The sequence below is a fragment of the Mustelus asterias genome, chromosome 1, assembly GCF_964213995.1.
Source record: "Mustelus asterias chromosome 1, sMusAst1.hap1.1, whole genome shotgun sequence".
Lineage (NCBI taxonomy): Eukaryota > Metazoa > Chordata > Chondrichthyes > Carcharhiniformes > Triakidae > Mustelus > Mustelus asterias.
Genome location: NC_135801.1, coordinates 166,001,647 through 166,073,557, shown reverse-complemented (window position 1 = coordinate 166,073,557; position 71,911 = coordinate 166,001,647). Strand labels below are relative to the sequence as shown.

Below are 71,911 nucleotides of genomic sequence, written 5' to 3'. Positions count from 1 at the left end.
ATAGTCAAGGGTTTAATAGAAAAGGGAATCCTCAGGGAAACCACCAGTACCACCAATTCCCCCACATGGCCAGTTATAAAACCTGACGGGAGCGACCGGCTCACCATCGATTACACAGGTTTGAACAAGGTAACACCTAAATTACACCCCATTGTGGCAAACCCCTCGACTATTTTAAACGGATTGGCACAAGACCACAAAATTTTCACGGTGCTAGATATAGCAAATGGGTTCTGGTCCCTTCCACTGGACACAGAATCCCAAAACAAATTCGCCTTCACTGTGGGAGAGAAACAGTATCCATGGACTCGCCTCCCACAGGGATTTCTTACAGTCCTGCCATATTTCACAGAACAATGAGCGATATCCTGAGTAGGATGAAATTGCATGAGGACAATCCAGTATGTGGACGATGTGTTAATAGCGTCCAAAACAGAAGAAGGGCACAAGGCAGCCCTGTATGCAGTACTAGAAGGATTGGCAAAAGCCGGGCTGAAAGTCAGCCCACATAAGGCACAAATTGCAAAACCCCAGGTCCTGTACTTAGGACACCTAATTTCCCAGGGAATTAAAGAAATGCCCGCAGATCGCAAAACCGTGATTAAAGAAATGCCGCGACCAGTTACAGTAAGAGGGGTCCGAAAAGTTTTAGGACTACTCAATTACAGTAGGAGTTTTATCCCTGACTTCGCAAGAATCGCGGAACCAATTCAGAGACTAGTGAAGGGAGGAAAGCCAGCCTTGGAAAGTATAGAGTGGAGACAAGAGCAAGAGACAGCATATGCAGAGTTGAAAGCTAGGTTAGTTTCAGCCCCAGGGCTGGGACTGCCAGATGGAAGCAAGAAGTTCCACATCTTCTGTGATAACCAGGACGGCTTCTATTCTGCCATAGTGGCACAGACTCATGGAGATAGAAAGAGACCCGTAGGGTATTATTCAACGGCTGAGGGACCAGTAGTCACCGGGATGCCCAGGTGCATAGCCGCCCTAGATTGTGCAGCATGGGCTGTGAGGATAAGTGAGCCCATTGTCATGACAGGAGATATCGTGCTACACACAAAACATACATTGGTAGAAACGCTAAACACGGGCAAACTCAAAACAGTCTCGAATATAAGGAGGGCAAGGTGGGAGGCCACACTCCTACCACCTAACAAGTCAGTCACCATCATTAGGGAAACGGGAGAAAACCCCGCGGAAGGGATTTTAGATATTGGGGAAGCGCACAGCTGTGGAGAAATTGACAAAGATAACAAGGAAGGAAAGATTAGAGACGAACCCCTTCCAACAGCAGATAAGACCTTCTATGTGGATGGGTCCCGCAAATATATATCCGGATCACCAAGGACAGGGTGGGCAGTAGTAGACCAGAACCTGGAAACCCTAGAATCAGGACGGATCGACGGGGGTCAGTCCGCTCAGGTAGCAGAATTAGTTGCCCTCACCCAAGCCTTAAGATTAGCAGCAGGGAAAACAGTAAATGTGTATACAGACAGCCAATACGCGTTTGGTGTGGTCCATGATTACATGTCCGCAGGGGGGAGAAGGGGGTTCATTACTACAGGAGGTACCCCCATTAAACACCAACAGCAGATAAGGGCACTGCTAGCAGCTAGTGAACAGTCTACAGAGGCCGCAGTAATTAAAATAAAAGCCCACCAGCGGGAACCCGGAAGGGACACCCCGGGGTGGATTCATTTCAAAGGGAATCAAGCCGCAGACACAGCGGCACAGCAAGCACTAGAAAACAGCGACATTAAAAGCCTGCCCCTTGCAGCGATAGTGGTAGAACCGGAAGAAATTGACATACAGAAATTACATGGGGACATTCCCCAACAAGAACGAGATAGATGGGAGGAGCTGGGCGCAGTTAAAGGGACTGACGGGGTGTGGAGAAAAGATAACCGGGTATTGGCACCAGGATGTATCCAGAACACATTACTGGAACTACACCACAGACTTCCCCATACAGGCAGGGATGCAATGATACAGAGCCTGGGGAGAGAGTGGTGGTGGAAAGGATTGGGACGGGATGTGGCCGCATACTGCCGCAGATGCACTATATGTGCACAGCACAACCCCGGGAAGCCCATAAAGTTAAAGATGGGACACCAACCCAGACCAAAGGGACTCAATTTACATGAATAATGGTTGGAATGCGAATACTTACAACTAATCAAGTCTTTAAGAAACAAAACAATGATTAGTTGTAAGTATTCGCATTCCAGCTATTATTCATGTAAATTGAGTTTGTGTCTTTATATGCTCTGTTTGTGAACAGAATTCCCACTCACCTGAAGAAGGGGCTTAGAGCTCCGAAAGCTTGTGTGGCTTTTGCTACCAAATAAACCTGCTGGACTTTAACCTGGTGTTGTTAAACTTCTTACTGTGTTTACCCCAGTCCAACGCCGGCATCTCCACATCATAGATATAAGGGGACAGGGGATCTGGAAACATTGGACCCAATTAAAGCTGTATGAAGACAAATGAACTAAAGATACCGTTTTCGTTCGTTCAAATTCCACAGGAACCAGGACCAGATCTACTATCAAGACGGCGGAACAAACTACTTTTAATTTAATTACCTGTTTATTTTCTGTATATACTATAACTGTAAAAATACAGTTGTAAAAAACGATATGGGAATAGGGACATATTTGATGATAACCATGACCATTGTAAATACGCTCCAACACATGGGGGTTAGGGGAGCAGAACCACCAATCATGGAAGAAAACCTATTCCTGAAAACACACATCCAGATCTATGGGAATAGGACCGCTTGTTACCCTTCAGCGCGATCTGTAAACTCCCTATTCATCGCAACACCAGGGTGGCTCCTACAAGAGTTATTCATTATTGACACATCGGGGGCACCCTGCAAGGAACATATTGGGTACTTTAAACAAGGGATACAAGGAAGGTGTGTAGAGCTCACTGAGCCGGGAATTCTAGGGGGGATGGGACCCCAACAGGAGGAGACACATGGGAACTACCCACGATGTTTTAAGGGAGAGGGATGGGGGTGCGTGCATGCCTTTGTCCCTAAAAATGATTCGTGCGCTGAGGCACATTGTGCTCTCCAGGAGTGCCGGGTCCGGGAAGGACACTTCACTTGTGACTGCAAGCAACAAAAATGCATTGCAGTCACCGCGGGTAGGCAGCTTATGTGTGGCAAGTGCAACGGCACCCACGTAAGCTCAGCCTCGGGGACATACCCATTTGATTCTCACCAAGGGGTACAATCAAGTGGGCAGTCCCGGGGGAGGGAAGGTTCCACAACATGGGACCATGTGGTCAAACGACCCCGGGGTAATGCATGTTATCGGGTTAAAGAAGGTTATGTGTTTTGATTCAAAAATGTATACATGACGGCCACAGACAGGCCTCCAAGGTTCTTTTCCGTAGGGACAATCAGACCTCTCACGGTTCCGTGCCCAAGCGAAGGGCATGTCCAGAAACGCATAGTGACCAGGGCCATCAGCGCAGAATTCTGCGCCAACTGGCAGGCCCCTGTCACATTAGGATCTTCTTTGGGGTATGGATTTCTGGGGACACTATCCCTAGGGGGTGCCGCAGGGGTGATCAGTGCCAGTAATAGGAATTTCTTCATATGTGGACTTACCATCTTAGGAAACAGCACCCTACAAGCACTGGGTGCAATTGACCAAGAACTCGCAGAACTCAGACTACACACACAGCAAACGAAATATGTAGTAGACTACCAGCTAGCCAGACAAGGAGGGGTATGCACCATCATCAAAGGAAAATGCATCACATATGTACACGACGAGACATTAAACATAACAGCAGCCATGTCCAGGATACAAAAGCAATTGGATAGCTTTAAACAGGGATTTACAGGGACTGATGGGTGGTTAGGGTGGCTGTTTAACACAGTTTGGGGAGCATACATTACGAAGGGATTAATTTTAGTAGTAGCCATCCTGTTCACACTCTGCCTGGGCCTAACCTGTATTAAAATGATATGTGCAAATATTGCATCAAGAATGCTACCCACTGCCAGTATCCAGATGCAAGAATTTAACCACACCATAGAGGAAGAGGAACAACGGCAAGGACGACATCTGTACAAGTCACTGTACCTCTGAAGATCGTCCATGGGGGGTCAGCCATGAATGGGACCCCCTGGACGAGAGGAGGGACTGAAGTGGGCCATTTTCCAAAGCCATATTTTTATTACTATCTCATCAATATTCACCTCATTAAACATATTCATTTAGAACATAGAACATAGAAAGCCACAGCACAAACAGGCCCTTCGGCCCACAAGTTGCGCTGATCATATCCCTACCTCTAGGCCTATCTATAGCCCTCAATCCCATTAAATCCCATGTACTCATCCAGAAGTCTCTTAAAAGACCCCAACGAGTTTGCCTCCACCACCACCGACGTCAGCCGATTCCACTCACCCACCACCCTCTGAGTGAAAAACTTACCCCTGACATCTCCTCTGTACCTACCCCCCAGCACCTTAAACCTGTGTCCTCTCGTAGCAACCATTTCAGCCCTTGGAAATAGCCTCTGAGAGTCTACCCTATCCAGACCTCTCAACATCTTGTAAACCTCTATCAGGTCACCTCTCATCCTTCGTCTCTCCAGGGAGAAGAGACCAAGCTCCCTCAACCTATCCTCATAAGGCATGCCCCCCAATCCAGGCAACATCCTTGTAAATCTCCTCTGCACCCTTTCAATGGCTTCAACATCTTTCCTGTAATGAGGTGACCAGAACTGCGCGCAGTACTCCAAGTGGGGTCTAACCAGGGTCCTATAAAGCTGCAGCATTATCTCCCGACTCCTAAACTCAATCCCTCGATTAATGAAGGCTAGTACGCCGTACGCCTTCTTGACCGCATCCTCCACCTGCGAGGCCGATTTAAGAGTCCTATGGACCCGGACCCCAAGGTCCTTCTGATCCTCTACACTGCTAAGAATGGTACCCTTCATATTATACTGCTGCTTCATCCCATTGGATCTGCCAAAATGGATCACTACACACTTATCCGGGTTGAAGTCCATCTGCCACTTCTCCGCCCAGTCTTGCATTCTATCTATGTCTCGCTGCAACTTCTGACATCCCTCCAAACTATCCACAACACCACCTACCTTGGTGTCGTCAGCAAACTTACCAACCCATCCCTCCACTTCCTCATCCAGGTCATTTATGAAAATGACAAACAGCAAGGGTCCCAGAACAGATCCCTGGGGCACTCCACTGGTCACTGACCTCCATGCAGAGAAAGACCCCTCCACAGCCACTCTCTGCCTTCTGCAGGCAAGCCAGTTCTGGATCCACAAGGCAACAGCCCCTTGGATCCCATGCCCTCTCACTTTCTCAAGAAGTCTTGCATGGGGGACCTTATCGAACGCCTTGCTGAAGTCCATATAGACCACATCCACCGCTCTTCCTTCGTCAATGTGTTTGGTCACATTTTCAAAGAACTCAACCAGGCTCGTAAGGCACGACCTGCCCTTGACAAAGCCGTGCTGACTACTTTTGATCATACTAAACTTCTCTAGATGATCATAAATCCTGTCTCTCAGGATCCTCTCCATCAACTTACCAACCACTGAGGTTAGACTCACCGGTCGGTAATTTCCCGGGCTGTCCCTGTTCCCTTTCTTGAATATAGGGACCACATCTGCAATCCTCCAATCCTCCGGAACCTCTCCCGTCTCCATCGACGATGCAAAGATCATCGCCAAAGGCTTCGCAATCTCCTCCCTCGCCTCCCACAGTAACCTGGGGTACATCCCATCCGGTCCCGGCGACTTACCAACCTTGATGCCATTCAATAGTTCCAACACATCCTCTTTCTTTATGTCCACATGCTCGATCCTTTCTGTCCACCGCAAACCAGCAGTACAACCACCCAGATCCCTTTCCACCGTGAATACCGAGGTAAAGTATTCATTAAGAACCTCCACCATTTCTAACGGTTCCGCACAAACTTTTCCCCCTTCACCTTTTAAGGGTCCTATGCCTTCACATCTCATCCTTTTACTCTTGACATATTTGTACAAAGCCTTGGGATTCTCCTTAATCTTACCCGCCAAGGTCTTCTCATGACCCCTTCTCGCTCTCCTAATTTCCTTCTTAAGCTCCTTACTACATCCCGTATACTCCTCTAAATCCTTAACACCTCCTAGCTCTCTGAACCTTCTGTACGCCTCTCTTTTCTTATTCACCAGGTTCATCACAACCTTCGTGCACCACGGTTCCCGTACCCTACCAACACCCCCCTGTCTCATCGGAACGTTGTCATGCAGAGCTCCAGACAAACATTCCTTGAAAATCCTCCACTTTCCTTCGGTACTTTTCCCCAAGAATGCCTCCTTCCAATTTACCCGTCTAATTTCCTCCCTGATGACACTGTATTTCCCTTTACTCCAGAGAAACACTTTCCTAGCCTGCCTGATCCTATCTCTTTCCAATGCTATCGTGAAGGAGATAGAATTATGATCGCTATCCCCAAGATGCTCACCCACCGAGAGATCCTCCACCTGTCCAGGTTCATTAGCCAGCACCAGATCAAGTACAGCCTCTCCTCTAGTAGGCTTATCCACATACTGTGTCAGGAAACTCTCCTGGACACACCTAACAAACTCCTCTCCATCCAAACCCCTAGCCCTAGGGATATTCCAATCTATGTTTGGGAAATTAAAATCTCCCATCACGACAACTCTGTCATTCCTACATCTCTCCAGGATCTGTTTCCCCATCTGCTCCTCAACATCTCTGTTACTATTGGGCGGCCTATAGAAAACACCCAGCAAAGTTACCGACCCCTTCCTGTTCCTAACCTCCACCCACAGAGACTCCGTAGTCAATCCCTCCACGGCGTCCACCTTCTCTACAGCCGTGACACTATCCCTGATCAACAGTGCCACTCCCCCCCCTCTCTTGCCTCCCTCCCTGTCCTTCCTGAAACATCTAAAACCCGGCACCTGAAGCACCCAGTCCTGTCCCTGAGACATCCAAGTCTCCGTAATGGCCACCACATCACAATTCGAAGCAGCAATCCACGCTCTAAGCTCATCCACTTTATTCACTACACTCCTGGCATTAAAATAGACACATCTCAGACCTTCAGCCTGAGCACTTCCCTTCTCCATCACTCGTCTAACCTCCCTCTTACCCTGTCTACATTCCTTATCTATTTGCGAGCTAACCTCCTCGCTCTCAGTCCCCTCATTTCGATTCCCTCCCCCCAACCTTTCTAGTTTAAAGTCTCACCAGTAGCCTTAGCCAACCTTCCCGCCAGGATATTGGTCCCCCTGGGATTCAAGTGCCACCCGTCTTTTTTAAACAGGTCACACCTGCCCCTAAAGAGGTCCCAATGATCCAAGTACCCAAATCCTTGTCCCTTGCTCCAGTCCCTCAGCCACGCATTCATTCTCCACCGATTCCTGTTCTCACTCTCCCGCGGCACAGGCAGCAATCCCGAGATTACTACCTTTGCATTCCTCTTTCTCAGCTGTCTACCTAACTCTCTATATTCTCTTTTCATGACCCCTTCCCTCTTCCTACCTATGTCATTTATTGGACTGATTGGCACCATTCATAACGTGCCCACAATGCAGAGGGGAACACCCGAATGGACATTCGTTTAAATCCCCCTCTGCACAGCTGAGAGACCTTTAATTCAAAATTTGACAGAAGATCCTTATTCTGCCCACTAACAGCACGAAGCTGCATTTTAAAACGGCCCTTGGCCAGAAGATCGGGATATCTGCGAGTCAAGACCTGGCAGTGGGATATATGGCACAACTGTACTGTAAATAAAATATTATGGGAATAAAATGGCCAAGGCAGGCAAAGAAACTTAATAAACCAGGATAAAAAGAATAAAAGATTAGATTAAATCCCCCTACACACAGCAGGACAAAATGACATTAACATCTAATCTCGTAAACATAGAATACAGACACAAACATCGGAGGTCGATTTAGATAAGGGGACACATCGAGAGGATAATGGGAAACACATTAAAACACCGGGGCAAGAACAGGCAGTCCCATTAACACGGACACACACCATACAGATGCAAATTGACAAAGTCTACCAGGAAACTTCCTGACCGGATAGGATACATATTTTTAGTGTTAATCTGTTCGAATCGAAACTGCCCGCCAAATCTTCAGGGCAGCAATTAAAGAATCCCGCCACTTTTTAGGTATTGTAAAATGTATGAGAAAATGTTCCCGCTCGAATTTGGATTCCTATAAATATCCAGAGCGAATGTGTAACTATTGAGATCAACGTGGCCAAGCCACTGTTTCTGAACTGGCTACGGGGGTCTCCCTGGGATCACAGTAATTGTACAATATAGAAAAACACTTTGAACCTTGCCTTGAGACTAGACCTCCTTGAATGCACTGGTACTAGGGATTTTTCCCTACAACAATTTTAATCCAGAGCTACCATTACCGCTTGCTTGCAATGCTTCACCTTATGGAGTAGGGACAGAGGTTTCACATACTTATGCCTTTGGGAGCAGAATAACCAATAGCTTTTTCTTCGCACACTCTGACTAGTGCTGAATTTAACAATGCTCCACTAGAAAAAGAAGCATTGAGTAAAGTTTTTGGCATACAAAGGTTTCATCATTATTTATATGGTTGTTATTTCATATTACTGACAGTTTATTGACCCTTAACTGCCATTTTTAGCAGTATAAAGGCATACCATCATTAGCGGCTAGTCAATTGCAAAGATGCTATCTGCACATTCTTACGATATAAATTACCATCAATCAGAATGCATTGCTAATGCTGATGCATTGTCATGCTTCCCTTTACCTATTGTGCAGATGCCACCAAATAGCTTTGCTAATATTCTTTATTTTTCAATTGTAGATTATTTGATTGTGACAACTTCTCAAGTTCAGAGACATACCAGAAATGATCCGTGATTGGGAAGATGATGGATATGATACTGAAAGGAACGATAGCTGGAATACATCGTATGCATCCTGATTTGAAGTCATATGTGTCAAAAAAACTTGAGTTGACTGTCCAAGGTGGGTGTTTATTGTGGAGAATCTGAGTGATCATTCCTCCTAATCTGTGTGGAAGTGTTCTTGAACAACTACATGAAGGATATCCTGGTATAGCCCACATGAGGGAATTAGCACATAGTTACTTTGATGGCTTGGGTCTGGATGCTCAGATTGAAGAAAAAGTGGGAGTTTCAATCCTGTGCACAAATCAGAAATACACCACTGTTGTCTCCTTTACACCCTTAAGCGTGGCCTAAAATGCCATGGCAACAATTACAAGTAGTTTTGCTGGTCTGTTTGAGAGTTACATGTTCTTTGCCATCAAAGTGGCCAGGAGTTATCATGAGATCTACTACAACTGAACAAACCATTGAAAACCATGACAACATTGTTGCAAGATATGGTAAACCGCAATAGGTTGTGAGTGATAATGGTTCACAGTTTACTTCACAAGAGTTTGAAGATCTCAAAATAAATAGTATTCAGCATATATAATCTGCATCTTCATCATCCATCAACCAAAGGATTAGCTGATTCATAAAATCCTTAAAATATTCTTTAAAAGCTACAAAAGAGCATTCGTTATTGTTGTGTGAATAGCTTTTTGGTATCTTCAAGAAATACTACTCATGCGACTATCCAAAGTTCACCTCCATTGCTAGTATTAAAATAGAAAGTTGAGAACTATGTTTGATTGTTTTTGCCTCCAGTAACTTCAGAGATAGTAGAGCATCAACAATAATCTGAAATTGCTAAATGGGAAGTGAGGGCAAAACAATGCTCATTTCAACAAGAAGATAGAGTGTGAGCTCGTAATTATGTCACGAGTGAGAAATGGGTACCAGCCATAGTTTTAGCAAAAACGGGTCCAATTGCTGAAATGGTTTGAACCGAAGATGAACTAGTTTGGTGATGCTATGCTGACCAATTGTTTTAATCTTGAAATGATTTCTCAGAATTATCTCCAGAAGTACCAACTTCTTTAGTCCCTAGTGTTGTGAATACTACTACAGAAGACTGAGTTGAATCTGAGTTGCCTGATGAATATATCTATGGTTCTACATCACATACGAATGATGCAGAATTAGTCCCAAGAGAGGAAGTGTCTACTGAAGTTCCATTTCATACATCTAGGGTCAAGGACATCCAAATTCCAGAATGTTGCATCGAACCAAAGGGGAATACATGTCCTCATGATTGACTTTTTTATTGACTGCATATAATGATACATCGTACCATGTCTAAAGTATTATTGATCCTATATATAACATCACAGTAATTTGTTGTCATGACCACAGAAGGAGGAGGGATGTTATATTTAAAAGGGTTGCATGGTTGCTTTAAGATCTGATCACACAATTTGATGGTGATGTCATTAGAGCGTTTGCCAAAGCTGCTGTTTTACTTTCAGTTTGTACTCTGCAGTGCTGAGAGCAGCTCTTCAATAAATCTGTTCTTGTTATATTGAATCCACTTGTGCAAACCATGTTCTTTCTTTTTCTTAAAACCCACAACTCTTAACAGTTAGGGCATTACAGTAGTGGTTTATGCCATCTCTCCAGATCTGGATATCTAAAACAGTAGTCAATTTTCAAATCTGCATCCCTGGGACATAAGGGAACAGAGATGAGGGTGACCAGGGGAATAGCCAGGGTAAAAGACAGTGTAACTATTTAATTGGGGACTAGCACATCAAAGGTAAGCTGATTCTATGATGAATGTACCATTGAGAAAATCAGTAGCTAATGAAATGTTGTTGTGTATGGATGGCCAAAGGGTAGACAGTTTGGAATCTGAAAGTGCAATTGTAAGTGAATTGGGAATGGGTTTTCCAGGATACAGAATGTTAGGTTGGGGCATGGAAAGGAAAAGTGGGTGAAGAGTGATAAGATGGCCTTTTCTACAATTGATATGATGGGAGTAGCATGATTTAAGATAGCAAGGACAAGGAGGCAGTTATAAATACAGATTGGGGAGTTTACATAGAAGAGGAGATTTAGGGAGGATAAGGTGGCAACAAATTCAGAAGAGGAAGATAATGAGTTGAAATGGAAGTTGAAAACACTGTGGGTGAGAAGTCATTTGGTGTGGAGGCTGAGAAAGGAAAGCAGTGAAAATGTCTCTGTGATAAAATGTTTATTGTACTTGAGCAGGCAGTAGACAACAATGAGAGGCAAAAGCAGTAGAAACAAGGTGAGATGCTCAAGAGCAAAACATGCCAGGAGCGTGGGTAGTCGCTTGTGTGATCTGGTGGTTAAAGTATCACACTGTTACCACAATGTTAAGCAAGAGCAATTGATGGTAGATACAGTGATGACACTTTGTCCCGTATGGGAAAGGGGCAAAGTGTCATCACCCCTCACACTTCTGTTAAGGCCATCATGCCAATTAGCCAAACACAATAAGCTCATAGATGGAAAAATAATGGTTAATTTTCAATAAGGTGCTGACTGGCAGTAATTCACATTTACTACATCATTAAGAGTATAGACTGAAATTACTCAGTTAATGGTAGGGCGTTGGGGAGAATTACAGAACAAAGAGATCTAGGGGTACATGTTCATAGCTCCTTGAAAGTGGAGTCACAGGTGGACAGAGTGGTGAAGGCGGCATTCGGCATGCTTGGTTGCATTGGCCAGAACATCAAATACAGGAGTTGGGACGTCTTGTTGAAGTTGTACAAGACATTGGTAAGGCCACACTTGGAATACTGTGTACAGTTCTGGTCACCCTATTATATAAACTAGAAAGAGTGCAGAAAAGATTTACTAGGATGCTACGGGGATTTGATGGTTTGAGTTATAAAGGAGAGGCTGGATAGACTGGGACTTTTTTCTCTAGAGCATAGAAGGCTGAGGGGTGATCTTATAGAGTATAAAATAATGAGGGGCATAGATCAGCTAGATAATCAATATCTTTTCCTAAAGGTAGGGGAGTCTAAAACTAGAGGGCATAGGTTTAAGGTGAGAGGGGAGAGATGCAAAAGATTCCTGAGGGGCAAAAGATTCCAAGAGGGTGGTGAGTGTCTGGAACAAGCTGCCAGAGGTGGTAGTAGAAGCGGGTACAATTTTGTCCTTTAAAAAGCATTTAGACAGTTACATGGGTAAGATGGGTATAGCGGGATATGGGCCAAATGCAGGCAATTGGGATTAGCTTAGGGGTTTAAAAAAGGGCGGAATGGACAAGTTGGGCCGTAGGGCCTGTTTCCATGCTGTAAACCTCTATGACTCTAAATGGACAAGACTTAATTTTGTGTGACTAGTTTAGTGCACAGGAATTTCATATCATTCTGCAAAGGATACTGCAAAAGCTATTGGCCCTGACAATATTCTGGCAATAGCACTGAATAGTTCTGCTCCAGAATGGGCCATACCCCTAGCCAAGCTGTTCCATTACAGCTACAACACTGGCATCTACCCAGGGTGGCACGGTAGCCCAGTGGTTAGCACTGCTGCTTCACAGCTCCAGGGACCCAGGTTCGATTCCCGGCTCGGGTCACTGTCTGTATGGAGTTTGCACATTCTCCTCGTGTCTGCGTGGGTTTCCTCCGGTTCCTCCCACAGTCCAAAGATGTGCGGGTTAGGTTGATTGGCCAGGTTAAATTAACCCTTAGAGTCCTGAGATGCGTAGGTTAGTGGGATTAGCGGGTAAATATGTGGGGGTAGGGCCTGGGTGGGATTGTGGTCGGTGCAGACTCGATGGGCCGAATGGCCTCCTTCTGCACTGTAGGGTTTCTATGATACCCAGTAATGTGGAAAATTGCCCAGGTATGTCCTGTACACGAGAAACAGGACAAATTCAACCTGGCCAGTTACCGTTTCATCTACCCTAGATCATAAGTAAAATGATAGAAGGGGTCATCAACAATGCTATCAAGTGGCACTTGCTGAGCAATAACTTGATCACTGATGCTCAGTTTGGAACACAGCTCCGGACGCCACAGAAACATAGAAAATAGAAGTAGGTCATTTGGCCCTTCTAGCCTGCTCCGCTGTTGAATATGATCATGGCTGATCCTCCATCTCAACACCATGCTCCTGTACTCTCCCCAGAGCCCTTAACACCATTAGAGTCTAGAAAACTATTTTCTTCTTAAACAGTGACTTGGCCTCCACAACCTTCTGTGGTAGAGAATTCTACAGGTTCACCACCCTCTGAAAAGAAATTTCTCCTCACCTCAGTCCTAAATGGTCTATTCCTGATAGTGTTCTCGACCCCCCTCCAGCCAGAGAAAACAACATGTTTCAATGAGGTTCCCTCTCAATCTTCTAAACTTGTGAACACAGGGCCTGGTTGACTCAATCTTTCCTAATACGACAAGCCGGTCATCCCAGAAATCAGTTCAATTTGCTGATTGCAGCCTTGGTTCAAACATGCATTAAACAACTAAACTCCAGAGATGCCTGCACTCCCTCTATGGCAAACATACCCTTTCTTAGGTAAGGAGACCAAAACTGCACACAATATTTCAGAGATATGGTCTGTATAGCTGCAGTGAGGCATCCTTGCTCCTGTATTCAAGTTATCTTGCAATGCAGGCCAACATTCAATTTGCTCATTACAGCCTTGGTTCAAACATAGACTAATGAGCTGAACTCTGGAGCAAATGGGAAAGCTCTCCACCAGTTGGAGTCATATCCGGCACAAAGAAAGACGGTTTTGATTGTTGAAGGCTAATCATCTCAGTTCAAGTACATTACTGCAGGTGCTCCTCAGGGTAGTATCCCAGGCCCAACCATCTTCAGCTGCTCCAATGACCTTCCTCCCATGGAATATGGCAGGAAAAGTTGACGAGGCTATTTTTAAAATAAAACATCCAGGATCTTTGGTTTTAGAGGCATGCAGCACAAATGTTATGTTAAACCATATTTAAAAGAAAAAGTACTGCATGGTTATCATTTTGTGAATTTATTTTCAAAGTATTTTTGCATCACGTTCTAGCCATTGTGCCCTCTGATAAATGATTTTAAAATACAAATAATGTAATATTAATTTTATTCCATTCCTTTCAGTCTCCTGCATCATCCCTGGGTAAGCATTAATTCCAGGATTTTTCCAATAGCCTTCCACAACTGGTACATGAGGATAGTACAAGGAAGATGTTTGACACAGAGCAAGCGCACCTGACTTTTGGACCATCACCCCAAAAAGTTTAACCCCATCAATGTCAATGACAAAATATGGGGAAGTCCTACCTGCACATTCTACTGAAATCACACTTCAATGGTCCCTTAAAATGCTTAGGACTGCCACTCAATGGTCTCAAAATGGCAGCAACATACTACATCGTCCATCTGCAGTATTAAGCTCAACTATGCTATACAGAAAAAGGGATATCTTCAGCTCATTCTCAGAGCAGCAATTGCAAGCATAATGACTGAAGATGATCTAGTGGCAAAGGCAGGGCATTGGTATAGCTTTTCAACACCACAAAAAGGTAAGCTTGTTTGAACATCTTTACCTCTAGTTTTAGTTAGGAACAAGAGGCTGCAATTCACTCACAAACAGGTCAATTCAACAGTGAATGTTAGTCTGAAAATTCTGACTGGCAGGCATTCCAGCATCTGATCATTCTTTCCCTTCCAATTTCGTTTTGCTGTTTCTTAAGGTATTGCCTCTCGATTGGTATCTGGGTCACAGCATCCATTAGCCCTTGATTACCTCCCTGTGCTACATGTATAATTCCATAGAATCCATACAGTGCAGAAGGAGGCTATTTGGCCCAATGAGTCTGCACAGACTCTGAAAGAACATTTTACCCCGTAATCCCCACGCATTTACCATAGCTAATCCACCCAACCCACACAGCTTTGCCAATCCACCTAATTTGCACCTCTTTGGACTGTGGGAGGAAACTGGAGCACCCGAAGGAATTTCACATAGTCATGGGGGGAATGTGCAAACTCCACAAAGACTGAGGCAGCAGTACTAATCACTGCGCCACCCAAAGTCCAGATAGTGTCAAAACTAATTACCGCCAAAGAATATCACTATCAATAATTTAACACACATTTGGTCAGTAGTCACCTCGCTCAAGAGTTTGAGGTTATTTGTATCAGTTTAATTTCTGTTTCAGCCAAGACCAGCACAGTGCAGACTAGGATTATGACACAGGCCCTCCTAATGCTGCTCTTAAAAACATCACCCTGCACTTTTCCTCTTTTAGAAGCGCCCAACTTCTGTGACTCATCCCCTCAGAGCTGTAAGCATAATCAGTCTACCACTACAATTCTAGCCAATTCTGTTACCCTGATAAAATATATCACTCGGCTACCTCAATCTCTTTGCATTATCCACTATCTGTGCATTTACTAATATGTGGCTTCACAGTGGTTCAACATCACTGAAAGCTAGCACTGTTGTTCTTGAATGAATTACAGCAGACAAATGGGATATAAATAAAGAGCGGGTAGGTATTCTGGTGATTGTCCCTCTCCCTCTGTTAGATTACGCTCCATACATGTTAAAATGCAAGGGGCACCAGAGTCAGCTATATTTTCTTAAATTAGCAATTACCCGGGGATTGATTGGTTCACTTGTTTTGGTGTGATACTAAACTGTGGCCACCAGAGGGTACTCCCCCCCCATTAGATTTAACCAGGACATTTCTGTTTAGTCAACTACAATATACCACTAACATTGTAGTCTCTGGTCTCAGCTAAGGACTACAGATATCACAGCAATAACACCTCTACTGAAGAATTTAAAGATCATGAAATGCACACAAGATAATCATCTATCACAGAAATAGGAACTATATTACAGCATTAAAGAAAGCTATTAAATAACATGGTAAAGTGCAATACAACAGAGTGACAAATCATTGGCCATTATAAATTTCAAATGGTTAATAAATCTACTTTCATTCTTTAAAATTTATTATCAGCACACATTATGCAAGGTTATTTCTTGATGGAAGTCTTAATCAGTCTTTTTGTCTGAAACATTTGGTGGTCCTCCTGTAGTGATGCTGCCTGTAGCTTTGTCAATGCAATTTAATTCTCCATTCATGGCTGTGGATCCAGACTAAAGGAAAAGACACACCATCAGTTACAAACTTTGCAGGGGAGCAAAAGAGAAATAAAGGCACATACACACGTTAGTTTTCTCTCTTCTACCAATTTTCTCTCCAGCAAACACCTACCAACTTGATTTAGTGGCTGTCACCAATGTGAGGGGTCATGACTCTGCAGGCACCGACTCGTAACCCAAAACCACTGAGGTGAATTAATTTTGTCTGGACTACCAGAACAGAAACTGGTTAAAATACCATGCTTAACGTTTAAATTGCCATTCACCTTGCTGTTTTGAGTGATGCAAACACCAAAATAGCATTGGAATTTGGTGTCATGGCTGTGCAGTGCCAGTTCAGACATTGAGATGGGCCATCGGACTACCGCCCCCCCCCTGCTTTGCCCCTGGTGGCCATTCTTCATGAGTTTGCTTAGTGAGATATTTGACTTGACATGGGAGGACATCATAGTTGAGCTCAATCATATCAGGTGTTCAGGAGTCATCAGAAACAAACACATTGACCAGTTTCTGACCAGAAAAACAAGTCGAAACTAAATATTGAATCAGATAACTTGATATGGGGGGAACCCCACCAAGGCAAATTTGTATTAAAGAAATCTAGAATTAAAAGTCTATTGGTGACCTTGAAACCATTGTCAATTGTTGTTTTAAAAAAAACATCTGGTTCACCAGTGTGCTTTAGGAAAGGAAATCTGCCACTTTACCTGATCTGTGACTCCAGATCCACAGCAATATGGTTGACTCTTAAATGTCTTCAGTTCAGGGGAAATAAATGCCGGCCCAGCTAATGACACCATCTCCCACAAAATAATTTTTTAAATGTATTGCCCACTTCAAGGAATAAATAAGAGGGCATATCAACCATCACTCTTATAGCAGAATCATCAGAGGCAAGTTGGTGGAAAATGGAGACTCACAGGCAAAGACAAAATTATAAAATGAAATAATAAAAACCCAAAAAAGTCAAATACATGTGCAGTCAAGACTTTTCATTGAAAAAAAAAACCCCAGCTAACAGTAGGAACTATTGAGAAAATCCACAAAGAGAAAGGTAACACAAGTCAGAACATTCTCCTTGCACTGAAAGTACAAACTACAGGTAGATCCAAAGTCAATTATGTTCACTGTGACTTCAAGTGAGTAAAGCTTTCCAACAAAGGAAACATACAATTCAGCAATAGTCATAATCTGAGGGTGCATCATGTACATCGTTAAGGCACAAAGGCAGCAGTGTGATGGAATATTGTTCACTTGCCTGGATGAGTACAGAACCAAACACACACAAGAGGCTCAACACCATCCTGCCTGACTGGTACCCCTTCCGTAAACGCTCATTCCCTCTACCACCGACAAACAGTGGCAACAGTGTGTACCATCCACAAGATGCACTGTAGGAACTCACCAAGGGTCCTTCGACAGCACCTTCTAAACACATGACCACTACCATCTTGTTGGACAAGAGCAGCAGACACATGGGAACACATGGAAGCTGCCCCTCATGCCACACACCATCCTGACTTGGAGCTATGTTGTCATTCTTTCACTGTTGCTGGGTTAAAATCCTGGAACTCTACCCCTAATAGCACTGAGTCTACATACACCAAATGGACGGCAATTGTTCAAGGAGTTGACTCCTCACCACCTTCTCAAGGGCAATTAGGGATGGGCAATAAATGCTGGCCTAGCAAATGATACCACCAATGCATCAGCTATGTTTGAAACTCATCCACCAATGGACTGCATCATCCGACTGTTGATGAAAGCGGTTAACAAGCTGTATGCTCAGAATCTGTGCAGCATAACTCACAGAAACTTACTGCCTGTGGCTGCACTTGTAATACAGTGGAGTCATGGAGTATTTGATGGTGATGGGGCCTGAAATAATTCCCCATTAAGACAGTTTATTTGAGCAAACATATAAAAAGGCCAAAAATACATTTTAACCAACTGCATGAAGAAACTGGCAGACTGGTGAAATATGGCTCTGGCTCATGTTTCCAACTTGAAGTTATTTCAGCCAGGATACCAGGAGAGCAAGCTCGCACCTCAGACGGAAAACATGCAAACAACTTCAGGTACTCCAGCATTCAGAAATAGATCTACAGTGCCAGTGGTAGAGTGGAAAAGGTCATATGTCTGTCTTGTTAGGTTAGGAGACAAAAGACAACTATAATATTTAAAACAAAAAGCTAGGGCTGGAAAGAGTTGGCACTCAGATCTTGCTCCCAGCTCATCAAGCGTTTCAACCCTCTCAAATGTTTTCCACATTTTCAGTCAAGCACTGGGTGACTGTGTGTTGGTTTTAAGAACCTTAGATCAATATTGCAGTTGTTATTTGGAAGAGCCGCACGGATGGAGGGCCCGTGTGGAATTTCAAGGATACGGTGAAATCTATCCGTGTTGGAATGACCAGTGAATGATTTCACTTTGCTCGGATCTAGGAGAGTTTAACTTTGTTTGAACGTGTGCATCCTTCCTCTCCTGAACTATAAAGAACCACTACAGACACTACAGCAGAGAAGTATTTGGTTCCTTTATTAGTGCCAGCTGGTTAATGATTTCATTCAGTGATTATTGCAGCACTGTAGATATTATCGGTGCTAAAACTCTACTGTAAGCAGTTTCTGAGCTTTGTTCTCACATGCCTTCACTTTCTTACGTTTGTTCTTTCTCTCCTGTAACAACCATAATAGAAAAATGAGTATTGAAAAAAAGTACTTCAAAGAGTTAGCACACGGTGACATGAAGCAGGAAAACAACGAAGTGGACAATTACTAGAAAGTAGACACGCAAAAGCTGGTCAATTGTTACTGAATTCTGATCCAAAGCAGACATTTCTATTGTATTCTTTAAAAATAAAATACATCTACATCCCTAACTCTCAACTCATCAGCTGAGCCAATGGAGCAGAGAGCTCCCAGCATCAGACTGTATTGAGTTAAGCACAGCTGCCCTCTGCACACCCGGCTTGGAGAGGAAATTGGTAACACACACTGGAAGCAGATATCAGGGCTGGCAACGGTGCCCTCTACAACACAGCAACCCACAACATCCATGATGAAGAACTGCATCCCTGGCAGGAAGTCAACACCATTGATGATCAGAAAGGAAGGAAAAGTTAATCGAAAGAGAAAATTAAGAAAATACTTTTTATTTGAAACAGTTTGAAATAATATCCTGAAATTGGAGGAATTTTGCCCTATGGTTTTAACTTGGTCCCCACAATACAAATATGGGAACATAGGAAGAGTAGACCGATTCAGCCACTCGAGCCTGCTCTGCCATTCAACTAGATCGTGGCAAATAGATTACTATTCTCTCACTATCCCTATATTTCTTTATTAATTAGAAATCTACCATCTATTTTGATGACTGAGCTGCCACACACTCTGGTATAGAGAAGTCCTATGATTCACCACACACTGAAGAAATTCCATGTCATCTCAGTCCTAAATGGCCTACTCCTTATTCTGAGACTGTTTCCACTAGTTCCTGACCCCACAGCCAAGCGGAAAACATTCTTCTATCATCTGCTGTTAAGCCCAGGCCCAGTCTCCTCAATCTTTCCTCCTAACAGTCCCACTATCGCAGGAATCAATACAAGACTGTTTAAAAACCTTCAAATTAAATGCAGCTAGGCTACCACTTCAATCATTTGGAATTACTCCTGCTCAGCGTATTTACGTGTGGTGCTAATCATTTCCCTCTCCTTTCCCTATTTTCTAATGAATGGATGGGCTGGGAATCTGTTCATCCCAAGCCTTTGACACTTACCAGGTTTGGAAGGGAGTACAGTGGAAGTTGTCTGATTTTGTCTCAGAAACACCTGACTTCTGCTCAGAACCATTGTTTGGTGGCACAATCGAAACATGTGGGGAATCAAGACTGCAAAAGCATCTCTCATGGCAACAGAAACTGGAGTGCAACTGGGTGAATCACCCCTAACATCAGCCCAATTAAAATTCTCCACACTTAATCCAACCATGCTAAATTCCAGAAAGCAAAAGAAATCTAGTGCCTGCAATAAGTTAAGTGCAGTTCCATTACCTTCATTGTTCCATTACATACTCCTGCTTTCGGTGTAGAGATTTCCTCTTTCACCGCTCGCTTAGGCCATAGGCGGGAAATAAAGGGAGCGATGAAAGGATACAAGATAGGCTCCAAGAACTTCTTGTAAACCCATAATAGAACTGGAATGACGATGCAAGGAATGCAGACCATTGCTGTGGATCAGAAGAGGGAGCGAGAAAGAATCAGTTTATGATATTACAATTTGAACAAGACGTTCTGCAGCTCAAATTGTAATTTGCTCAATATACTCATTGTTCCCAAGGCAGCAGACATGTAATTATGTAGCTTGCCCACAACTAATCAAGTCTAGAGGAGTTGCTCGACTCAAAAATTCACACATTGAACAACTGCTTTTTAAAAATGTTCTGCTTTCTTCACTAATAACGTTCAGTGGGTTACAGGTCAACAGACACCCAAAGCCCCTCGTACTTTGCCCATATTATATTTTCATGTAATTCTAGGCTATTTGACCAAGTGAGGCATCACAGCTGTTTTCATTTGTACCCTGTATTTGTGAAAAACATCGCTAGATTTAAAAAAAAAATCAGATGTGGCAATCATAGCCTAGGGAACAATAGAACCAGCTGACAGCAGACCAGCAAGACTAAGATTTTCCAGACTGTTCAGCTCAATATTACCCCAACTATCAGAACAACTCTGCTACTGACAGAGCTATACAATTGAATCCCATGCTTTTAACTGAAACACCAACTACATTTGGATTTGGAACTGACATTTTACTGGGGGTCAGTCTGCTTCAAGGCAGTGTGTTGCAATGGACCTATACATTACAGGGATGGGGGGGAATTGTTGTCGGTGCAAACTCAATGGGCTGAATGGCCTCCTTCCACACTGTAGGAATTTATCTATCTAATTTTAGAGAACATAGATGGGGTCGATAGGACGAAACTTTTCTCCACTTAGTAGAGAGATCAATAACCAGGGGACATAGATTTAAGGTAAGGGCAGGGGATTGGAGGAAAAGTTTTTCATCCAGGTGGTGGTAGGAGTCTGTAGCCCACTGCCTGAAAGGCAGGAACGCTCAACACAAACATTTAGATGAGCACTTGAAATGCCAAAGCATTGAAAGCTATAAACTAAGTGCTGGGAAATGGGATTAGGACTGCTCTGTAGGGATTCTATGATTGATAGGTACTTGATGGTCAGCACAAACATGTTGGGCCAAAGGGCGTCTTTCTGTTGTGTAAACCACCTATATATGCTGATAGCGGCAATCACTGTGTATGTCAAGGATGTTTAAAATACAACCTATTGATTACAGGGGCAACTTGGTTCAAATAGCCTGTACTGATGTTAACTTCATGAACTTCCTCCCATTTCAACAACCTCATCTCAGCCTTTCAGCAACCTTTATTTCTTTTTTTCCTTACACATACATCCAGTTTCGTTTGAAAGTAGATAAACCACTTGTCTCAACTGTTGCCTGTGGTATCAAGTTCCAGATTCTAATTGCTAAGAAATTTCTCCTTCCCACCCTAATAATCATCTTTTATTTATCTAACCCTAGTTTTGAATCCTTCCGCAAATGCAAACATTCCACATTTAACCTGTCCAACCCATTCATAATTTTAAAGACATCTATCTGTCAGCTCTCCTCCAAGTCTCCCCTTTTCTGAAAAAACGCCCAAAGCTGTTCAATCATTCCCACTAGCTGTAATCTCAGTTCTAGTACTGCGTTTATGGTGCATTCTCCCTCAGCGTTAGCTAAAGCTCCTTCCTCCAGTTTGCTTTCACATACCAAAAGAGGCCAAATCATTATTGTAAATTATTAATTATCCCTGCTGCCCCACAGCATCAGGGGCCCAGATTCAATTCCAGCCTTGGGTGTCTGTCTGTGTGGGGTTTGCATGCTTGTTATAGCCAACACTGAGGAAGAATGCAACATAAAATTGTAGTACTGGTAGTTAAATGGCACTTGAACTTTAATAAATAAGTTTGAGGTAGAGTAAATAAAATGATCACCTATACTGTAAAATGCTGAATGGGGTCGATGAGCAAACAGATCTAGGATGCAGATGAACAAATCTTTAATTTTGGATTTGTAAAGCAAGTAAAATGTCATCAAAGCACTGGGGTTACAGGAATAGGGTCTGGGTAAAATGCTCTGTCAGAGAGTCAGTGCAGACTTGATGAGCTGCATGGCCTCCTTCTGCATTGTAGGATTCTATTTTTACAAAGTGGTCCCTGCACAGGTCCATCATTTTCAACTCATCTATCTGAATAACACTCACATCTACACTTCGATATCTAGTTTTTAAGTTAATTTTCTATCCATTCAGCTGCTTTTTTCCCCTGGCTCCAAACATCCTAGTCTTTGCCACCCCTGGGGTCACTACAGTTAAGCAATATCTTGATGCAGTTAAGCAACATCTTGGTTTGGAAATCCTCAGCCTTGTCTTCAAATCCCACCACAGCCCCACAGTTCTGCCAACTATCTGCACTCATCTGCCCTCTTCAGTTTCCCCCATTTTAATCGCCCCACCTTTGTCTCCTGTGTTTTTTTAAAAAACTTCTGTCCCCCCCCCCCCCCGCGCTCCACTCTCTGTTCCTTAAGGAACACTCCGAGACATACCCGCCCCGACCCAGCTTCTAGTCAGCCGTCCTAATATTATCAGACGAGGCCCGCTGCCGGGTTTGATGGATTAAAGTCCCGGTTTGCAGCTGGGGATATTTGATCACAGTAAAACCCGCTATAAAAAACACAGTTCCTTGGTGCTGAGACCGACTCCGTGTCCATCGATGCGGGCCTCGAAGCCCCAGCGAGACCTTCCTTCAGCACCGGAGCTCCTCCCCTGGGCCTGTGAGTGACAACACCACGCACTAAATTACAGACAGCGGCCGACCTCCCTGCACCGGGCCGGAGTGTCTACTATAACCCATCCCTGGGGAAAGAGCCACTCACCGACAACAGCTCCAAGGCCGCACACAAACAACAAGCCTCCCAAAGGCAGTGAGTGAGCCTCCTCCCCACCAGGGTCACGAGGACAGCCTCTCCTCCCTGACTGGCTGCTTGTGACCCAATCGGCTTCGTGGCTGTCGCTCATTGGTTCTCTTGCAGCCTCGGTTTCAGACGCTATGTTGATTGGCTAGTGCCTGAGGCGGTGCGTCCCGATTGGCCAGCTGCACGTGAGTGACGTCACAGGCCTGCAACGTCACAGAGGCTGTATTTTTTTATATACTTTTCCAATTCAATCAAATCAAATCCAAATCAGAGTCTCAACAAGTTGAGACACCTCAGATCCAGGCCGACAAGACAGGACGGGAGACCAAAACCACCCTGTCCTGGGCCTGATCTACATGAGTCAAGCTGATTGGAGAAGGGGGAGGATCCTCCTCCAAGACTGGAGCTCATTTGCATCTTAGCCAAAAGGCCGAGATGCCGCTTTAAAAAATTGCTTCATATGAAACATATGAAGCTTCAGCGTAACCTAATGACCTCAACCAAGTGCAGGCGATCCATACTGCATTTGATCTTAGCCAAAAGGCCGAGAAGCGATGTCACAGAGGCTGTATTACCTAATGTCCATATAACCTAATGTGGAGATGCCGGCGTTGGACTGGGGTAAACACAGTAAGAAGCTTAACAACACCAGGTTAAAGTCCAACAGGTTTATTTGGTAGCAAAAGCCACACAAGCTTTCGGAGCCTTAAGCCCCTAGGCTCCGAAAGCTTGTGTGGCTTTTGCTATCAAATAAACCTGTTGGACCTTAACATGGTGTTGTTAAACTTCTTACTGTGTTAATCTGAAGGCAACAAGGTAGGGGAGGGAGTGATGGTGTTGATGGGAGAGGGGCCTTTTGGCTAAGATCAAGTGTGGCATGGAGAGGATGCTGCACTTGGTTGAGGTCATTAGGTTACGCTGAGGCTTCATATGAAGCAATTTTTAAAAGCGGCATCTCGGCCTTTTGGCTAAGATGCAAATGAGCTCAAGTCTTGGAGGAGGAACCTCCCCCTTCTCCAATCAGCTTGGCTCATGTAGATCAGGCCCAGGACAGGGTGGTTTGGTCGCTCGCCCTGTCTTGTCAGCCTGGGTCTGAAATGTCTCAACTTGTTGAGACTCTGAATTGGATTTGATTTGATTGAATTGGAAAAGTATTTTAAAAAATTGGGAAGGAGTGAGTGAGTTCATAAAATCATAGAATCCCTACAGGTTTCTAGTTCGACCAAGGAGCGGCACAGGCTTGGAGGGCCAAAGGGCCTGTTTCCTGTGCTGTACTGTTCTTTGTTCTTTGTATATTTGGTAGCACAAGCTTTCGGATTGTCGCTCCTTCTTCAGGTGAGTGAGGAGTTGTGTTCACAAATAGCATATATAGACACAAACTCAATTTGCAAGATAATGGTTGGAATGCGAGTCATTACAGGTAATCAAGTCTTAAAGGTGCAGACAATGTGAGTGGAGAGAGGGTTAAGCACAGGTTAAAGAGATGTGTAAAAGGATGAGATGTGAAGGCATAGGACCCTTAAAAGGTGAAGGGGGAAAAGTTTGTGCGGAACCGTTAGAAATGGCGGAGGTGCTTAATGAATACTTTACCTCGGTATTCACGGTGGAAAGGGATCTGGGTGGTTGTACTGCTGGATTGCGGAGGACAGAAAGGATCGAGCATGTGGACATAAAGAAAGAGGATGTGTTGGAACTATTGAATGGCATCAAGGTTGGTAAGTCGCCGGGACCGGATGGGATGTACCCCAGGTTACTGTGGGAGGCGAGGGAGGAGATTGCGGAGCCTTTGGCGATGATCTTTGCATCGTCGATGGAGACGGGAGAGGTTCCGGAGGATTGGAGGATTGCGGATGTGGTCCCTATATTCAAGAAAGGGAACAGGGACAGCCCGGGAAATTACCGACCGGTGAGTCTAACCTCAGTGGTTGGTAAGTTGATGGAGAGGATCCTGAGAGACAGGATTTATGATCATCTAGAGAAGTTTAGTATGATCAAAAGTAGTCAGCACGGCTTTGTCAGGGGCAGGTCGTGCCTTACGAGCCTGGTTGAGTTCTTTGAAAATGTGACCAAGCACATTGACGAAGGAAGAGCGGTGGATGTGGTCTATATGGACTTCAGCAAAGCGTTCGATAAGGTCCCCCATGCAAGACTTCTTGAGAAAGTGAGAGGGCATGGGATCCAAGGGGCTGTTGCCTTGTGGATCCAGAACTGGCTTGCCTGCAGAAGGCAGAGAGTGGCTGTGGAGGGGTCTTTCTCTGCATGGAGGTCAGTGACCAGTGGAGTGCCCCAGGGATCTGTTCTGGACCCTTGCTGTTTGTCATTTTCATAAATGACCTGGATGAGGAAGTGGAGGGATGGGTTGGTAAGTTTGCTGACGACACCAAGGTAGGTGGTGTTGTGGATAGTTTGGAGGGATGTCAGAAGTTGCAGCGAGACATAGATAGAATGCAAGACTGGGCGGAGAAGTGGCAGATGGACTTCAACCCGGATAAGTGTGTAGTGATCCATTTTGGCAGATCCAATGGGATGGAGCAGCAGTATAAAATGAAGGGTACCATTCTTAGCAGTGTAGAGGATCAGAAGGACCTTGGGGTCCGGGTCCATAGGACTCTTAAATCGGCCTCGCAGGTGGAGGATGCGGTCAAGAAGGCGTATGGCGTACTAGCCTTCATTAATCGAGGGATTGAGTTTAGGAGTCGGGAGATAATGCTGCAGCTTTATAGGACCCTGGTTAGACCCCACTTGGAGTACTGCGCGCAGTTCTGGTCACCTCATTACAGGAAAGATGTTGAAGCCATTGAAAGGGTGCAGAGGAGATTTACAAGGATGTTGCCTGGATTGGGGGGCATGCCTTATGAGGATAGGTTGAGGGAGCTTGGTCTCTTCTCCCTGGAGAGACGAAGGATGAGAGGTGACCTGATAGAGGTTTACAAGATGTTGAGGGGTCTGGATAGGGTGGACTCTCAGAGGCTATTTCCAAGGGCTGAAATGGTTGCTACGAGAGGACACAGGTTTAAGGTGCTGGGGGGTAGGTACAGGGGGGATGTCAGGGGTAAGTTTTTCACTCAGAGGGTGGTGGGTGAGTGGAATCGGCTGACGTCGGTGGTGGTGGAGGCAAACTCGTTGGGGTCTTTTAAGAGACTTCTGGATGAGTACATGGGATTTAATGGGATTGAGGGCTATAGATAGGCCTAGAGGTGGGGATGTGATCGGCGCAACTTGTGGGCCGAAGGGCCTGTTTGTGCTGTGGCTTTCTATGTTCTATGTTCTATGTCTCCAGCCAGGACAGTTAGTGAGATTTTGCAAGCCCAGGCAAGTCATGGGGGTTACAGATAGTGTGACATGACCCAAGATCCTGGTTGAGGCCGTCCTCATGTGTGCGGAACTTGGCTATCAGTTTCTGCTCAGCGATTCTGCGTTGTCATGTGTCGTGAAGGGTGCCTTGGAGAACGCTTACCCAAAGATCAGAGGCTGAATGCCCGTGACTGCTGAAATGTTCCCCGACAGGAAGAGAACACTCCTGCCTGGTGATTGTTGAGCGGTGTTCATTCATCTGTTGTCGTAGCATATGCATGGTCTCCCCAATGTAACATGCCTCGGGACATCCTTTCCTGCAGCGTATCAAGTAGACAACGTTGGCCGAGTCGCAAGAGTATGTACCGTGTACCTGGTGGATGGTGTTCTCATGTGAGATGATGGTATCCGTGTCGATGATCCGGCACGTCTTGCAGAGGTTGCTGTGGCAGGGTTGTGTGGTGTCGTGGTCACTGTTCTCCTGAAGGCTGGGTAGTTTGCTGCAGACAATGGTCTGCTTGAGGTTGTGCGGTTGTTTGAAGGCAAGAAGTGGGGGTGTGGGGATGGCCTTGGCGAGATGTTCGTCTTCATCGATGACATGTTGAAGGCTCCGGAGAAGATGTGGTAGCTTCTCTGCTCCGGGGAAGTACTAGATGACGAAGGGTACTCTGTCACCTGTGTCCCGTGTTTGTCTTCTGAGGAGGTCATTGCTGCAATGTTCCAGTGAAGCTCAATGCAAACTGGAGGAACAACATCTCAACGTCTGGCACTTTACAACCTTCCGGTCTCAACATCGAATTCAACAACTTCAGATGATTTGCTCTACCCCACCTGGGCCCCCTTTGTTTTCATTCTATTTTATTTAATATTTTACTTTCTCTACCTTTTATTTCTTTATTGTCTTTCTTCATTTTTCTTCCCCCCCTCCACTCTTTCCTCCTACTTTATCCCCCTTCCCGTACCTTTTTCCCCCCGCTTCCCCTTTTCTACGTTCTACCTCTATCCCATCTTTCCCCCCCTCCCCCAACATCTCCATCTGTCACAGTTTACAGCTTCTCTGCCGTTTGGCCACTCACACCCTTTATTCTCTCTGTGGACAGCTATTAGCAGTCTTTTCCCCTGGTTTCCTATGGCTATGACTCATCTTTCATTCCCTCCCCCTGCAGTATAAATATCTCCCACTTTCTATGCCTTTTAGCTTTGACAAAGGGTCATCTGGACTCGAAACGTCAGCTCTTTTCTCTCCTTACAGATGTTGCCAGACCTGCTGAGATTTTCCAGCGTTTTCTCTTTTGACTCCATATATTTACTCTAGCTAGTCCCCCTGACACTAAGGGCAATTTAGCAAGGCCAATCCAGTTAACCCGCACATCTTTGGACCGTGGGAGGAAACTGGAGCACCGGAGGAAACCCACATAGGCACAGGGAGAAGGTGAAAACTCCACACAGACAGAGACCCCAGCTGAACTTTGAACTGGGGTTCCCGCACTCTGAGGCAGCACTGCTAACCACTGTGCCACAATTTCCCATGGTGAGGGGAATTAAGTAAGTTGAGAGGAAGCGAATTGTGGAGGAGTGAGTGATTGGGGGAGAGGAAGTGAATGAGTTGGGAGAATGTGTGGAGGAGGAGTGATTTGAGGGGAATTGAGTGAGTTAAGAAGGAGGTGAGTGGGTTGGGGTGAGAAGAGAGGGAGGGGGTGAGTTGAGGGGAATTGAGGAGGAGGAGGGGAAGTGAATTAGGGAGAAGGAGTGAATTGGGGAGGTATGAGTTGAGGTAGAGGTGAGTTGGTTGAGGGGCAGTAAATGAGTAGAAGGGGAGAGTGGTGTGAGTGTGCTGCTGGGATAGGGATGGCAGGGTAGAAGGAATGAACTGAGGTGGGTCAGGTTGAGAATGTCATTGAGGTTTCACGCTAACTGCACGAATTTCAAGAACCAAGAAGTCCCAAAGTGAAATTTCTAGGCCACAGCGAGGGGAAACCATTCTCACCATCTCTCAACACCGTCCTAACCCACAGATTAATCGTTTCCCAAAGGCTCAATTCTCCATCTCACCATAGCCTCAATCTCACCTGGAATATTGTATGCAGTTTTGGTCTCTTTATCTGAGGAAGGATGTTCTTGCTATAGAGGGTGCAGAGAGGGTTTACCATACCGATTCCTGGGATAAAAGCAACATACTGTGAATGTTGGAATCTGAAACAAAAACAGAAAATGCTAGAAAATCTCAGCGGGTCTGGCAGCATCTGTGGAGAGAGAATAGAGCCAACATTTCGAGTCTGGATGACCCTTCGTCAGACCTGCTGAAATTGTCCAGCATTTTCTGATTCCTGAGATGGTGGGACTGACGTGAGGAGGGATTGAGTCAGTTAGAAATGTATTCACTGGAGTTTAAAAGAGTGAGGGGAGATCTTGCAGAAATCTGTAAAATTCTAACAGGACTAGGCAGGGTAAATGCACAAAGGATGTTCCTGATGATGGGGGAGTCCAGAACCAGGGATCATGGTCTAAGAATATGGGGTGAACCTTTTAGGACTGAGATGAGAAATTTCTTCATCCAGAGAGTGGTGAATCTGTGGAATTCACTACTGTAGAAAGCAATTGAGGACAAAACATTGTATGTTTTCAAGAAGGAGTTAGATATAGCACTGGGGGTGAAGAGGATCCAAGGATATGTGGGGAAGGCAGAATCAGGCTGTTGATTTGGATAATCAGCCATGATCATAATCGAAGGGCCAAATGGCCTCCTCCTGCTTCTATTTTCTATGTTAAAACTGCTAGATCAAATTTACTGCTGTATTAGATTTACAGCTCTATCAGGAGATTGGCTAAGACTTTCCACAAAGCCTCTCTATTTACTGTGTCAAAGACCATTGTCAGGTCAACAAAGGCACAGTAGAGTCCCATCTGTTGTTTGCAGCATTACTAATGTAATATATTGGATAGAATTCCATCTGAAACCAATACAGCATGGAATCGTAGAATCCGACAGTGCAGAAAGAGGCCATTCGGCCCATCGAGTCTGCACCGACCACAATCCTACCCAGGCCCTATCCCCGTAACCCTATGCATTTATCCTAGCTGGTTCCCCTGACACTAAGGGGCAATTTAGCATGGCCAATCCACCAAACCTGCACACCTTTGGACTGTGGGAGGAAACGGGAGCTTGTATTCTCTTTATTCTATTCACTGTATTCTCTTGAAATTCTCTTGTATTTGCCGTAGGGTGAAGATCATAGAATATCTACAATGCAGAAGAAGGCCATTCGGCCCATTGAGCCTGCACTGAGTACAATCCCACACAGGCCCTATCCCCATATCCCCACGTATTTACCCTGCTAATCTCTCTGACATTAAGGGGCAATTTAGCATGGCCAATCAGCTTAACCCGTACATCTTTGGATTGTGGGAGGAAACCGGAGCAGCCGGAGGAAACCCATGCAGACATAGAAACCAGAAGCAGGAGGAGGCCATTCGGCCCTTTGAGACTGCTTCATGGCTGATCATCAAATTCAATCTCATAGAATCCCGACAGTGCAGAAGGAGGTCATTCAGCCCATCAAGTATGCACCAAACACAATCCCACCCAGGGCTTATTCCCGTAACCCCATATACTTATCCTGCTAATCCTCCTCACACTAGGGTCAATATAGCATAGCCAATCAACCTAACCTGCACATCTTTCAATTATGGGAGGAAACCAGAGCACCCGGAGGAAACCCACGCAGACACCCATTCTCATGGTGAGAATATGCAAGCTCACACAGTGACCCGAGGCTGGAATTGAACCCGGGCCCTTGACACTGTGAGACAGCAATGCAAACCATTGTGCCACTGTGTCTCTCCCTGTCCTGAACCCACATCAACTTTTCTGGTAGTATACACTCTGCTATGTGGCTTGTGAATCTTAAGCAGCTATCACATGCAGTGAGATTCCTCTGTACCGGCACAGAGATTTTTGTTCTTTTCCTTTGTACAGGTGAATAACCTTGGCACCCTTGAACTCTTGAGGAATGGTTTGTTGATCTCATGTCCTGTGGTATAACTGTGGTCTTTCAGATTTGTAAATTTCTCCAAGGACCTTGTCTGAGCTTGGCACTTAGCTCGAGCTGATGGCTTTGTTAGTCTCCACAACAGAATGTTGGTGGTCCAGGTTTTCATATTTGGGCCAATCTATTGCTATCCCATTTACAGTGGATGGCCTATTAAGTGCAGCCCTAAAGCACTTAGCCCAATGCTCCTGATGTTGTTTCTTAGCAGCAGATATTTCTTTGTTTCCCAGCTATGATCCAAACGCTGCATTTTTCTCCTGTTTCTTAATTAGATCATCGCTTTTAGCAAACCAATCTCAGTAGTTTTTTTCCTGTGTTCCCAGGACATCATAGGCAGTTTCTCGAACTGTTGATTTGAAGACTAATCAGTTCAACACCATCACTTGGGTTTTCTTCAGAGGACAGCCATTCCTCAAGTTTGAGCCTGAACTGCTTTCAGCACTCTGGATGCCAGTGTCTATATACCTGGCTTTCTTGAGGATCTAGTGCATGTTGGTCTTATTTTTGATGAAATGGTAAATTTTATCTTGGAGTGTAGCATCCTGTGGTCCATAGCACATTCTGCTCCCTAATAACCCTGGGGATCATAACATATTTTATGTTACTCTGCCAGGTGATGATAAGTCTGATCAGTCTGATGCCAGTTTAGATCTCAGGTGCAAGAAAGTGTTTTGTACTTTGCCTTCTGTTTGAAGATGGTGTTGGTGATTGACATATTCCAACAGGTGCAAAGACTCAGGAACAGCATGCCATTGCTGTTGCATTTCCCCACATCTTCCCACTCCAAGCCTCATAGTAAACTCCTAACCTTGTACTGAAGTCACCCATTACAATGAGGGCGTTTTTGCAATAATTCTGTTCAGATCTTCATAGAATTTGTCCTTGATGTCTTCAGCACCAGTCACTGTTGGAGCTCATGCACTGATGATGGTCTCATATCTTTTCACATGAGGTAAGCGTAGAGTCATTAGGTGATTGTTCATGCCCCTAGGGAGAGTATCTAGACTTTTGCAATGTCAGACTTGACATTATGTGGAGATGCCGGCGTTGGACTGGGGTAAACACAGTAAGAAGTTTAACAACACCAGGTTAAAGTCCAACAGGTTTATTTGGTAGCAAAAGCCACACAAGCTTTCGGAGCTGCAAGCCCCTTCTTCAGGTGAGTGGGAATTCTGTTCACAAACAGAGCATATAAAGACACAAACTCAATTTACATGAATAATGGTTGGAATGCGAATACTTACAACTAATCAAGTCTTTAAGAAACAAAACAGCATGAGTGGAGAGAGCATCAAGACAGGCTAAAAAGATGTGTATTGTCTCCAGACAAGACAGCCAGTGAAACTCTGTGGGGGTTACAAATAGTGGGACATGAACCCAATATCCCGGTTGAGGCTGTCCTCGTGTGTGCGGAACTTGGCTATCAGTTTCTGCTCAGCGACTCTGCGCCGTCGTGTGTCGCGAAGGCCGCCTTGGAGAACGCTTACCCGAATATCAGAGGCCGAATGCCCGTGACCGCTGAAGTGCTCCCCAACAGGAAGAGAACAATCTTGCCTGGTGATTGTCGAGCGGTGTTCATTCATCCGTTGTCGCAGCGTCTGCATAGTTTCCCCAATGTACCATGCCTCGGGACATCCTTTCTTGCAGCGTATCAGGTCGACAACGTTGGCCGAGTTGCAAGAGTATGTACCGTGTACCTGGTGGATGGTGTTCTCACGTGAGATGATGGCATCTGTGTCGATGATCCGTCACGTCTTGCAGAGGTTGCTGTGGCAGGGTTGTGTGGTGTCATGGTCACTGTTCTCCTGAAGGCTGGGTAGTTTGCTGCGGACAATGGTCTGTTTGAGGTTGCGCGGTTGTTTGAAGGCAAGAAGTGGGGGTGTGGAGCCTTCAACATGTCATTGATGAAGACGAACATCTCGCCAAGGCCATCCCCACACCCCCACTGCCAGACTTGACATTGTCAGCCAACACCTACCTCTTGCCTCTCACTCTTTAGCTTGCCTATTCAGAAGAATGTTTTGCCTGCTGATGGCTCTGTTGGCTGACCCTCCTCTGCTTGGCGGCTTTTGCTTAAAGCAGCCTGTCAGTATTGTATTGTGATAAGTATCCATCAACCAGAACAGGGATCGGGAACAGTCAAGATGGTCAGTGATGTGGTCAACTGCAGCACCTTCTGCGCCCATGCTGATGAATTTTACAGCTTTCCACAGAGCTGTGCTGTGATGCTTTCAATATCAGGAATCCCACTTCCTCTGCTACATCCATTAAGGCAGCTTTATTCGTGCACTTGAGAAAGGGTAGAGTTCCCTCTCATGTGAACACCAGCCCACATGTTACCCTCACGTGATTTGGCCTGCAAACTGACAGTTACCGGGGTTTGGCCACTGTCATGCACAAAGAGCTACATGGAGCCACTGACAAGAGATCCTTGGGTCACTGTGTGGAGTTTGCACATTCTCCCCGTGTCTGCGTGGGGTTCCTCCAGGTGCTCCGGTTTCCTCCCGCAGTCCAAAGATGTGTGGGTTAGGTTGATTGGCAATGGAATTTGGAGATGGGTTTTGATCGGATAATGGTGTTGAAGGCTGAGCTGTAGTCAATAAATAGGGAATGACAAGTGTCCTTGTAATTCAAGTGTTCCAGGGTTGATTGTAGGGTCAGGGAGGTATCTGCTGTTGATTGTAGGGTCAGGGAGGTAACCTGTTGCGGCAATAGGCATACTGTAGTGAATCCGTGCAGTCTGGGAGACTGGATTTGATTTGCGCCATGACTAACCTTTAACTACCTGAAGAGAAAAACCTTGCAAGCTTTGAATGGCCTCCTGTACTGTAACTATGCTACAATTCATGTACAGATAACAAACTACTTCAAAGCTGGATGGATAACTGGCCTTTTGATACTCACCCAGCTCACACCAATGGCTCCATGTAACTACCTGTTCATGGCAGTGGCCACAACCTGCTGTTGGCTTGTAGGTCAAATCACTTGAAGGTAGCATGTGGGTGGGCTGGTGTTCACATGGGGGAAAATGCCCATTTCCAACCACCCTTTTTTTCTAGTGCACAGATCAGGCTTACCTGTGTTTCAATTTAGAAACAAATTCACAACACTGGAGTGACATTTTATCTAATTTTCTTTGAACACAGGAATGATGTATCTAATGCGGCTATGCTATGTGTGCATGACCTTTGCAATGGATCTCAGGTAGCTGCATGGCTGTGTTTACATTTATATAGCATCTTTAGTGTCATAAAAATATCCTAAGGTGTCTCACAGCATTATAAAAACATGACACCAAGCCACATGTCAGATGATCAAAGAGGTAGGTTGAAGCAATATCTTAAGTAGGTATGCACAAGGTACCAGAATGAGATGAGATCAGATGAGGGTTGTGGGGCCGGAGATTACAGAAACAGGGAGTATGAGGCCATAGAAGGATTTGAAATCAAAGGTGAAAATTATAAAATGAAGATTGCTTGACCAGGCCAATATAGTCAGTGAGCACAGGGGTAATAGGCGAGCAGGACTTGGTATAAGATGCAGGAAGCCAAGTCTGGATGACCTCAAGTTTACACTGGATATAAAGTGGAGACCAGCCAGGAGTACATCAGAATAATCAAGTCTGAAACTATCAAAGGCATGAATGAAGAAACATTTCTGTCCATTGGCCAAGAGGTATCCAGTATAATTCCATCTTCCAGTTCTGCCTGCAATCCTGTAATACATAGAATCCCTACAGTGCAGGAGGCCATTCGGCCTATCAAGTCTGCACTGACCACAATCCCACCCAGCCCCTATTCCTGTAGCCTCACATATTTGTGGAGTTTGCACATTCTCCTCGTGTCTGCGTGGGTTTCCTCCGGGTGCTCCGGTTTCCTCCCACAGTCCAAAGATGTGCGGGTTAGGTTGATTGGCCAGGTTAAAAATTGCCCCTTAGAGTCCTGGGATGTGTAGGTTAGAGGGATTAGCGGGTAAATATGTGGGGGTAGGGCTTGTGGTCGGTGCAGACTCGATGGGCCGAATGGCCTCCTTCTGCACTGTAGGATTTCTATTCTATGATCTATTTACCCTGCTAGTCCCCCCAAGACTGAGGCGCAATTTAACATGGCCAATCAACCTGACTCGCACATCTTTGGAGTGTGGGAGGAAACCGGAGCACCCAGAGGAAACCCACGCAGACATGGGGAGAACGTGCAAACTCCACAGTGACCCAAGCCAGGAATCAAACAAGGGTCCCTGGCACTGTGAGGCAGCAGTGCTAACCACTGTGCTGTCCAAGTATATCCAAGTGCTTTTCAAATGAAAGTTTGTCTCTGCCATCTTCCAGCAGTGAGGTTCAGAACTCCACTACCCTCTGGGTGGAAAACATGATTAAACCTCTACTTCTTCCAAGATTAATCATAGTCCACAAGGTACCATAGGCATGTTTCTACAGGAGAGACAAATAGTTATATAGCTTGAGGGGGAACCACCCATTCAAGCATGGGGCAAGGCAAGGAGGCAGGCCTGAATGAATTACCACTGCGTTTTACTGTAAAGCTACATCCTCTGAATATTTAGAGTGGGTAGGAAGAACCTGTTTAGCCCAATTTTATACACCTCAGGTGAAGTGCTTCAATCACATCTATTCCATAGAAAATAAACCCAGTTTATTAAATTCCAAATACCCTGGTATCTTCGTCAGTGATTAGCACTGCTGCCTCTCAGTGCCAGGGTCAGTGTAGAGCTTACACGTTCTCCCCATGTCACATGGGTTTCCTCCCAGTCTGAGATGTGCTGGTTAGGTGCATTGGCTATGCTAAATTCTCCAAGTGTAACCGACTAGGGGAGTGTTTATTGCAGTGTTAACGTAAGCCCACTTGTGACGTTAATAAACTATAAACCTATGCTAATGTAATCACATCCTTCTTTTAAATATATTTTCAACAATTGAGTTTAGAAATCAGGAGATAATGCTGCAGCTGTATAGGACCCTGGTCAGTAGTGCCCAGTTCTGGTCGTCTTATTACAGAAAGGATGTGGAAGCCATAGAACGGGTGCAGAGGAGATTTACGAGGATGTTGCTGGGATTAAGTGGTATGCCTTATGAGGATAGATTGAGGGAGCTCGGTCTATTTTCCTTGGAGAGGCGAAGGATGAGAGGTGACCTGATAGAGGTGTATAAGATGTTGAGAGGTATTGATAGAGGGGATTCTCAGAGGCTTTTACCCAGGGCTGAAATGGTTGTCACGAGAAGTCACAGGTTTAGGGTGCTGGGGAGTAGGTATAGAGATGTTAGGGGTTACGTTTTTCACTCAGAGGGTGGTGGGTGCGTGGAATCGGCTGCCGGTAGTGGAAGCAGATTCGTTTGAGTCTTTTAAGAGACTTTTGGATAGGTTCATGGAGGTTAGTAAGATAGAGGGTTATAGATGAGCCTAGAAGGTAAGGAAATTGTTCAGCGCAACTTGTGGGCCGAAGGGCCCATTTGTGCTGTAGCTTTTCTATGTTCTAACTGTACACAGCATTTAAGTGGCAAGACAAAGTTCTGAAAATTAGTGGCCGGAACATTTTTCTGTGACAAAGACCAATATAATTATCGCATTTATTGTGTGATCTGTAGTGAAATTCAAATTCTTTGGAGGCCATCAGGGGAGGCAATGTAGTGATATTGTCACTGGACCAGTAATTCAGGGTAATGCTCTGGAACCCCATGGCACATGGTAAAATTTCAATCCAATAAAAGCAAGTATTTAAAACTCCAATGATGACCATGAAACCCATCTAGTTCGCTTATGTCCTTTAGGGAAGGAAATCTGCCACCCTCACCTGGTCTGTGACTCCAAATCCACAGCAATCTGGTTGACTTTTAAATGGCCACTCAGTTTAAGGGAAATTAATGCTGGGTCCAGCTAACACAACCATATCCCATTAATTAAAAACTGGGTAGTATACTCATACTCAGCAGGTCCTGAAGCTCCTGTGGGGAGAAACCAAGTTGTGGTCTCAAATTGGACAGGACTCTTCTGCAGAATGTTTTCAGCATGTTTATTTCCGTTCCACTTTATATCTACTGTTTGCAGCCTGGACCCTTTAGTAAAGGCTGGTCTCCCTTATATCCCACTGAAATAAAACAGATTAGCATCCACCTTTCTGGAAGCCTTTGAACTTTCACATAGAATCCCTTCCCTGCTATTTTGGTGCCAGGGACAGATTGGAAACGTGTTTCAGAAGGCAGTCAACAGAGACTGAACAAAAACTAGTCAAGTTCCAACAGAGTTTTCAAATAGTTTATTGTATGTACAGAAGTTCCTGTAGAATAACCAAGATTTAATCCCGTGCCATAAGCTTTTGCTTCTTCAGCTTCTTCTGGGAAACCTAAAAAAAGAAAATGGATTTCATCACTGCTGTGTCACCATGGAAAATTTTAAAAAATCACCAAGCTACTCAAAGCAAACCAACACAAGGACCTATAAATTACCCAAATAAGGTTGGTAACACAAAAGTGCTCGTTTTACTCTGAAGCAACCCATTTGGGTTGTACACTGTGAACACCAAGATGCTGAATTTACCAAGTGAAAAGCTGTACTGAGTAGGAAATGGAGCTGAATGTAGTCGCTCAGATTATAATTGGTTTGTTTTCAAGGTTAATATCCAAAGGTGTCCTAAGTTTGTCATCATTGCAACCACACATTTCAGCAACTACAATATGGGACATTGTACTATTACTCAGTGAGCATCTAACTTGGAACCATCAAGCAGCAGACAGCTACTTGAAGGCTGCTCGGTAAAATACAAAATCCTCATACTAGTTTAAAAATACAAACAATTTTGATGTGAATTGTGTTGGAAATATTCAGTACTTCTGATGAAAGCTCATTGATCTGAAACCTCTACAGATGTTATGACCTGCAGAGTATTTCCAGCATTTTGTTTTTAATTCAGATCATTGGCACCTGCAGTGCCTTACTTTTGTATTTTTGATGTGAATTCAGAAGATGAAAGAATGCAAATACTCAAAAAGAACCCAGTCATTTGACATCTCAAATCAGTGGGAGGAAATAAGAGATCACCTTCTTCTTCTGAACAACCTCCTCCTCTGGTTTTGGAACAATCTGCTCCTTCTCAGTGAGGATCATCTCAATGTGGCATGGTGAGCTCATGTATGGGTTGATACGACCATGGGCACGGTAGGTCCGCCGACGCATCTTGGGTGCCTTGTTCACTTGAATGTGCTCGATCACCAAGGAATCCACATCCAGACCCTTAAAGTAAAAGAGTAAATATTCAAAATAAATACAATATTTTTACCCACACCCAATGTGAACATTCCAGTGGTCAAATTTCCTAACTCAGTCTAAACTCATCTCTTGCTCACTTGCTTCTAATTCACAAATCTTCAGCAATTGCAGTGTTAAGAGTATCTACCATATTGGTACTGCATCAATATTGTACTACAAATAAGCACATGATAAACATCACAACAGTCAGCTACTTTCTAGCTTAAATGATCAGCATCTATTTTAGTTTGTGTATTGAGGTGTGGGGAGACATGTGCATGTATTTTTACACAAATTACAGTAAAGGACATGTAAAATGTGCGTAGTTGCATTTCTCTGTTAGGAAGGTTTACTTCCCGGTTCTGATTACCGATTAAAGGAACTTACAAAAAGCGTTTACCAGCGCCTCATAACAGACTCGTGAAGTTATAGCTCATAGAATAAAAGGGACAGTAGTAAGATAGGCACAGATTTAGCCGGATGACAGGAATAGTAGGTTTTTTTGTGCCGGAGGAAAGTCTGTAGCGGAATTCCCCAGGGGGTTAGCATTGTCTCTTGCTTTTTCTGATACACATACAGTAATAACCTCAGTGTACACGGCACAATTTTAAAGTTTGCAAATGATACAAAACTTGGAAGCATTATGAACCAAGGATAGGACACAACTTTAAAGGACAGACAAGTTGTTGGATTGGGCAGAGGTCGCAGATGAAGTTCAATGCAGTGAAGTAATTCATTTTGGTAGGAAGGGCAAATCTTAGAATATTTAAAACAAAGGGCACAACTCCAGAAGAGGCGCAGAAGCACCTGTGTGCCTACGTAAAGGAAGGTGACAGGATAGGCTGAGGGGGCAGTTAATAAAGCTCACAGCTTCATTATTCTTGTATTCTCTGCCACTATCCAGAATATCAGTCACTAGTTTTGCCTCAGCTAGAAATATTGCATTCAGCTCTGGGTACCGCACTCCTGAAAGACAGGGTACAGAAAAGATTCACAATGCATGGGGTTATGGGGATAGGGCCTGGATGGGATTGTGCTCGGTGCAGACTCGATGGGCCGAATGACCTCCTTCTGCACTGTATGATTCTATGATTCCAAGGATGAGGCACTTTGGTTACGAAGCTAGACTGGAGAAGTTAGGACTGTTTTCCTTGAGAGAGGAGGGCAAACAGATTTGAAGGTTTTTAAAATCACCAGGGCCTGGACAGACTCTCACTCAAAGCTGGTGCGGACAAAATGAGCACAATGACCTCCTTTTGTGCCATGACAATTTTCCGATTCCTTGGCCTGATGCAGACATTGAAATACAAACCCTTACTTTATTTTGCTTTCATTACACAATAGAAGCTAGCAGCAAGAGGAAGGTTTGTACAACAGCTTTTCCCAAATAGGGCAAAAATTACAATCCACATTATTGTGTTCTTAAACTGACATCACACAGCAGCAAGATCTGGTGGATGTTTGCAGCTGCAGTAACATTCAAGAACTTCAACACTAGGAGAAAGCACTGTAATTTCTCAGCACATTATTATTCCCTTGCCTGAGCACATACCCTTCCCACGACAGGTGCACTTTGGCTGCAGTGCACACTATTGACATAATACACTACATCACTTTGGAGGAAATAATAGCAAATTGGATTATCTAAATGGAAAAAAATTACAACATGCTACTGTGCAAAGGGACCTGGGGGTCCTTGTGCATGAGACGCAAAAACCCAGTCTGCAGGTGCAACAGGTGATCAAGAAGGCAAATGGGATGTTGGCCTTTATCACAAGGGGGATAGAATATAAAAGCAGAGATGTCTTGCTGCATCTGTACAGGGCATTGGTGAGGCCGCAGCTGGAATACTATGTGCAGTTTTGGTCCCCTTATTTGCGGAAGGATATATTGGCCTTGGAGGGAGTGCAGAGAAGGTTCACCAGGTTGATACCAGAGATGAGGGGTGTTGATTATGAGCAGAGACTGAGCAGATTGGGTTTGTACTCATTGGAATTTAGAAGGCTGAGGGGGATCTTATAGAGACCTATAAGATAATGAAGGGGCTGGATAGGGTAGAGGTGGAGAGATTCTTTCCACTTGAACTAGAGGGCACAGCCTCAAAATAAAGGGGGGTCAGTTTAGGACAGAGTTGAGGAGGAACTTCTTCTCTCAGAGGGTGGTGAACCTCTGGGATTCTCTGCCCACTGATGTGGTGAAGGCTACCTCGTTGAATATGTTTAAATCACGGATAGATGGATTCCTGATCGGTAAGGGAATTAGGGGTTATAGGGATCAGGCGGGTAAGTGGAACTGATCCACTTCAGATCAGCCATGATCTTATTGAATGGCGGGGCAGGCTCGAGGGGCTAGATGGCCTACTCCTGCTCCTATTTCTTGTGTTCTTATAATAAACTACAGCAGAGGCTGAGGACCCACTGTACGTTCCCAGGACATTAATGAATGCCTGACATGCCAATGACACTAAGAATGCATTTAAAACATGAGATAAAACTTTATATTGTGCAACGATGAAAAAGTGAGGCTGATTCAAGACATAGAAATAAAGGTGTGGTCACTCAAAATATATTATTTTCATGTACAATCCAAAGGTGTCCTAAGATTATCATCATCGTAACCACAACACATTTCAAAATGTCACATTAAAACAAAGATCCAATACTCCAGCTAACTGCACTCAATAATTCCAGAACTCTATGTTCAATTACACTCCCATAACACAACGTATTCCTTCTAGAGTTCCAGTAATGATTATAAATGCAATTTTTGAAAAAGATACTTTGACCAGTGCCACATACCTTGAGTTCAGCATTACTCTCTGCATTCTTTAGCATGTGCAGCAGAAACTCTGCGCTCTTTTTAGGCCACCGACCTTGTGTCCATTTCCAGGCCTTAGCCTTTACAACAAAAGCAAACATTATTTCATATATCATACCTCAAGCAAATGTAAAAGTATATCAGCTCTTGGTGGGGAAAACAGGATATCCAAATTGAATCACAATTGGGAACTATGTAGCATTGTTCTCAATCTAAAAACTAGCAACTACTTCAATGGAAAACCCAGCTACTCGATGTTTCTCAACAACCCTGTGCTCCCAGGAAACATGAATAAAACAATAGATTACTTTAATTCTCCCATAAAGCTGAAAATGTGGAAACTCAGATATTTAATTGTTTTCATGATTATTCCAAAGGTGTCCTAAGATGATCATCACTGCAACCACATTCTGGGAAGTCAGAAGTATAAAACATTGTTTTAAGCAAGGTTCCCCTGGTCCCTGACAAATTAAAATACAGGTAGATCAATTCAATTTTTATTAATGCAGTTTTCACTAAGCCTACGTATGATACAAACTTACTGAAATTTACACCCTACACGGAGGCAGAACATTTATGTTTAAAACAGCCCATTACAGGCTACTACAAAAGGCAACTCTATCATTTGCATGATCCACTTTCATAAGCTTCAAACTCACTTGTGCACACCTGCCAACTCCACCATTGTATCGGCGGAAAGGGACACACTGCCTCTTGATCACAACATCCTTCAGGAATTTGGTTGCTTTGCGGATGTGCATGCCTTTGATGGTCTGGGCAGTCTCACGAGTATTCTAGGAACAGAACATTTCCGGTTACAGATTAAACCAGTCACAACAATCAGATTCAGGACCTTAAAGCATTTTTCACAGACACCCCAAAGGTGTCCATGATATGGCAAAGCACTATTTGTTGTCCATCCTGTTGCCCAAAGGACACAATAAGCTTAAATTGTATAAGTTTATATATTAGTGTCACAAGAAGGCTTACATTAACACCGCAATGAAGTTACTGTGAAAATCTCCGAGTTGCCACGCTCTGGCACCTGTTCAGGTACACCGACGGAAAATTTAACATGGCCAATGCACCCAATCAGCAGGTCTTTCGGATTTGTGGAGGAAACCCACGCAGACATGGGGAGAATGTGCAGACTCCGCAGACAGGGGACCCAAGCCGGGAATGGAACCCAGGTCCCTGATGCTGTGAGGCAGCAGTGCTAACCAATGTGCCACCCTCAATCATTTGATGTGAAGTAGGCCAGAGTGATTAAGGGCAAAAGGTCCATTCCTTGAAGACAGCAAAATCTGTTTTATCACAAAAAGCAGTTTTATTCTTTCGTGGAATCCGAGTGTTGCTGATGAGGCTAGCACATGCTGCTTTCTACCCCACCCCTGAATTACTATTAAGAGTTGACAAGGTGAAAGCTACAGATAATTGTGTCATATTTTAAAATTCTAGTTTTTTACTGTACTGTTTGTTGCCAGCCAAACTATCAGATGCATTGAATTCAATTTCACCACAGTAGGACTTCAACTCAACATGCACAAACACATAGAACAGTACAGCACAGAACAGGCCCGTTGGCCCACGATGTTGTGCCGAGCTTTATCTGAAACCAAGATCAAGCTATCCCACTCCCTATCATTCTGGTGTGCTCCATGTGCCTATCCAATAACCGCTTAAATGTTCCTAAAGTGTCTGACTGCACTATCACTGCAGGCAGTCCATTCCACACCCCAACCACTCTCTGCGTAAAGAACCTACCTCTGATATCCTTCCTATATCTCCCACCACGAACCCTATAGTTGTGCCCCCTTGTAATAGCTCCATCCACCCGAGGAAATAGTCTTTGAACGTTCACTCTATCTATCTCCTTCATCATTTTATAAACCTCTATTAAGTCTCCCCTCAGCCTCCTCCGCTCCAGAGAGAACAGCCCTAGCTCCCTCAACCTTTCCTCATAAGACCTACCCTCCAAACCAGGCAGCATCCTGGTAAATCTCCTCTGCACTCTTTCCAGCGCTTCCACATCCTTCTTATAGTGAGGTGACCAGAACTGCACACAATATTCCAAATGTGGTCTCACCAAGGCCCTGTTCAGTTGCACCATAACCCCACGGCTCTTAAACTCCAACCCCCTGTTAATAAAAGCTAACACACTATAGGCCTTCTTCACAGCTCTATCCACTTGAGTGGCAAACTTTAGAGATCTGTGGATATGAACCCCAAGATCTCTCTGTTCCTCCACAGTCTTCAGAACCCTACCTTTGACCCTGTAATCCACATTTAAATTAGTCCTACCAAAATGAATCACCTCACATTTATCAGGGTTAAACTCCATTTGCCATTTTTCAGCCCAGCTTTGCATCCTATCTATGTCTCTTTGCAGCCTACAACAGCCCTCCACCTCATCCACATGAATTAGGAGGAAGAGGTTGATCTAACTCAACTTCCCGCCGACCCCCAATAACCTTTCATCCCTTGCTTGTCAAGGACCCATCTACTTCTGCCTCAATGAAATTCAAAGATCTTGAGGTTGGATGTACTATATAGTAAGCAAGCCAGCAAGATGCATCACTCAAGTTACTTCAGCAATGAAGAGTCTTCCTGGTCTGTACAGCATTATAACATTACAAAACACTATATAAAACATAGAATAGCCCTTATACATAATAAATCATCCCAAGGCACTTCACAGGAGTATGACAATGCAAAGATTTGACACTGAGCCACTTAATGAAACATTTAGATGAAGGCAATGGACCAAGTGCAGAAAATGGGATTAAAAGAGATAGGTGTTTGATGGCCAGAGTAGGCATGATGGGCTGAAAAGCTTCATTCTGTGCTGTAACACTCTATTACTCAAAAGAAAACATTCAGGGAGACAGGGCTTTGATCAAGTTTTTGGCTAAGTTTGAAGGATTGTCTCAATTTAGGGCAAAGAGGTAGAGGGGTTAGGAAGAACCTCCATGGTTTAGGCTTTCAGGAGCTGGAGACAAAACTACCCATGGTGGAGCTGCTGGGAGAGGCTCTGGAGAGATTTGAAAACAAGGAGAATTTTGTGATCACTGACAATGGAACAAACCATCAAACTACAAAGAGAGTATTTTGTTTTAAAATCCAGTCCACCCTTCCCTAAATTAAAGTTACCAATGTCTTGCCATTGACTTTATGTAGGGCAATATTATTCTGATTACACCTTTTACTTTATTAAGAAAGAGCTTTCACAGAATAGCATCAAAACTTACCTTGAAGTGTACTCGCAAGTTGGAACCCCTTGCCTTGCATGCTGCGGAAAATACAAAGAAAGGTAAACCAGCTGCAGACAGGCATTACCAGCTCACTAGCTAAGACTTAAAAAAAACTTACATTTGGTGGGGTTCTCTGGATCTAATGAATAGCGGACCATTTTCACAGAACTAGGAAGTAAGGCAAAGCAAAGTTCATTAAATAATACTCCCAGGTTAGAAATATTTTTTTAAATTCTAATGTAAAAGACTGATTTCTAGGCCCTACGTAATGCTTCTGAATTACTAACATAACCGTCACCAATTTGTAAAGTCTTAGCAGATGGGATCTGTAATTCTGCAAGGACTCACATGTGGAAGCTCAGAATAGAAAATATTTTCATGATCATTCCAAAGGTGTCCTAAGAATGTCATCATTGCCACCACATTGTTAAGTCTTATTTGAAGGTTGTCTTTTCGTAGAAAAACACATTTAATATATCCAGCCCAAAAAGTGTCTGTCACTCAATGAACCGGTAATCAAGAATATAATCAAACCGGATGGATATCTAAAGTAGATTTTAACCAGGATTTTAAGAAGTTCGCAACTGACGATTCACAATTCGTCAAGATAAACGCTGAAACAAATAATAAAGAATGGAAAAAGTAAAGCCTGTCAGCCCCACCGAGTCCATTCATTCAGATGCTGTTTGGATCAAAGCGGAAAGCTGGCAGCTTGAGGCCCACTGCAGCCGCTGCCGGCTCATATCCAGGATCGTCAACATAAACCCAGTAGCACCGACACGGAATAAAACCCAGAATCAAAAATGACAGAGCTCCAACATGAAGCCTGTTCACTGAGCCTCCGCCCGGGGCCCACCCTGGCAGCCATTTTGTAGCTCGGAACCTGCAGCTTTTTAAAACCAGTTTCATCTTTTATTTTAATAACGGATCCGAGTGGCAATATCGGGCAGATAAAGCTGCTTATCGAATTGTGAAACTATTCATAGTGAAGATGTGGTATCTGAAGTTCGGATGGCTGAGATGGGAATCGGATTGTTTAGCTGTCTTGGCCCCTGCACCATCTGTCCCGAACACTCACCTCCGGCCGCCAACACGGAAAGAGAGAACAAAGGCTCACGGGAACACAAATCACAGGGCTCATCTCGCGAGACTTCCCCATGCGGCAAACCGCCTCTCGCGAGACTTCCCCATCCTGGCAAATCCCTAAACAATGATGTGGAGATGCCGGGGTTGGACTGGGGTAAATACAGTAAGAGTTTTAACAACACCAGGTTAAAGTCCAACAGGTTTATTTGGTAGCAAATGTCATTAGCTTTCGGAGCGCTGCTCCTTCGTCAGATGGAGTGGAAATCTGCTCTCAAACAGGGCACAGAGACACAAAATCAAGTTACAGAATACTGATTAGAATGCGAATCTCTACAGCCAACCAGGTCTTAAAGATACAGACAATGTGGGTGGAGGGAGCATTAAGCACAGGTTAAAGAGATGTGTATTGTCTCCAGACAGGACAGCCAGTGAGATTCTGCAAGTCCAGGAGGCAAGCTGTGGGGGTTACTGATAGTGTGACATGAACCCAACATCCCGGTTTAGGCCGTCCTCATGTGTGCGGAACTTGGTTATCAGTTTCTGCTCAGCGACTCTGCGCTGTCGTGTGTCGTGAAGGCCGCCTTGGAGAACGCTTACCTGAAGATCAGAGACTGAATGCCCGTGACTGCTGAAGTGCTCCCCCACAGGAAGAGAACAGTCTTGCCTGGTGATTGTCGAGCGGCGTTCATTCATCCATTGTCGTAGCGTCTGCATGGTTTCCCCAATGTACCATGCCTCGGGACATCCTTTCCTGCAGCGTATCAGGTAGACAACGTTGGCCGAGTTGCAAGAGTAGGTACCGTGTACCAGGTAGATGGTGTTCTCACGTGAGATGATGGCATCCGTGTCGATGATCCGGCACGTCTTGCAGAGGTTGCTGTGGCAGGGTTGTGTGGTGTTGTGGTCATTGTTCTCCTGAAAGCTGGGTAGTTTGCTGCGGACAATGGTCTGTTTGAGGTTGCGTGGTTGTTTGAAGGCAAGAAGTGGGGGTGTGGGGATGGCCTTGACGAGATGTTCGTCTTCATCAATGACATGTTGAAGGCTCCGGAGGAGATACTGTAGCTTCTCCGCTCCGGGGAAGTACTGGACGACGAAGGGTACTCTGTCCACCGTGTCCCGTGTTTGACTTCTGAGGAGGTCGGTGAGGTTTTTCGATGTGGCGCGTCGGAACTGTTGATCGATGAGTCGAGCGCCATATCCTGTTCTTATGAGGGCATCTTTCAGCGTCTGGAGGTGTCTGTTGCGATCCTCCTCATCCGAGCAGATCCTGTGTATACAGAGAGCTTGTCCGTAGGGGATGGCTTATTTAACGTGTTTAGGGTGGAAGCTGGAGAAGTGGAGCATCCGAAAGCTAATGGTATTTGCTACCAAATAAACCTGTTGGACTTTAACCTGGTGTTGTTAAATCCCTAAATAATCCAGAAAGGTGGAGTGGTTACAGGGACCTTTCCCTACAGCTCTGCAAATATTTTCTAGCTGTCTTTGAAAGCTATGTTAAACTTGCCTCCACCAGACTAACTCATTCCATATCTTAACCACTTGCTGCAAGAAATGTTTGCCCATAGATAAAAGAAATTTGCCCATGTTGCTGTTGGTTCTTTTGCCATTCACTTTAATTGGTATCCTCTGGTGCTTGACCTTTCTGCCAATGAAAACTGCTTCTCCCTATTTACTGTGTTCAGAGCCCTCATGATTTTGAACATCTCTATCAAATCTCCTTAAATGTCTCCATCCTTAAAGAAGGCAGAGTCCAGCATGCAAGTCCCTAAGAAAATGCTGACCATTTGCATCATATTCGGCCACAAATGCTGAACACATAATACTTCCTGGGCTTGCCCTGAGGTTTCCACCATCATAGATTAGGGTAACTAGGTGTCCCAGTCTTCCATTAAATATCCCAGTGTTCTGACAATTCCCTCAAAATACTTCAAATTTCTTATAGGATCATTGAATCACTACAGTGCAGAAGAAGGCCATTCAGCCCATCGAGCCTGCACTGACAGCAATCCCACCCAGGCCCTATTCCCCATAATCTCATGTATTTACCCTGCTAATCTCCTGACACTAAGGGGCAATTTATCATAGCCAATCAACCTTACCCACACATCTTTGGACTGTGGGAGGAAACCTGAGCACCCGGAGGAAACCCACACAAACATGGAGAAAATGTGCAAACTCTATACAGTCACCCAAGGCTGGAATTGCCTCCGGGTCACTACTTTTCTGGCCCCAATGGTTCTGTTACTGATGACACCTTTGACTCGATCTAAAGAATAGGGTTCCCAACTCTAGCTGGACATATTCCACGAGATGTCATCACATGACCTCCCACCTTCAACTGCCCCACCACCCAGAATCTTGCCATTGGTTGCCTAACATGTCAAACATCATGGAGCCCCACCTTCCTGTATCTTTTCAATGTGCTTCTCACCTTAGACTTTGAAAATCTGGTTACCCTATCATTGATGCCAGTCTTCAGCCAATTCAATTATATTCATGTGACAACCAGAACTGGCCAAGTGCACTGAATAGAGCAAAAGTACAGACTCCCACAGCATGTCGGGTGTGGTTCTGAGGACATGTGCTCTTGAACGAGCTGCACAACTATCCAAGGTTTTTCCAGTATAGCTAAACCACTCTTAGCAACTCCTCAACGTGAAACTTTGCCCAGGCATCTCCTGTCCACCTGAAGCAAGACAAATTTAACATGGTCAATCACCACTTTATTATCCCTTCCCCAGAGGGATGGAATGTGTTGTCAACACAGCTGGAAAATACCACTTACCCATAACCTGCTCACTGATACTCAGTTTGGATGCTGCCAGAATCACTTGACTCCAAACCACATCAGAGGTAATGGATAATTAGATGGTTACTTATTAGGGATACTTTGAAACCATGCTAATCATCAACCTAATGTAGGTGATAATCATGTCATAATTAGAGGCTGTTTTAATACTGAGTAATATTACAGACTGTTGGCTTCAAAGTTTTCATCATTTGTATTTCTTTGTAAAAAGGACCTCAAACTAAGATGAAGAAAGATGTGCTGTCTCTCTGCATTTATTAATTTATTTTTTAAGATTATGGAACATAAACAAAAGCTACAGCCAGTTGCTGATCTGTTTTTCCTCTGTGGCTTCTATATTTAATTTAAAAAATCAATATATTACATGGAAATTTAGACAATAGGAGCAGGAGGAGACCATTCAGCTCTTTGAGCCTGCTGCACAATTCAGTATGACCATGGCTGATCCTCTATCTCAAAGCCATCCTCCCACTGTCTCCCCATACCCCTGATGCCTTGAGAATCTACATTATGACAGTGACTACACTCAAAAGTCTTTCACTGACTCTGCTTTGGGATATCCTCAGGTGGTGGGAGACACAATATAAATACAAGTCTATCTTCTTTCCAATAATGCAACATTCTATGATTGCAGGACAAGATGACTCAGAAATGGAGGAAGCCAATCTCATGTGGGCAGAGAACCAAATGCTTTTCGCCACATAAGTAGATCATACTGCATAAAGAAAGAGTGAGTAAGGTAAATTCAGTGCCCTGCCCCAGTCTGAAGACTGATAACATTCCTTTCCTGTTTTTCATCCTCAATAGCTCATTCATTCACTCGTCCTCACAGAGCTTATCATTTTTGGAACTGTTTACTATTTTGCTAAATAAAGCAGAGAAGTTATAGTGAGTCCCTGCCCCTCGCTGATTAGCCTTAGCCAGAATATTGTGGGCACCACACTTTAGGATGGATGTTGAGGGCATTTGGAGTGAGTGAAGGAGAGAGTTACCAGGATGGCGCCAGGAATAGGAGACTTCAGTTACCTGGAGAGACTGTAGAAACATAGAAAGTAGGAGCAGGAGTAGGCCATTCAACCTGTTGAGCCTACTCCACCATTCAATATGAGCATGGCTGATCCAACTGCCAGTTTCCAGATGCAATTTTACAACTCATCCACTTCATCCTGGACTACAATGTCTTCACCTTCAACAACCAGTTCTTCATCCAGACACACGGAACAGCCATGGGGACCAAATTCGCACCTCAATATGCCAACATCTTCATGCACAGGTTCGAACAAGACTTCTTCACCGCACAGGACCTTCAGCCGATGCTATACACGAGATACATCGATGACATTTTCTTCCTTTGGCGTCATGGTGAACAATCACTGAAACAACTATATGAGGACATCAACAAGTTCTATCCCACCATCAGAATCACCTTGGACTACTCTCCGGAATCGGTTGCATTCTTGGACACACGCATCTCCATTAAGGATGGTCACCTCAGCACCTCACTGTACCGCAAGCCCACGGATAACCTCACAATGCTCCACTTCTCCAGCTTCCACCCTAAACATGTTAAAGAAGCCATCCCCTACGGACAAGCCCTCCGTATACACAGGATCTGCTCGGATGAGGAGGATCGCAACAGACACCTCCAGACGCTGAAAGATGCCCTCATAAGAACAGGATATGGCGCTCGACTCATCGATCGACAGTTCCGACGCACCACAGTGAAAAACCGCACCGACCTCCTCAGAAGACAAACACGGGACATGGTGGACAGAGTACCCTTCGTTGTCCAGTACTTCCCTGGAGCAGAGAAGCTACGGCATCTCCTCTGGAGCCTTCAACATGTCATTGATGAAGACGAATATCTCGCCAAGGCCATCCCCACACCCTCACTTCTTGCCTTCAAACAATCGCACAACCTCAAACAGACCATTGTCCGCAGCAAACTACCCAACCTTCAGGAGAACAGTGACCACAACACCACACAACCCTGCCACAGCAACCTCTGCAAGACATGCCGAATCATCGACACGGATGCCATCATGGATGGGGAGGAGTTCGTTAGGTATGTTCAGGAGGGTTTCCTGACACAGAATGTGGACAAGCCTACAAGAGGAGAGGCTGTACTTGATCTGATACTGATCAATGAACCTGGACAGGTGTCAGATCTCTCAGTGGGAGAGCATCTTGGGGATAGCGATCATAACTCTATCTCCTTTATGCTTGCATTGAAAAAAGAGAGGATCAGGCAAGCTAGGAAAGCGTTTATATGGAGTAAGAGGAAATATAAAGACATAAGGCAGCAAATTAGAGGAGTAAATGGGAAGGAGGTATTCTTGGGGAAATGTACTGAAGAGAGCTGGCAGTTTTTCAAGGAATGTCTGTCTAGGGTTCTACAGGACAACGTTCCGAGCAGACAGGGAGGAGTTGGTAGGTTAAAGGAACCGTGGTGCACGAAAGCTGTGCGGGACCTAGTCGAGAGGAAAAGGAAAGCGTACAAAAGGTTCAGAGAGCTTGGCGAAGATAGGGATCTAGATGAGTATACGGCTTGTAGGAAGGGACTGAAGAAGGAAATTAGGAGAGCCAGAAGGGGTCACGAGAAGGCCTTGGCAGGTAGGATGAAGGAAAACCCTAAGGCGTTCTATAAATATGTCAAGAGTAAAAGGATGAGACGTGAAGGAATAGGGCCTATAAAAGGTGAAGGCGGGAAAATCTGTACGGAACCAGTAGAAATGGCAGAGGTGCTTAATGAGTATTTTGCCTCGGATTTCACAGAGGAGAAGGACCTGGGTGGATGTACTGCGGGCTTGCGGTGGACTGAAAAGATTGAGTATGTGGACTTTAACAAAGAGGTTGTGCTGGAATCTTTGAATGGCATCAAGATAGATAAGTCGCCGGGTCCGGATGGGATGTACCCCAGGTTATTGTGGGAGGCGAGGGAAGAGATTGCAGAGCCTCTGGCGATGATCTTTGCGTCGTCGATGGAGACGGGGGAGGTGCTGGAGGATTGGAGGATTGCGGATGTGGTTCCTATTTTCAAGAAGGGGAATAGGGATAGCCCAGGAAATTACCGATCGGTGAGTCTAACCTCAGTGGTTGGTAAGCTGATGGAGAAGATCCTGAGGGACAAGATTTATGAGAATTTAGAGAGGTTTAGTATGCTCAAGAATACTCATCATGGCTTTGTCAAAGGCAGATCGTGCCTTACGAGCCCGGTGGAGTTCTTCGAAAATGTGACTAAACACATTGACGAAGGGAAAACGGTAGATGTGGTTTATATGGATTTTAGCAAGGCATTCGACCAGGTCCCCCATGCAAGGCTTCTAGAAAAAGTGAGAGGACATGGGATCCAAGGGGCTGCTGCCCTGTGGATCCAGAACTGGCTTGCCCAAAGGAGGCAGAGAGTGGGTATAGATGGGTCTTTTTCTAAATGGAGGTCGGTCACCAGTGGTGTGCCCCAGGGATCTGTTCTGGGACCCTTGCTGTTTGTCATTTTCATAAATGACCTGGATGAGGAAGTGGAGGGATGGGTTGGTAAGTTTGCCGACGACACGAAGGTTGGTGGGGTTGTGGATAGTCTGGAGGGATGTCAGAAGTTACAGAGGGACATAGATAAGATGCAAGACTGGGCGGAGAATTGGCAGATGGACTTCAACCCAGATAAATGAGTAGTGGTCCATTTTGGCAGGTCAAATGGGATGAAGGAGTACAATATAAAGGGAAAGACTCTTAGTACTGTAGAGGATCAGAAGGACCTTGGAGTCCGGGTCCATAGGACTCTAAAATTGGCCCCGCAGGTGGAGGAGGTGGTTAAGAAGGCGTATGGTGTGCTGGCCTTTATCAATCGAGGGATTGAGTTTAGGAGTCCGAGGATAATGATGCAGCTATATAAGACCCTCGTCAAACCCCACTTGGAGTACTGTGCTCAGTTCTGGTCGCCTCATTACAGGAAGGATGTGGAAAAGATTGAAAGGGTGCAGAGGAGATTTACAAGGATGTTGCCTGGATTGAGTGGCATGCTTTATGAGGATAGGCTGAGGGAGCTTGGTCTTTTCTCCTTGAAGAGACGTAGGATGAGAGGAGACCTAATAGAGATATATAAGATGTTGAGAGGCATAGATCGGGGGGACTCTCAGAGGCTTTTTCCCAGGGCTGAAATGTCTGCTACGAGAGGACACAGGTTTAAGGTGCTGGGGGGTAGGTACAGGGGAAATGTTGGGGGGAAGTTTTCACACAGAGGGTGGTGGGCGAGTGGAATCGGCTGCCATCAGTGGTGGTGGAGGCGAACTCAATAGGGTCTTTTAAGAGACTCCTGGATGAGTACATGGGACTTAATAGGATGGAGGGTTATAGGTAGGCCTAGAAGGCAGTGATATGTTCTGCACAACTTGTGGGGCCGAAGGGCCTGTTTTGTGCTGTATTTTTTCTATGTTTCTAACTCACGTGAGAACACCATCTACCAGGTACACGGTACCTACTCTTGCAACTCGGCCAACGTTGTCTACCTGATACACTGCAGGAAAGGATGTCCCGAGGCATGGTACATTGGGGAAACCATGCAGACGCTACGACAATGGATGAATGAACGCCGCTCGACAATCACCAGGCAAGACTGTTCTCTTCCTGTGGGGGAGCACTTCAGTGGTCACGGGCATTTAGCCTCTGATCTTCGGGTAAGCGTTCTCCCAGGCGGCCTTCACGACACACGACAGCGCAGAGTCGCTGAGCAGAAACTGATAGCCAAGTTCCGCACACATGAGGACAGCCTAAACCGGGATGTTGGGTTTATGTCACACTATCAGTAACCCCCCACAGCTTGCCTCCTGGACTTGCAGAATCTCACTGGCTGTCCTGTCTGGAGACAATACACATCTCTTTAACCTGTGCTTAATGCTCGCTCCACTCACATTGTCTGTATCTTTAAGACCTGGTTGGCTGTAGAGATTCGCATTCTAATCAGTATTCTGTAACTTGATTATGTGTCTCTGTGCCCTGTTTGCGAGCAGATTTCCACTCCATCTGACGAAGGAGCAGCACTCCGAAAGCTAATGGCATTTGCTACCAAATAAACCTGTTGGACTTTAACCTGGTGTTGTTAAAACTCTTACTGTGCCTCCATATTAACACCAGAGCGTACTACCAAGAGCATACTATCAAGTTTCCACCAACACGTCTCCTGCTCCACCAGAGGCCCAAACATTCCTAGACCACTGCTACACAAATACCAAACATGCCTACCGCTCTATCACCCGCCCACATTTTTGGCAAATCAGACCACAAGGCTGTGCTCCTACTCCCAGCTTACAGAAGCGGGAGAATCCATCAAAGAGAGTTGTGCAATGTTGGTCTGAGGAATCGGATGATCTCCTACGGTAGTACAGTGGTTAGCACTGCTGCTTCACAGCTCCAGGGTCCTGGGTTCGATTCCCGGCTCGGGTCACTGAGTGTGTGGAGTTTGCACATTCTCCTCGTGTCTGCGTGGGTTTCCTCCGGGTGCTCCGGTTTCCTCCCACAGTCCAAAGATGTGCGGGTTAGGTTGATTGGCTAGGTTAAAAATTGTCCCTGAGATGCGTAGTTAGAGGGATTAGCGGGTAAAATATGTGGGGGTAGGGCCTGGGTGGGATTGTGGTCGGTGCAGACTCGATGGGCCGAATGGCCTCCTTCTGCACTGTAGGGTTTCTATGATTTCTATGATTTCTATGATTTCTACGGGGCTGCTTGGAGTCAGTGTGTACTGGTCAGTATTTAAAAACTCTGCAACCAGCCTGACTACGCCACGACAGTAACTGGCTTCATTAGCAAGTGTGTAGAAGACTGTGCCAAAGAAACAAATCCATGCATTTTCAACTAGAAACCATGGATGAACAGAGATATCCACTGCTTGCTGAAGTCCAGGTCTGAGGCGTTCAAGTCAGGCAACACTGACCTATACAAGAAAGCCAGGAGATCCTGGCTAAGGAGATCCATCAAAGATGCCAAAAGACAGTACCGGACCAACCTAGAGTCCCAGGCTAGTCACACCGGCCCCTGCCGATTATGGCAAGGTCGGCAAGACATAACAGGCTACAAGATGAAGGCATGTAAAATCGCCAGCTCCAATGCACCCCTCCCTGATGAGCTCAATGCATTCCAGGCCCGTTTTGAGCAAGAGGTCAGCGAGAGCACGCGCTTCACCCTGGAAGCCCTGGATAAACCTGTATCTGCAGTCACCATTGCAGATGTCAGAGCAGCTTTCTTGAAAGTCAACCCATGGAAAGCAACTGGCCCAGATGGGGTACCCGGATGTGCACTCAGATCCTGTGCTGACAGAGGTATTCACAGACATCTTCAACCTCTCTTTACAACAACATGAGGTGCCTATCTGTTTCACGAAGACGACCATCATCCCGGTATCTAAGAAAAACCAAACAACGTGCCTCAACGACTATTGGCCGGTGGCTCTGACATCCATCATTCTGAAGTTCTTCGAAAGGTTAGTCATGGCACGAATCAATTCCAGCCTCCCAGACTACCTGGATCCACTATAGTTTGCCTATCGCCGCAACAGGTCCACAGCAGATGCCGTTTCTCTGGCCCTGCACTCGACCCTGGAACACCTAGATAGCAAGGACACCTCTGTCAGACTCCTATTTATTGACTACAGCTCAGCCTTCAACACTATTATTCCCACGAAACTCATCTCCAAACTCCAGCCTGGGCCTCAGCACCTCCTTCTGTGACTGGATCCTGAACTTCCTAACTCACAGACCACAATCAGTAAGGATAGGCAACAACACCTCCTTCATGATCATCCTCAACACCGGTGCCGCACAAAGCTGTGTTCTCAGCCCCCTACTATACTCCTTATATACCATGACTGTGCGGCCAAATTCCCCTCCAATTCGATTTTCAAGTTTGCTGACGACACCACCGTAGTGGGTCAGATCTCAAACAATGACGGGACAGAGTACAGGAATGAGATAGAGAATCTGGTGAACTGGTGTGGCAAAAATAATCTCTCCCTCAATGTCAACAAAACGAAGGAGATTGTCATCGACTTCAGGAAGTGTAAAGGAGAACATGCCCCTGTCTACATCAATGGGGACGAAGTAGAAAGGGTCGAGAGCTTCAAGTTTCTAGGTGTCCAGATCACCAACAACCTGTCCTGGTCCCTCCATGCTAACACTATAGTCAAGAAAGCCCACCTACGCCTCTACTTTCTCAGGAGACAAAGAAAATTTGGCATGTCCACTACGATTCTCACCAACTTTTACAGATGGTCCATAGAAAGCATTCTTTCTGGTTGTATCACAGCTTGGTATGGCTCCTGCTCTGCCCAAGACTGCAAAAAACTACAAAGGGTCGTGAATGAAGCCTAGCCCATCATGCAAACCAGCCTCCCATCCATTGACTCTGTCGACACTTCCCGCTGCCTTGGAAAAGCAGCCAGCATAATTAAGGATTCCACGTACTCCTGGCATTCTCTCTTCCACCTTCTTCCATCGGGAAAAAGATACAAAAGTCTGAGGACACATACCAACTGACTCAAGAACAGCTTCTTCCCTGCTGCTGTCAGATTTTTGAATGGACCTACTTTGCACTAAGTTGCTTTTTCTCTACACCCTAGCTATGAATGCAACACTACATTCTCCACTCTCTCGTTTCCTTCTCTGTGAATGGTATGTTTTGTCTGTATAGCGCACAAGAAACAATACTTTTCACTGTATGTTAATGCATGTGACAATAATAAATCAAATCAAAATCAAAATCCTCTGCCCTTCCTGTGAACATACAGTTAAACTCTCATCCAAATCCAGGAATGCACCACAACAAAGTCGACAACTACCCAGAGCATCTAAAGTAGTGATCTCCGGATTACTACCCCAGCCGGGGTGGCACAGTGGCACATTGGTTAGTGCTGCTGCCTCACAGTGCCAGGGGCCCGGGTTCAATTCCCAGCTTGGATAACTGTCTGTGCGGAGTTTGCACATTCTCCCTGTGTCTGCGTGGGTTTCCTCCTGACACTCCAGTTTCCTTCTACAGTCCGGAAGACGTGCTGGTTAGGTGCATTGGCCGTAATAAATATTATTTGTTTGGAATAATGTGAGGAACAATGTACATCCCAGTGAGGAACCAGTCTAATCGTGTAAACAATTAATAAAGAATATTTCTTACAGTAACAGAAAATATACAAGAAAAACTAAATTAGACTATAGCGTTGACATGGAGAGACCAGGACAAGTTGTTGGTGATCTGGACACCTAAAAACTTGAAGCTCTCGGCCATTTCTACTTCATCCTCATTGATGTAGACAGGGGCATGCTCTCCACTACGTTTCCTGAAGTCGATGACTATCTCCTTCGTTTTGTTGACATTGAGGGAGACATTATTGTTGTTGACTGGGGGGCGGTGGACAGATGGGGTGGATTTTCCAGCCCTTCCTGCTGGTAGGATCTACCATCGAAGGAGGCCCCCCCCCCCCCCCCCAGCCAGAGGTAGAGTGGGTGAGCCATGAAAAACACCGTAGACATCGGCTGGACTGAAAGATCCCGCTGGCAACCAATGGTCAGCTGCCTCAGCCGCTGAAAAACATGGAAAATCTTGCCCTCAGATTTCAGGTTTAATTTTAAAAAACATTGAAATTCAAACTGATGCTTGGTTCTTAAAGGGATTTCTCATTTTTTTGCCTTCCGAAAGATAAATTGCATTTTTTCAACCTTATTGTGGAGCTAGGAAGAGCATGAGGGGACTCAGCTAGCATCCAGGATGGCAGATCTTGCTGCTTCCCTAGACCACAATGAGCCGCCCCATAGCCTGTGACCTGCACTAGGCTGGTACTATAATTTCCCATCCTACCACCAACTTCAATAAGCAAATTCAACCAGAAAAACATTTCAAAATCCAAAATAAAGTCAACATAAATTTCAAAATGAAAAGTCACACTTAACCAGCTTTATTGAATTCTTTGGAAAAGTAACAGCAAAGGTAGACAGTGTAATGTAGTATATGTAATGTGTTTGGCTTTTCTAAAAGTCCACAATAAGGTACAGCATAATAGACTCGTGACTGAGGCCAGAGTATGTGGGACAAGCAGCAGAATAGATAGAGATCTGGTTACAAAACGCAAATTATGATTCGCCAGTCTTTGGGATGTACAGCCTGGATAAAAAAGCATCACAATGGCACTGAAATTCAGATACCTTATTTCTCATTTGTGTGATAGACAGAACGTCTTTTTGGCTTGATGGCAGCATCCTGTTGGAGGTGAATACAACTCATGTTGCTGCTGCATAGTAGTAATCAGGGCAGTTTTCAGTGTCAAAAGTGACAGCCTTAGGCCTGTCCATGAGTTTGTGTGATATACAGCACAAAACCAGGGTAGCCATTATCCCACAAGATGCCTTTGATGCGCACAATTTCAGCATCAAGCTTGCATGGTGAACAAATGGCTTGGTCCTTATTTAGAAGGTTGCTGACCCCTGGCAGATACATGGGAACACCACCACCTGTAAGTTCTCCTCCGAGCTACTCACCAACCTGACTTGGAAATATATCACTGTTCCTGCACAGTCGCTGGGTCAAAATCCTGGAATTCCTTCCCTAATGGCATTGTGGGTCAACCCACAGAACATGGACTGCAGTGATTCAAGAAGTCAGCTCACTACCACCTTCTCAAGGGCAACCAGGAATGGGCAATAAATGCTGGCCAGCCAGTGACGCCCATGTCCCATGAATGAATAAAAAAAAACAACTAATAACTCAGAATTTTGTGAGAGTGGAAAAGTTTCAGACTGTCAGTGGCATCATGAAGATCAAGAAAGAAGGAATGCTGCAGAAACTCCTCTGCAACTCTAACACTCACTCCTTTAAAGTTTCTTCATGGTCATAGGCTTCCAAAGTAAAGCACTTACAGCTCAGACTGGTACAGGTGCACCTTTAAGGGTACCTGCAGCTTTAGGGTAGGTATTGGTCCCTACCCTTGGGTGCATAGGTTCCAATTTTCAGCACTCTTATTGAAATATATGATAAAGTGGTGCGGCCTTTTGGCTAAGATCAAGTGTAGTATCGGATCTGCACTTGGTTGAGGTCATTGGGTTACGCTGAGGCTTCATATGTTTCATAGAAATCATAGAAGTCATAGAAACCCTACAGTGCAGAAGGAGGCCATTCGGCCCATCGAGTCTGCACCGACCACAATCCCACCCAGGCCCTACCCCCACATATTTACCCACTAATCCCTCTAACCTACGCATCCCAGGACTCTAAGGGGCAATTTTTAACCTGGCCAATCAACCTAACCCGCACATCTTCAATTTTTAAAAGCGGCATCTCGGCCTTTTGGCTAAGATGCAAATGAGCTCAAGTCTTGGAGGAGGATCCTCCCCCCTCTCCAATCAGCTTGGCTCATGTAGATCGGGCCCAGGACAGGGTGGTTTAGTCGCCCGCCCTGTCTTGTCAGCCTGGATCGGAAATGTCTCAACTTGTTGAGACTCTGAATTGGATTTGATTTGATTGAATTGGAAAAGTATTTTTAAAAAAAAATGATAAAGTGGTGCCAGCAATCGGTGAATTCACACCCTGCACTGTAACAGAAATGTGAGCGCAGATTGAAATGGGTTCCATCCTGGAAAACACCCCCAAATAAATGCTAGCATACTTGAATTATGCTGCAACTTGTGATTTTTGACTGAATTTCTGCACAGGCCAGCAGAGGGCGAATTTGTACAGTGTAAATGCTGGTGCAAGACAGAATCAATTTACCAGGCTTTTCTCAAGGACAGTTACTTACATATTAACATCCTTAATGTAGTAAACATTGAAGAGTGAGTGATCTGTTACCGCGGCTGGGATGAATGAAAGCTTGGAAAGTGTCTGGGATGAGGGAATCAAGATGTGGTAAGGTTGAATATTCCTACATTGTTGTAGGTAAATAATACCTCTGAGATTAGTCGTGAGTCAAAGTATGAAGTACACGAAAACAAGTTCTGCAATGCCTTTTACAAATCTCTAAGTATTACAAAGTTCATTAACCCGTTCCCTTGTTCATTCCCCCCTTTTGGTCGGGGCCGGGCCCAAGCATGGCCCCATGACCAATTTAGAACCAAATGTCACCAGCATATGGGCCCTTCTCTTTTGTCAGGAGGTCTGCCCCTTCTGCCTGTACACTTGCGCCCAGCATAATCCGCGCTGTTACTGTTTTGCAACAGTCATTCAATAATGCCATACAAACACATCAAACGATAACAATTACAATTAATACAATCAATCCATGCATCAGGTATGAACCCCATGACCCAAACCATTGCCCCAGCCATCCCGGAGGGTTATAATTGTGATATTGGTTCCCCTCATCTTGTATTGTCTTTGCTACTCATTTGATATGATCTGCCAAGCGAATTATACTCTCCAAAGCATCTGGAATATACGTGCAGCATTCTGAGCCAACTACAGTGCATGTACCTCCTTGGGAGGCTAACACATAATCGAGTGCCAATCGCAGTGGTCCGAATAGCTACAACCTCTGCTGATATCTCAGATATGGCCGTGCTCACCACCTCGAACTCATCTCTAGTCTCGTTTGCAATTCTCTCTAGGGTCGAGGCCATTCGTATAAGTTCCTGTGCTGCTTTTGCCGTCCCGTAAGGCGGGTAGGCCATCATGAAGAACTGTTCTGTCCCACTAATGGCTCGCTTGGCCCTGAGCAGGTGTATCTCGGGGTGGTCCCGTAAGTCAGTGTAATGGTGAATATAGGGCACCACATAGGCTAAATAACACGATCCTGCCCAACTCCAGGGAAGCCACGGGTAGGCATTGTTTCCACAGACAAAATAGGTACCATTATATACAGTCATGCTGCTCACATAAGCGGAGGAGAGGCTAACCGGGGCAGTGGCTGTGGGGCATTGGATTGTGACCTGTTGTACCATGGCCCGAGCGTCATTAGTGACATTAATCTGCTGTATACAGTAGCTACGGCCAACAGGTATGGTTCCATTTCTTGTCAGGCAGATAGATCCCCTTTGTTGATTTTTCACACCGAAGTAGGGTGGGGAATCTGATCTGTCATAGCTGGGTTGACAATGTTTCTTAAAGGTCAATAAAGTGCACCCTCCACTCCTTAGCTCTAAAACAACATCACTGTGGCTGATATTAAACGTACCCTGCATGGTGGTACCCGATGAGGTTTTGAATGTCAGTTTTCTTGTCCCTTCCTGGGTTCCATTCTGATTTAAAATCCATTCTATCATTTCCGGAGCTGATAAAGGGATAGGGAATAAAGGATTTCCTCCCTTTCCTCCGTGCGTGGGAATGTGTGAACAGACCCAGCACTTGCTCAGATTTGATTGTGATGCATACAGATAAGACATATACACAAAGATGTTCATACAATAGACAGAGTCATCGTTACAGAGATGTTCACTGTGGTTCATTCCTAAATCCTCATAATTCCATCTATACTTTCCCACTATGGCTAACAGGGCCAGGATCATGAGAAGCAGCAAGGGAAGCATCCTATCACTTACTAATAACCCACGCGACCATTATACAATGGTTCAAAGGCTATACCGCCCGCGCGCAACTTCCCGTGAACCTGTTCAGCTTGCTTGGAGGTCAGTCGTTGTCTGTTTATATCTGCAATAGGAGTATATCACATATTTTTCCAATTTGTTCCAGCATATTCTTTCAACTGAGTCCAATGTTTCCAGACACCCCTACCTTGCATATCTATGCAGGCACAGGTGTCTCCACTGATGATAATCTCATAGGGGCCTTTCCATTTGGGGGCAAACCCAGGTTTTCCGGGTAATGTTTTCACTAGGACGTCCCGCTGTTGGGATGTCAGGGAGCATTTCAAGCTCTCTCTCTGCGTCTCTTATTTCCTGATTTTCTTTTACCAATTTGCGCATCCCTTTTAGTTGGGTGCTTAGTTCCAAAACATATCTCCTGATTTTATCAGGATATTTTAGTGGACCTACATCGGTCCCACCTGTTATGATGCTTTCTGGTAATTGCATTGCCCGTCCTGTCATTAGTTCATAAGGGGTTAATCCAGTTGTCCGGTTTGTGGTAGCCCTTAATCTCATTAGTGTAGTGGGCAATACCTCTGTCCACATTTTTCTTGATGTTTGTATGGCTTTAGCTAGTGCATTATACATTTAATTACATATCCCCCTTCCATAGAAAGCTTAGTGTGAATCAAATAACACTTTGCACTGGCTTTTTGGCTGCAGCTGGACATCCATTCATTTGTATATAAGCCTATCAAAAGACATCGCTTTCCCCATTAAAATCACATGCCATACAGCTCCGATCTTTATATGATGTACTCTTACATTATCTCTAATTTGATCACTTGTTTGCGTGCAAGCACCGCATTACAGTATGTCACTACCCTACCTACAAAGAGGTGCATTCAAATGTCCAGCACCAACATTTAGCTTGGAATAAATAGCCTTTTCTCCTACAGAATTATGTTTTTATCAATACACAATATATTATATTGGTTAAGGCTTTTCAGGATTTGATTTTATTCTCGGGTCTATATGGCAGTGCTTATACTGTATAATAATCGAGCAGTTGTATCATGCTACTTTACACATCATAACTGTGATATCCAAACCCTTTTAATTTAAGCCGTCCATTTTTAAACTGAGCTCTGGATCAAAACCCCCGCACGCTAGGAAGATAACAGGCGCCAAATCAAAATCAAAGTAGGTACAATACATACTAGTTCATTGATTAGAAACATTTTGGTTTGATTCCTAACTGGCTAGGTTTTAAGCTTTGCAGTGTTTTTATATTTGGCAAACCTTGAACAATAGATGGCACATGAGATTCCAACGGCAGTACGTAATCTTAACCAGTTACAGAATACTATAATATCAGACGTTCATAAATCACTATATTCTGTGGACCTTAATACTGCATTCTAATTGGGCAATTTGCATTGGTGTTGGTCTCCAGAAGTTAGTACTGTAGTCAGGTTTTCCTTTGGATGGGCTAATCAGAACTATCATCAATGTTAGACGATGTAATTTGTTGCATGTTAATGTAACAACAAAATACAAGCCTTGAATTTCATATTGGTCCAAATGTTATTTAAAACTAGTACAAGGACTGATGGCCAGTTGATGGCAACACAAGTTCCAACAATTCATGGTGTTACAAAGTTTAGCAATGGTTGGCAACAAATGCAGATTAAAAATACTTAACAACAAGTTCCTTAACTGTATTGACAACTAAGGTTTTAATTGATTAATCTCCTGCTGGAACTTGGAGTAATCAGAACTACGATTCATTTCACTAACTTGATATACTTTAAACTGACTCAATGACAGGATATTCACCTCATTCTTTTGTTCCTGCTTTTCTACTTCTCCTCAAAATTACTTATTTTCTTCTCTCAACTAACTCTTATAATTTTCACTTCGAGACAAAGGAAAGAGCACATGGTTCCTTCCAAGGTTTAAATCTTTTCTTAACATTAAAACATTAAAGCAAACGACAACAAAACATCCACGCAACCACTTTGTTAAACATGGACACACATGGAAGCTTCCAACATTCATTCAAACTTAACATCTTAAACTGGGATGAAAGTAAAACACTTAAAGAGAATACAGAACGTTGATTAAGACAGTCGCTTTTATTCTTCTTTTTTCCAAACTGTAATTAAACTCAAAACAGAAGTAAATTCAAGAAATCTTATTACTTTAATCTTTAACAGTTTTAACACTACCCCAGCCCCCCCAGGGTAAACCAAGGTTCAAAGCACTGCATCCACTGCCTGTAACAAACACTCCACAAGAACAAACAGGCTTCAACAGCTCCTGCTCTCAATTGCACTATCGTAAAATTTCAACTGAGGGAAAGTAATTTATTAAACTCGCACACAGAGAAGCAATTCACTTTGATCTGCTATACCCTATTCCACCACATGAGGCTCTCGATCATACAATTACATCCTCTCTCTCTCCGTGCCATACAGAGTCAATGCTTGCTTGTTTCTTTCAACCTTTTACTCCCCTCTTTGGTCTATCTCGCTTCAGACCAACCAATTTAACCTGATTTGAGTCCCTCCTGTCTTTGCAGTGGCACTGGGTCTAGTCCACCAATCCTCCCCCTCCTGTTCATCGGTATCGGTATTTTGGAACAACAGTGGCAAGCCAGATACCTCCGGTTTTTTATCTTTCCTTTGTTCGGCTTGCCGTTCTAATCCATTTTCTCGGTCTCGTCTTTCCTTTGCCCTCTCTCTTGTTCTGCTCTATCTCTTTTGTCCTTCTCATACTCCTCACATTCCCACTTCAACATTACCCAAGTTTTAGGGGTTCCCTCATTATCACATACACTGATCCTTCTCCTACGTGCATTATCCCCTTCTTAACTGTTTTGTTGTGGTAATTCTGCTCCAGTTAGTGGGAGCATTCCCTAATACCCTCTGAATCTCTGCTTTAAACTGAGTGAAGGGTGCCTGTTGGGCATCTATCTCCGATGTTAGGGCGACTACATGTGTCCACCATCCCCCACTATAATCCTGTGCTGGAGGAGCGGCGGGTCCACCTGCTACCTGCCTCCACTTATTCGCTGGACAGGCTGCCCTGACCAGCTGGTGTACGTCTCTCAGGTGTAATTGGTATCCTGCCCAGATTGTATCTAATTCTTCCCAGAATTTTGTGTTTGCGCTTCTGGGTTGTAATTTACCCAGGGAAGCCATTATTTGCTGTCTCTCACCTGGGGTGAAGGGTTTATAATTTGCCTTTGGCTGCGCATCTGTTCCCCATTGGGTTACTGGCGCTGAGTTGTGTTCTAGCACTTCCCACTCCTCTGGAGGAGTGGTTGGTCCCTGTTGTGTGGACTCATGAGGAGGTAGAGTTTCCCCTCTCCATTGCTTTTCTTCTAACACATGGTTTTGTTTCTCCAGTTCCCTTACTCTGGATTCTAACTCTCTAATCTTTTCTTTATCTTCACTCCACCTTTTAGTAGAGGCGACTACTTGCTCAATTAGTCCAGCTAACTAATGTATTAACAATACTCCTATCTTCTTTGTTCTGTCTTTCTTTCCCTTTTCCAACCATTTCCATTGGTCTAGCGGGTGGGATGAGTCCCACCCCCCTTTTCTCATCTGTTTAATGAGTTTGTCCCTCTTAATCATATATTCGTTTATCAGGGATCCCGGGGGTCGCCACTGGCCTTGTGATCCCGCCATAATACAGATAAGTTTATACTCACCACCTGGAGTCTTCTATTCGCCCTTCTCGCTCTCCCCTCATAGGTCGCTCTTATCGGAGTCCGGTGATACCTGTGGTGATCAGGTCCCTCCGTACGACCGCTTATAGTATATATTAGTTAAGCCAGCTTTTACATGAAGGCTTTTCCTTCCACTCCGGCGTCACTCAGATAGTCTCTTTCTCACTCGCGTCTGAACATCACACCTCAGGCAACCTTTTTCCAGACTCTAACACCCATTTCAATTTCCTGACCATCGCGTGGGGGATCTCCCCTCTTAACAACCGGTCTAAGGTTGCGTGTTAGAGTCAATTGCCTCCTTGTTCGTATGTGCTCAGTTCAGACGTCTTTCACTCTCACACTCTCTCATCACAGATGATCACCTAACTGTAGTTTGAACCACCCTATTAAGTTCGGTATTCTATTCCGGTGTCCCGGTCATGGCCATGCTACCGGACCCGTAAACAGGTCCCGGGTTTCGGCACCAATTTGCTGTAGGTAAATAATACCTCTGAGACTAGTCGTGAGTCAAAGTACAGTGGTTTATTTTCACAAGCTTGTGGGAGAAGTCCCATTCCTAACGCGGTCTCCAGACTTCTCGCCGAATACAGCAAATATTTATACATATATTTTTGCCCCGGTCATGTCCGCATTTTCTCATGATTATTGCTGCCTCGGCAGTTCCGTCCTTCACGTAGTCCGTGTAATCATGGCCATCTCAAGGCTGCGACTATCTGTTCGGTCGCCTCTATGTGGCAGACACCTGTGGTTTGTTTATCCAGCATACAAGATTATAAGTTTGCACAAACAAGTTAACTGAGGTGAGGGGCCTATATCGGTAAAGATGAATAGTATATGATGAATATATATGAATCCAGTATTATACGATCACAGAAGGCATACATGTAAGCTCCACTGTGTTAAACAGAAGTACATAAGATAAAAGAACACAAAATGGATTCTAGTTTATACCAGCTGGGTTAGCCACATTCCTGAACACAATTAGCTGGGAAAATCATAAGCTTGTGTACCACAGCAGGGTCAGCTGCATCTCTTATCTGTTTTTGGATACACAAAAACAAGTTCTACAATGCCTTTTACAAATCTCTAAGTATTACAAAGATCATTAACCCGTTCCCTTCTTTATACATCGTAACCATGATTACATTTTAAGCATACTTTTAGGGGTGGCACGATGGCACAATGGTTAATACTGCTGCCTCGGAGCGGCAGGGACCCTGGTTCAATTCTGGCTTTGGCTGACTGTCTGTGTGGAGTTTGCATGTTCTCCCTGTGTCTGCATGGATTTCCTCCAGATGCTCCGGTTTTTTCCTACACTCCAAAGATGTGCGAATTAGGTTGGCTAGCCATGCTAAATTGCCCCTTAGTGTCAAGAGGATTAGGAGGGTAAATACATAGGGTTAAGGGGATTGTTGGTCAGATTGTTGTTGGGACAAATGGCCTCCTTCTGCACTGTAGGGATTCTATGATTGATACTTAATTGGTTGTAAAGCACTTTGTGATGTCCTGACGTTGTGAAAGATGCTATACAAATGCAAGTTATTGTTCCTTTTAGTTACATCCTTTGAATCAAAGACTTCTGTAAGTTAAAGTTTCCGGAAACACCCAGCAGGTCAGTGAGCATCTGTGGAGAGAGAAACAGTTAACATTAAGTCATCAAATCCTTCTTTCGAGAGTTGAGATTCAGCTTCTCAATGACTCACCTCATTTAACCACTGTGTTGTTGAGTGACCCAGAACAGGAAGATCCAAGGTATTCCTGCTTGCTGAGTCATCTGATCTTAGTTGTAGTGGTGGAAGGAACAGTACAATTGGTCCCCCTGAATTAGGGAGCACTGTAAATGGACTCTGAAGATCAGGTAAGGGTAGGATTGGGCTCAGCCAGTAATGTTCTCTTGTAGTCAAATAACTACATATTGCTGAAAAAAGTGACATGCTGTCTAAGCTTTTCACCTTGCACACATACAAAGAACAATACAGCACAGGAACAGGCCCTTCGGCCCTCCAAGCCCGTGCTGCTCCCTGGTCCAAACTAGACCATTCTTTTGTCTCCCTCCATTCCCACTCCGTTCATGTGGCTATCTAGATAAGTCTTAAACGTTCCCAGTGTGTCTGCCTCCACCACCTTGCCTGGTAACGCATTCCAGGCCCCCACCACCCTCTGTGTAAAATATGTCCTTCTGATATCTGCGTCCTTCTGATATCAGGACAGCTCGCAAGATTACCAACAATAAAGGAACAACAATTTGTACCACATGGGAGGAGAGTGCTGATTGGTTGGCAGATGGACTCTGATTGGTAGAGGCATTGCCATAGAGAAATGCAACAGGGAACAGTTAACTGCCAAGCTTTTGTTCAAGTTCAAACCAGGCAGGCCGACTTTGATTGGTCAAGATGTTACCATGGGGAATGAACAAGGGAATGGCTGACCCCAAACTTTTAGTTTAGTTGAAAAAGACGCAATGTGGGCATGATACTCGATGCTCACACATGAATAAATGTGAGTTACTAATTGCATCACAGACCAGCAGTTGCTGTGGAACTTTATTGCAGGAGGAGTCAGCATCTTCAGAGGAGGGAAGAAAATTGTTGGAGAACCATAGGACATGAAAAGATTGGGTTTTGTATTAACTGAATATGTATGCACAGTATCCCTTTCAAGTTCCATCAGTGACTCACTTTCTAACGGGTTAATTGTGATGACAAGAGTAGGCCAGAGGCTGGGAATTCTGCAGTGAGTAACTCACCTCCTGACTTGCCAAAACCTGTCCATCACCTAAAAACCACAAATCTGGAGTGTCATGGAATACCCTGTACTTGTCTGAATGAGTGCAGCTCCAACAACACTCAGAAATTCAACACCATCCAGGACAAAGCAGCCATCTTGATTGGCACCACATCAACACCACCTTAAACATTCACTCTCTCTACCACCGACACTCAGTAGCAGCAGTGTGTACCATCTACAAAATGCACTGCAGCAACACACCAAGACTCCTTCGACAGCACCTTCCAAAAAGGTGCTGTCGAAGGTGACCCCTGCAGTCCAAAAAGGTGCTGTCTACCACTTCGAAGAACAAGGGCAGCATGCACAAGAACACCACCGCCTGCAATTTCCCCTCCAAGTCACTCACCATCCCGAGATAGAAATATATCCTCATTCCTTCACTGTTGCTGGGTCAAAATCCTGGAACTACCTTCCTAACAGCACCAGGGCCAGAGGTGGGAGAAGAGAGGGCAGGAGGGCTACTTGGCCTGGGCCTCAAGCTCAAAGGGGCCTCAAATTTAGACACTAGTTTTTTTTTGGCATTTCATAGAATCCTACAGTGCAGAAGGAGGCCATTCAGCCCATCGAGTCTGCACCAATCAAAATCCCACCCAGGCCCTATCCCCATAACCCCATGCATTTACCCAGGCAAGTTCCCCCTGACACTAAGGGGCAATGTAGGATGGCCAATCCATCTAACCTGCACATCTTTGGACTGTGGGAGGAAACTGGAGCACCCTGAGGAAACCCATGCAGACACGGGGAGAACGTGCAAACTCCACACAGACAGTGACCCAAGCCGGGAATCGAACCCGGGTCCCTGGCACTGTGGGGCAGCAGCGCTAACCACTGTGCTACCGTGCCACCCAGAAGTTTCGTAAATTGTTTTTTTGCACATAAAGAAATATTGTAGGAAAATAAAGTAAGTATTGCTGTTCTGAAAAGGAGGGTTTAACTATGTGCATATATTAAGGCAGCAGAGCTAAACACAGCTAAAGTTGTTGTCCTATTTGTTTGCAGTAACTCTTTATAATGTTTTTCAACACAAAGTGTTGAAGGGAAGAAGCTGTTCTTGAGTCGGTTGGTACGTGACCGTAGACTTTTGTATCTTTTTCTCGAAGGAAGAAGGTGGAAGAGAGAATGTCCGGGGTGCGTGGAGTCCTTAATTATGCTGGCTGCTTTGCTGAGGCAGCAGGAAGTGTAGACAGAGTCAATGGATGGGAGGTTGGTTTGTGTGATGGATTGGGCTACATTCATGATCTTTTGTAGTCCCTTGTAGTCTTGGGCAGAGTAGGAGCCATACCAAGCTGTGATACAACCAGAAAGAATGCTTTCTATGGTGCATCTGTAAAAGTTGGTGAGAGTCGTAGCTGACATGCCAAATTTCCTTAGTCTTCTGAGAAAGTAGAGGCATTGGTGGGCTTTCTTAACTATAGTGTCAGCATGGGGGGGACCAGGACAGGTTGTTGGTGATCTGGACACCTAAAAACATGAAGCTCTCCATCCTTTCTACTTTGTCCCCGTTGATGTAGACAGGAGCATGTTCTCCTTTGCGCTTCCTGAAGTCGATGACAATCTCCTTCATTTTGTTGACATTGAGGGAGAGATTATTGTTGCTGCACCAGTTCACCAGATTCTCTATCTCATTCCTGTACCCTGTCTCATCATTGTTTGAAATCCGGCCCACTATGGTGGTGTCGTCAGCAAACTTGAAAATCGAATTGGAGAGGATTTTGGCCGCACAGTCATAGGTGTATAAGGAGTATAGTGGGGGGCTGAGAACACAGCTTTGTGGGGCACCAGTGTTGAAGATGATCGTGAAAGAGGTGTTGTTGCCTATCCTTATTGATTGTGGTCTGTGAATTAGGAAGTTCAGGATCCAGCCACAGAGAGAGGTGCTGAGGCCCAGGCCACGGAGTTTGGAGATGTGTTTTGTGGGAATAATAGTGTTGAAAGCTGAGCTCTAGTCAATAAATAGGAGTCTGAAATGCTCGTGGCATTCCAAACAAGATAAATGAGTTGATGGCACAAATCATTGTGAATGAGTACGATTTAGTGACCATTACAGAGATATGGTTGCAGGGGTCACGACTGGGAGTTAAATATCCAGGGGTATCAGACTATTTGGAAGGAGGTGGTGTAGCTCTGCTATTTAAGGATGACATCTGGGCGGTAGTGAGTGATGACATAGGTTCTATGGAGAAAAGCGTTTAATCCATTTGGGTGGAAATTAGAAATAGTAAGGAGAAAAAGTCACTGATAGGTGTAGTCTAAAAGCTGTGAAATAACAACATCACAGTGGGGTGAGCAATAAACAAGGAAATAACTGATGCATCTAAAAATGGTACGGCAATTATCATGGGGGACTTTAATCTACATGTCAATTGGTCAAACCAGGTTGGTGAAAGCAGTCTTGAGGAGGAGTTCATAGAATGTATCCACGATAGTTTCCTCAAACAGTATGTAATGGAACCTACGAGGGAGCAAGCTATCCTAGATCTGGTCCTGTGTAATGAGGCAGGAATAATTAATGATCTCACAGTTAGGGATCCTCTCGCAAGGTGCGATCAGTGTATGGTGGAATTTAAAATACAGATGGAGCAAAAATAACAAAGAACAGTACAGCACAGGAAACAGGCCCTTCGGCCCTCCAAGCCTGTGCCGCTCATTGCGTGAGAAGGTAAAATCCAATACCAGTGTCTTGTGCTTAAACAAAGGAGACTACAAAGGGATGAGGGGGAATTGACTATGGTAGACTGGGAGAAAAATCTTTATGGTGGGACAATTGAGGAATAGTGGATTCAAAGTGATTTTTCACAGTGCTCAGCAAAAGTATATACCAGTGAAAAGGAGGGACTGTAGAAAAAGGGATAATCATACATGGAAATCTAAGGAAATAAAGGAGGGTATCAAACTGAAAGAAAATACAAAGTAGCAAAGATTAGTGTGAAACTGAAGGATTGAGAAATCTTTAAAGGTCAACAGAAAGCCACGAAAAAAGCTATAAAGAAAAGTAAGATAGATTATGAGAGTAAACTAGCTCAGGATATAAAAACAGATAGCAAAAGTTTCCACAAATATATAAAAAGAAAATCAGTGGCTAAGGTAAACATGAATCTTTTAGAGGATGAGAAGGGGGATTTAATAATGGGGAATGAGGAAGTGGCCGAGACATTTGAACAGGTATTTTGCGTTGGTCTTCACAGTGCAAGACACAAATAACATGCCAAAAATTGATGACAAGAAGGCTATGGCAGGTGAGGACTTAGAAATGATCATTATCATTAAAGAAGCAATGTTAAGTAAGCTAATGGGGCTAAAGGTAGACAAGTTTCCTGGCCCTGATGAAATGCATCCCAGGGCCCTAAAAGAGATGGCGGGGGAAATAGCAAATGCACTCGTGGTAATTTACCAAAATTCGTTGGACTCTGGGGTGGTTCCGACAGATTGGAAAACAGCAAATATGATGCTACTGTTTAAAAAGGAGGTAGACAAAAGGCAGGTAACTATAGGCTGGTTAGCTTAACTTATGTATTGGGAAAAATGCTTGAATCTACCATCAAGGAAGAATAAGTGAGACAGCTGAGTAGAAATTGTCCCATTGTGAAGACACGGCATGGGTTCATGAAAGGCAGGTCATGTTTAACTAATTTACTGGAATTCTTTGAAGACATTACAAGTGTGATGGACAACAGGGAACCAGTGGAAGTGGTGTATCTGGATTTCCAGAAGGCATTCAACAAGGTGCCGCAAAAAAGGCTGCTGCATAAGATAAATGTGCATAGCATTATGGGTAATGTATTGGCATGGATAGCGGATTGGTTCACTAACAGAAAGCAAAGAGTTGGGATAAATGGGTGTTTTTGTGGTTGGCGATCAGTGACTAGTGGTGTGCCTCCGGGATCAGTGTTGGGACTGCAATTGTTCACATTTACATAGATGATTTGGAGTTGGGGACCAAGTGTAGTGTGTCAAAGTTCACAGAAGACACTAAGAAGAGTGGTAGAGCAAAGTGTGCAGAGGACACTGAACGTCTGCAAAGAGACATAGATAGTTTAAGTGAGTGGGCGAGGGTCTGGCAGATGGAGTACAATGTTGGTAAATGTGACCTCATCCATTTTGGTCAGAATAACAGCAAAATGGACTATTATTTAAATGGTAAAAAATTGAAGATGCTGCTGTGCAGAGGGATCTGGGTGTCCTTGTGCAGGAATGACAAAAAGTTGGTTTGCAGGTACAGCAGGTAATTAAGAAGGCAAATGGAATTTTGTCCTTCATTGCTAGAGGGATGGAGTTTAAAAACGGAGGTTATGTTGCAGCTGTATAAGATGCTGGTGAGGCCACACCTGGAGTACTGTGTATAGTTTTGGTCGCCTTACTTAAGAAAGGATGTACTGGCACTGGAGGGGGTACAGATAAGGTTCATTAGGTTGATTCTGGAGTTGAGAAGGTTGGCTTATGAGGAGAGACTGATTTGATTTGATTTATTATTGTCACATGTATTAACATATAGTGAAAAGTATTGTTTCTTGTGCGCTATGCAGACAAAGCATACTGTTCATAGTGAAGGAAACGAGAGAGTGCAGAATGTACTGTTACAGTCATAGCTAGGGTGTAGAGAAAGATCAACTTAATGCAAGGTAAGTCCATTCAAAAGTCTGACAGCAGCAGAGAAGAAGCTGTTCTTGAGTCGGTTGGTACGTGACCTCAAAACTTTTGTATCTTTTTCCTGACAGAAGAAGGTGGAAGAGAGAATGTCTGGGGTGCGTGGGGTCCTTAATTATACTGGCTGTTTTGCCAAGGCAGCGAGAAGTGTAGACAGATTCAATGGATGGGAGGCTGGTTTGCGTGATGGATTGGGCTACATTCATGACCTTTTGTAGTTCCTTGCGGTCTTGGGCAGAGCAGGAGTCATACCAAGCTGTGATACAACCAGAAAGAATGCTTTCTATGGCACACTGTAAAAGTTGGTGAGAGTTATAGCTGACATGCTAAATTTTCTTAGTCGTCTGAGAAAGTAGAGGCGTTGGTGGGCTTTCTTAACTATAGTGTTGGCATGGGGGGACCAGAACAGGTTGTTGGTGATCTGGACACCTAAAAATTTGACGCTCTCGACCCTTTCTACTTCGTCCCTGCTGATGTAGACAGGGGCATGTTCTCCACAATGCTTCCTGAAGTTGATGACTATCTCCTTCGTTTTGTTGACATTGAGGGGAAGATTATTGTTGCCAAATCCGTTCACCAGATTCTCTGTCTCATTCCTGT

The 71,911-nt window shown here is 44.6% G+C and overlaps 2 protein-coding genes and 4 non-coding genes across 7 annotated transcripts; all 6 read right to left on the bottom strand.

The window, feature by feature from the left end:
* Positions 1-13,915: 13,915 nt before the first annotated feature.
* c21h18orf32 (chromosome 21 C18orf32 homolog) lies at positions 13,916-23,136 on the bottom strand. The gene is made up of 3 exons (XM_078222304.1): positions 23,053-23,136; positions 20,106-20,281; positions 13,916-16,049 (listed from the first exon to the last, which is right to left on the bottom strand). Exons 2-3 carry the CDS (start codon positions 20,277-20,279, stop codon positions 15,945-15,947), a joined length of 279 nt encoding a protein of 92 aa, XP_078078430.1. The 5' UTR covers positions 20,280-20,281; positions 23,053-23,136; the 3' UTR covers positions 13,916-15,944.
* A 13,550-nt stretch (positions 23,137-36,686) lies between these two features.
* rpl17 (ribosomal protein L17) lies at positions 36,687-44,861 on the bottom strand. Of its 2 annotated transcripts, none has more exons than XM_078222281.1 (7): positions 44,837-44,861; positions 43,877-43,926; positions 43,756-43,796; positions 41,167-41,301; positions 40,489-40,587; positions 37,484-37,675; positions 36,687-36,788 (listed from the first exon to the last, which is right to left on the bottom strand). In XM_078222281.1, the coding sequence occupies exons 2-7, from the start codon at positions 43,914-43,916 to the stop codon at positions 36,741-36,743; spliced, it is 555 nt and encodes a 184-aa protein (XP_078078407.1). In that variant the 5' UTR covers positions 43,917-43,926; positions 44,837-44,861; the 3' UTR covers positions 36,687-36,740. The 2 variants fall into 2 exon arrangements, with proteins under 2 accessions (XP_078078407.1, XP_078078418.1); XM_078222292.1 differs by having other exon boundaries at positions 44,421-44,840.
* On the bottom strand, positions 37,025-37,096 carry LOC144501753 (small nucleolar RNA SNORD58). Its single transcript, XR_013499190.1, has one exon. It is a non-coding gene; the product is annotated as a small nucleolar RNA SNORD58 (small nucleolar RNA).
* Positions 40,244-40,307, bottom strand: LOC144501758 (small nucleolar RNA SNORD58). The gene has a single exon (XR_013499191.1). It is a non-coding gene; the product is annotated as a small nucleolar RNA SNORD58 (small nucleolar RNA).
* Positions 40,845-40,910, bottom strand: LOC144501750 (small nucleolar RNA SNORD58). The gene has a single exon (XR_013499189.1). It is a non-coding gene; the product is annotated as a small nucleolar RNA SNORD58 (small nucleolar RNA).
* On the bottom strand, positions 44,112-44,177 carry LOC144501745 (small nucleolar RNA SNORD58). The gene has a single exon (XR_013499187.1). It is a non-coding gene; the product is annotated as a small nucleolar RNA SNORD58 (small nucleolar RNA).
* Positions 44,862-71,911: the final 27,050 nt, after the last annotated feature.

Excerpts from the sequence above, each read along its gene's own strand:
- rpl17 (XM_078222281.1), bottom strand. The coding sequence starts at position 43,916 with ATGGTCCGCTATTCATTAGATCCAGAGAACCCCACCAAAT. Across the intron at positions 41,302-43,755 it reads ACTTGCGAGTACACTTCAAG|AATACTCGTGAGACTGCCCA; the intron begins GTAAGTTTTGAT and ends TTCTGTTCCTAG. Across the intron at positions 40,588-41,166 it reads GAGTTGGCAGGTGTGCACAA|GCTAAGGCCTGGAAATGGAC; the intron begins GTGAGTTTGAAG and ends TTTGTTGTAAAG.
- c21h18orf32 (XM_078222304.1), bottom strand. The coding sequence starts at position 20,279 with ATGGTCTGCATTCCTTGCATCGTCATTCCAGTTCTATTATGGGTTTAC. Across the intron at positions 16,050-20,105 it reads TATGTAATGGAACAATGAAG|TCTGGATCCACAGCCATGAA; the intron begins GTAATGGAACTG and ends CTTTTCCTTTAG.